We start from the raw sequence: 72,089 nt of genomic DNA, 5'->3' as shown, positions 1-72,089 counted from the left end.
TATTATGAGCAACTTCTTCCTCTTTTCTCTTTTGTAAAACCGAGCCACATACATGAACATTCATCATCATTTGTTTGTTGATACTTGTTAGTTGTTGTTACTTTGTTATTTGTTAGTTATTTACTTAATAGTTTCAAGAATCAAACTTACTAGTTTCATTCTTCTTTTATCTTGTATTTCAAGAACACACAAGAACTAAACTTACTAGTTTATGTTCTACATATATTGTTTCCAAAGATTGTAAGTTCATGGTTGTAAATCATACTTGAAGTTCATGAAGTAAACTTTAAAGTTTACTTTTTAAAGATCAAGACTTAGGCTTGAATCTTTAAAGTATGAACAACCCATGAACTAGTTACTAGTTACTTGCTTACTTAGCTTATTTACTTCATTTACTTGCACTTTAACTTCATGATTTATGCTCTTGTTGGTCAAGTGTTACTAGTTAACATTGATCTCATTAATCTTGAACTAAAAGTTAACTTTAATAGTTCAAGAACATGTAAGTAAGATTTCTTTAATTATAACTTTGTACACTTATGTTAGATCTAGACTTTTGAGTCTTGGATCTTCAAGATCAAACTAGGAACTATGTTCTACATCTTAAGATCTTGATTTCATAAGTTCACTTTCAAGTTTGTAACTTATTATTAGTTTTAAAGTTCATGTATGTGTTAGATCTAAGACTTTGATGTAACTTTGGTTCATCAAAACACTTGCAACACTTAAGTGAGTTGTGCTTCATGTCTTAGACTTACACTTGGGTTATGATGGTCAAACCTTGGTGAAAATGATGCAAACACATCAACGAGTTGTACACTTGAAGCTATATGCATCAAGGATGAGAACCATGATAAGCATCGAGCACCAAGAACCACCGGAACCTACTGACCCTACTGTTCTACTATTTCTGTGTCTGACCCATACGACCTGGGCTACTGTAATTATGATTTTCAGATATCTCTGTTCTAGTAGATAACTTTTCATATAGGACTCGTCTTAATCCGAGTTACGGTTTAGGATTTATGGCCCTCCGATCGTCACTATGTCCATTTAACGTTGTGCTGAAAATTCTGACCTACTCGCACTTAGACCGTCGCCACGGTCAAACGAAGACGAGTTTGCTTCTGTAATTTTTACCACACTTAAAGGACTCATAGACGGAGCCATGGCCACTGGTCTCATCTTATTTCAGTAGGTATAGAGGCCGTGGTGACTGACCGAACTCAGCCTTTGTTTTAAAATCTTTTCATGAACGAAACTTACTTTACACCTTTTGTTTGATGATGACCTTTAAGACCTTATTTACATACTTTTAAACCTATTCAGACGATTTACTGACTTATTACTATTTGACTTAGGTTGAGGACCCGTTTGGACAACCTTCATTACTTGCTTACTTTCCGAGTCATACTTTACCGCTACTTTATCATTGTGAGTTATAGCATTCCCTTTTTACTTTAACTTATTTTGGGAACTGAGAATACATGCGGATTTTATGTTTTACATACTAGGCACGAGTACTTAAACTTATATATGTGTGGGATATACAATGGCATAAACATTCCCTTTAGCTCGGTAACGTTTAATCATTGGTTTTTGAACCGTGAACGCGAATCTTAGATATGGATCCATAGGGTTTGACATCCCCACTCGGGCTAGTCGCGCTAGCAATTAACGAGTGTTTAATACTTCGTAGACATACGCACTTGTCAAGTGTACTTTCAGGAGGTATAAACATTAAGTTAGTTACCAAGTGCCCACGGTTAACATATACTTTATCATACTGTTTTGAAACGCTCTTTGTAGCACTGAAATCTCGTGGCCTACCTTACATACTGTTATACTTAAACTATAGCTCACCAACCTTTGTGTTGACGTTTTTAAGCATATTTTTCTCAGGTGCTTAAGGTTATTTTCTTCCGCTGTCGTGCTAGTCTTGCCGTAGACACCCGCTGCTCTAGTGTTATCACTGCATGAACTACTTTATCTTGCATTCAAACTTAATTACATTTGAAACTATGTTTTGTAACGACCTAAGGGTCACATACATTTATTCATGCTTGCTATTCGTAGAAGCATACTGTTGGTGTAAAACAATTGACGTCGGTTATGATGTCATCTTTTTTATCGTGAATGCAACTTCTTTTATTACCGCATGTAGTACTCAACCTTGTAATGATCCTGTTGTTGATGATTCGTACACGATGGTTTTGTACGGGGCATCACATTTAGTATCAGAGCATTGGTTGTAGGGAATTAGGTTGCATTAGTGAGTCTAAGACCGACCCGAGTAGGATTCACTAATAGGACTAATCTACAACTTGCTAGTTTACGTGTTTCTGCTGAACTTACTGCATGCTGCTGCTTACTTTTACTGCTATATGCCATATGCTACTACATGATTTCACTACCGTATGATATTACTTGCTTTCGATTGCATGCTACTTCCGTACGATTCGTTATTATTGCCATGCTACTTATTGTTATACATGATTTAAACTGTTGGCCTAATACGTGCTTGCTTTATGACTTACTGACATGGAAAAATTTATTTTTCCTTGTTCAGATGTCGGATACTCCACCTGCTATCATTTTGGGCAGTCCAGACTCGTCAGCCACCCCACCTGCTACTGCTGCCGACACACCGATCCCGATACGCACCAGTGACCCCTGCGCTTCGTCTTCCGGAGCTAGTAGTAGTGCGCCGGCACCAGTGGCTACTATTGACGAACACGTGGACCCTACGGAGATTCCAGCTCCATCTGCTCCCGGACCCTCGGAGCCACAGCCCCGCATCGGTGGTGTTGTGATTCCCGCGGAGTTTGGGGAAGGGCCATTCCGTAACCATATGCGCATGCCGTGCCGACGCGCTCCTAATGGACGTTTAGTGCCGATTCCGCCAGGCAGATACAGACAGATGATGGCCGCCCACGGACTGCCAGTTCAGCCACCAGTGCCACCACATGATTCAGATGACTCATCATCCGCCGATTCTTCATCAGATGACTCTTCCTCAGACGACTCCAGTGATGATGAGGACCCTGCTGATGTACCTATTCAGCCACCCTCCACCCCGCCGAAGAAGCGGTATCGCTTCGACGGTACCATCATTTCGGGGATCAACGGAGGACGAGCCTTCACTGACGCGTTTGGTCAACGTCGTAGGGTTACCGCCCGTAAACGGCTTGTGCCGTACCCTGCCGACCCACAGATACGTAAGGTTCCCCGTTACGTACTGACTATTTCTGGAGCCGGAATGTCTGCACCCCGTTTTGTGCGGTCTGCACCACCGGCACCACCGGCACCACCCGCACCACCTGCACCGCCTGCCCCACCATCTCCCTCTAACGAGGAACTGAGGAGGGAGGTGGGAATCCTCCGAGCTCGGGTTACTGAGCTCGAGGAGCAGTTGGCTCAGGTTTTAGACATCCTACACCCACCTTCACCGTAGGACCTTTTGTATTAGATTTCATTATGTAATCTAGTTGTAGTTTAATATTTCACTTATGTATTGTACGAATCTATCATGATGTATGAAACTTATTATTAATGAATGGAAACTTTGTGATGTTACTTTTTGCACAAGTGTTCTATTTACGTCACTGTATGGTGTTTTGCAGTACTTGTATCAACTTGCGTTACTTAATTAACATGTGTTGTGCTGTTTACATGTTGATTGTTATATACTATATTATTATATATTGAATGCTGGATTTTGACTTGAGTCAAAATTTTTGTTTAGAACACCATGGCTAACGGTCGATCCACACCTACTGCTGCTCAAATTGAGGAGATGATCCAATAACGTGTAGCCGCAGCCATTGCGGAAATGCAACCCCAAGCTCCACCGCCACCGCCACCACCACCGGTTATTCAACCCGTTCGAAATGGGTGTACTTACAAGGAATTCCAGAGCTGTAAACCACATAACTTCAGCGGCACTGAGGGACCGGTTGGTCTCACCAGATGGTTCGAGAAACTTGAATCAGTATTCCGAGTTAGCAACTGTTCGGAGGACAACAAAACCAAATTTGCTTTGTGCACGCTATCTGACGGCGCGCTCACGTGGTGGAACACAATGGCACAGGCACAAGGCATTGATGAGGCGTATGCTACGCCATGGGAAGAATTTAAGTGTGCCATGATTGAGGAGTATTGTCCGAGAACCGAGATCCAAAAGATGGAAATGGAATTCATGCAGTTAAAGGCCGTTGGGAACGACCTTGATGGTTACAACAGGAGATTTTTGGAACTAGCCCTGATGTGTCCGACAATGGTCACCGCATAATTCAAGCGAATGGAGAGATACTTCTGGGGACTCCCTAAGAGCATTAAGGGAAATGTCACCTCATCCAAACCACCAAATGTTCCCGAAGTGATGCGCATGGCGCATACTTTAATGAATCAAATAACCATCGATGAACCAGAGAAAACTAAGTCTGAAGCGGGTACTAGCGAGAAGCGCAAATGGGATAACCACAACAACAACAACAACAACAACATGGGAAGAAACTATGATCAAAACCCTGCGAAACGACATGAGGGTTTTAGGGGAAACAACAACGGTGGAAACCCCAACCCCAACAACAACACCAACTCCAACCCGAACTACAAGGGAACCCTACCTCAATGCAAGAGGTGTTATAAACACCACACTGGGTATTGCAATGTTGTCTGTGAGAAGTGCCAACGGACTGGGCATGTTGGAAAAGACTGCAAGGTCACCACTTTGAATGGGAATCCGAACCCCACAGGGCCAAGGAAGTGTTACGAATGCGGGCAGACGGGCCATTTCATAAATGCGTGTCCAAACAAGTGAAAAGACGCCGGACCACTGCGCGCTAGAGCTTTCAATGTTAATGCAAGGGACGCACGCGAAAACCCCGACTTGGTGACAGGTATATTCAAAATCAACAATCTTTTAGCTTCTGTCTTGTTTGATACTGGTGCGGATAGAAGTTATGTATGTAGACATTTTTGCGATAAGATTAATTGGTCATTAGCCCCGTTAAAAGAGAGTATGCTTGTCGAGGTCGCCAATGGAAAACTTGAGAAAGTTGACCATATTAGTCGAGGAGCTATCATCAACATAGCTGGTGCAGATTTCGAAATCAATTTGATACCCATCAAACTGGGAAGTTTTGACGTGATAGTCGGTATAGATTGGTTGAGCAAGATAAAGGCTGATATTATTTGTGGAGATAAAGCTCTTCGTATACCACAAGGAGATGGTGAGCCACTGATCATCTACGGAGAGAGATGTACCTCGAAGCTGAACCTCATTAGTTGCGTGAAAGCGCAAAATATCATGAAGAAGGGACGTTTTGCTGTCCTAGCGCATGTGAAAACAGTAGAAACTGAGGTGAAAAGCGTGAACGATGTTCGAATTGTGAACGAATTCTCCGATGTCTTCCCAGAGGAATTTCCTGGACTACCGTCGCCGAGAGCAGTAGAGTTTCAGATTGATTTAGTGCCAGGAGCTGCACCTGTAGCTCGTGCACCTTATAGACTCGCACCTTCCGAGATGCAAGAATTACAGAGTCAACTACAAGAACTACTTGACCGTGGATTTATCCAACCAAGTTTCTCACCTTGGGGCGCACCTGTGTTGTTTGTGAAGAGGAAGGATGGATCCTTCCGTATGTGTATCGACTACTGTGAACTCAACAAATTGACTATCAAGAATCGGTATCCTCTTCCACGAATTGACGATCTTTTTGATCAACTACAAGGATCGAGCGTTTACTCGAAGATCGATTTGTGATCCGGTTATCACCAGTTGAGGGTGAAGGAAAGCGATGTGATGAAGACTGCATTTAGAACTCATTATGGTCATTAACCAATGCACCTGTCGTGTTCATGGATCTCATGAATCGTGCCTGCAAGCCGTACTTGGATAAGTTTGTTATCGTCTTCATAGATGATATACTCATCTACTCTAAGAGCGAAGAAGAGCATGAACAACACCTCCGACTAGTACTTGAACTCTTGAGATAAGAGTAACTTTACGCCAAATTCTCCAAGTGTGAATTTTGGTTGAAGGAAGTTCAATTTCTGGGTCATGTTGTGAGCGACCAGGGTATCAAAGTTGACCCCGCCAAGATTGAAGCTATCAGCAAGTGGGAGACCCCCACTACTCCGACGCATATTCGCCAATTCCTAGGTCTCGCCGGTTACTATCGAAGGTTTATCGAAGGTTTCTCTCTGATTGCGCGTCCTTTGACCGCGCTGACTCACAAGGGCAAGAAGTTCATTTGGGAACCCGCACACGAATTAGCATTTCAAACTTTGAAGAATAAGTTAACCACCGCACCTATCCTATCACTTCCTGAGGGCAGTGACGACTTTGTTGTTTATTGTGATGCATCGAAAAGTGGTTTTGGTTGTGTACTGATGCAACGATCAAAAGTTATTGCCTATGCCTCCCGCCAATTGAAGATTCACGAGCGGAACTACACTAATCACGATCTTGAACTTGGAGCCGTTGTCTTTGCGCTCAAATTGTGGAGATACTATTTGTATGGAACTAAGAGTACTATCTTCACCGATCACAAGAGTCTCCAGCACATCTTCGATCAGAAGCAACTGAATATGAGATAGCGTCGATGGATCGAGACACTCAACGACTACGATTATGAACTCCGTTATCATCCTGGCAAGGCCAATGTTGTAGCTGACGCTTTGAGCCGAAAGGAGAGGACGACAACTCTTCGTGTTAGGGCTCTGAACATCACCATCCATTCGAACCTCAACATCCAGATCAGAGTAGCCCAAGATGAGGCTCTCAAGGAGGAGAATATATCTCACGAACATTTGAACATACTTGTCTCTCGATTCGAGGTTAGGGAGTCTGGACTCCGATGTTATGCCGGAAGAATTTGGGTACCTTATTATGGAGATCTACGGAACCTTATACTTGATGAAACACACAAATCGAGATATTCGATTCATCCCGGTGCGTACAAAATGTACCACGACCTTAAAGAATAGTATTGGTGGCCAAATCTTAAGAAGGATGTTGCGACTTATGTTGGTAAGTGTTTGACTTGCTCGAAGGTTAAAGCTGAGCATCAGAGACCTTCTGGGTTACTTCAGCAATCGGAAATCCCACAATGGAAGTGGGAAAGGATCACAATGGATTTCATTACTAAGCTACCAAAGACGGTGGGCGGATACGATACTATTTGGGTTATTGTTGACCGCCTTACCAAATCTGCACACTTCCTAGCGATGAAGGAGACGGATACAATGGAGAGACTTGCTCAACTATACATCAAGGAGGTTTTATCTCGTCATGGTGTACCTTTATCGATCATCTCCGATCGCGATCCCCGTTTTGCTTCTAAATTTTGGCGTTCTTTGCAAGAAGCCATGGGAACTCGTCTTGACATGAGTACTGCTTATCACCCTCAGACTGACAGGCAAAGTGAACGAATGATTCAGACCTTGGAAGACATGTTGCGTGCATGTGTCATTGATTTTGGAAAGGCCTGGGAAAGGCATTTGCCACTCGCCGAATTTTCTTACAACAACAGTTATCACTCGAGCATTAATGATGCACCTTTTAAAGCATTGTATGGCCACAAGTGCCGATCTCCTATTTGTTAGGCTGAAGTAGGCGAAAAGCAAATCACCGAACCCGAGGTAGTCCACGAAACCACGGAGAAGATTGCTCAGATTCAAGCTAGACTTAAGACTGCCCGTGATCACCAAAAGAGCTATGCTGATCTTAAACGTAAAGAATTTGAATTCAACGTTGGTGATCGTGTAATGTTGAAGGTTGCACCTTGGAAAGGTGTGATTCACTTTGGAAAACATGGAAAGTTAAACCCACGATACATTGGTCCTTTTGAAATCTTGGAACGTGTTGGACCCGTTGCTTACCGTTTGAATCTACCAGCACAATTGAGCTCAGTTCATCCTACCTTCCACGTGTCAAACTTGAAGAAGTGTCTTGCTGCACCTGAACTTATCATACCACTTGAGGAACTTACAATTGACGACAAACTCCACTTCGTGGAAGAGCCTGTTGAGATTATAGATCGTGAGATCAAAACTTTGAAATGTAACAAGATTCCAATCGTCCGAGTACGATGGAATGCCAAACGAGGACCCGAGTTTACTTGGGAGCGAGAGGATCAAATGATGCGGAAGTATCCTCACCTTTTTCCGACTCCTCCATCTACCTCAGCTTAAATTTCGAGACGAAATTTTCTTTAACAGGTGGGTAATGTAACGACCCTGGATTTTCCAACATTTATTTATTAATAATAATTATTATTATTAATACGTGTGATTAAACGAATGTATGTTATTACATTTACATGTTGCCATGAATGCCCGTACTTGATTTTAATTGCCCGAAACGTCTTTGTGACACACGAAACTTACACAAATAATATTTTCAAGTATTATTTACGTTCATGATTAAGTTTTATTAATCATTTTAATTAACTAAGGTTATTAGTTGGTTACATGGGCTTTTATTGGATTACTTGTTAATTACTTACAAACTTGGGCTTTATTTTTGTACATAGACTCATGAATATAAACTTATAAGTCCACCCTACTTCTTAGTTGGACTAGTTAGCCCATGTCTTCCACTTGTAAGTATTAATTTAATTGTAACTAGTTGTTTAAGGAGACTTGGAATCTAGTTTGCACATAATCCCCATGCATGACCATCAAATAACCAACTTTGTAAGGCTTTTCATGCAAGTAACCAACAAACATTTCCCTCCCCCCTTTTGTTACTGCAGGCCGTGGCCTTTATGGCCTTGGTAGTGTTTTTTTGTTTCAAATTTTGATCACATATTGCTAGCATTTTGCTCTCTTTTTCTCACACACAAAACACCTCAAACTTGCAACTTACTTTCTCTCCTTTTTCTCTCTTTTCTTGTAAGTATTATGAGCAACTTCTTCCTCTTTTCTCTTTTGTAAAACCGAATCACATACATGCACATTCATCATCATTTGTTTGTTGATACTTGTTAGTTGTTGTTACTTTGTTATTTGTTAGTTATTTACTTACTAGTTTCAAGAATCAAACTTACTAGTTTCATTCTTCTTTTATCTTGTATTTCAAGAACACACAAGAACTAAACTTACTAGTTTATGTTCTACATATATTGTTTCCAAAGATTGTAAGTTCATGGTTGTAAATCATACTTGAAGTTCATGAAGTAAACTTTAAAGTTTACTTTCTAAAGATCAAGACTTAGGCTTGAATCTTTAAAGTATGAACAACCCATGAACTAGTTACTAGTTACTTGCTTACTTTGATTATTTACTTCATTTACTTACACTTTAATTTCATGATTTATATTCTTGTTGGTCAAGTGTTACTAGTTAACATTGATCTCATTAATCTTGAACTAAAAGTTAACTTTAATAGTTCAAGAACATGTAAGTAAGATTTCTTTAATTATAACTTTTTACACTTATGTTAGATCTAGACTTTTGAGTCTTGGATCTTCAAGATCAAACTAGGAACTATTTTCTACATCTTAAGATCTTGATTTCATAAGTTCACTTTCAAGTTTGTAACTTATTATTAGTTTTAAAGCTCATGTATGTGTTAGATCTAAGACTTTGATGTAACTTTGGTTCATCAAAACACTTGCAACACTTAAGTGAGTTGTGCTTCATGTCTTAGACTTACACTTGAGTTATGATGGTCAAACCTTGGTGAAAATGATGCAAACACATCAACGAGTTGTACACTTGAAGCTATATGCATCAAGGATGAGAACCATGATAAGCATCGAGCACCAAGAACCTCCGGAACCTACTGACCCTACTGTTATACTGTTTCTGTGTCTGACCCGTATGACCTGGCTACTGTAATTAGGATTTTCAGATAGCTATGTTCGAGTAGATAACTTTTCATATAGGACTCGTCTTAATCCGAGTTACGGTTCAGGATTTATGGCCCTCCGATCGTTACTATGTCCATTTAACGTTGTGCTGAAAATTCTGACCTACTCGCACTTAGACCGTCGCCACGGTAAAACGAAGACGAGTTTGTTTCTGTAATTTTTAACACACTTAAAGGACTCATAGACGGAGCCATGGCCACTGGTCTCATCTTATTTCAGTAGGTATAGAGTCCGTGGTGACTGACCGAACTCAGCCTTTGTTTTAAACTCTTTTCATGAACGAAACTTACTTTACACCTTTTGTTTGATGATTAATGATGATGACCTTTAAGACCTTATTTACATACTTTTAAACCTATTCAGACGATTTACTGACTTAGTACTATTTGACTTAGGTTGAGGACCCGTTTGGACAACCTTCATTACTTGATTACTTTCCGAGTCATACTTTACCGCTACTTTATCATTGTGAGTTATAGCATTCTCTTTTTACTTTAACTTATTTTGGGAACTGAGAATACATGCGGATTTTATGTTTTACATACTAGGCACGAGTACTTAAACTTATATATGTGTGGGTTATACAACGGCATAAACATTCCCTTTAGCTCGGTAACGTTTAATCATTAGTTTTTGAATCGTGAACGCGAATCTTAGATATGGATCCATAGAGTTTGACATCCCCACTCGGGCTAGTCGCGCTAGCAATTAACGAGTGTTTAATACTTCGTAGACATACGCACTTGCCAAGTGTACTTTCAGGGGGTATAAACGTTAAGTTAGTTACCAAGTGCCCACGGTTAACATATACTTTATCATACTATTTTGAAACGCTCTTTGTAGCACTGAAATCTCGTGGCCTACCTTACATACTGTTATACTTAAACTATAGCTCACCAACCTTTGTGTTGATGTTTTTAAGCATGTTTTTCTCAGGTGCTTAAGGTTATTTGCTTCCGCTGTCGTGCTAGTCTTGCCGTAGACTCCCGCTGCTCTAGTGTTATCACTGCATGAACTACTTTATCATGCATTCAAACTTAATTACATTTGAAACTATGTTTTGTAACGACCTAAGGGTCACATACATTTATTCATGCTTGCTATTCATAGAAGCATACTGTTGGTGTAAAACAATTGACATCGGTTATGATGTCATCTTTTTATCGTGAATGCAACTTCTTTTATTACAGCATGTAGTACTCAACCTTGTAATGATCCTGTTGTTGATGATTCGTACACGATGGTTTTGTACGGGGCATCACACATCCAAAGTACCGGATGCTTTAGTACTTCGAAATTTATATCATATCCGAAGGGTGTCCCGGAATGATGGGGATATTCTTACATATGCATCTTGTTAATGTCGGTTACCATGTGTTCACCATATGAATGATTTTTATCTCTATGTTTGGGATGTGTATTGAAATATGAAATCTTGTGGTCTATTGTTACGATTTGATATATATAGGTTAAACCTATAACTCACCAACATTTTTTGTTGACGTTTAAAGCATGTTTATTCTCATGTGAATATTAAGAGCTTCCGCTGTTGCATACTAAAATAAGGACAAGATTTGAAGTCCATGTTTGTATGATATTGTGTAAAAACTGCATTTCAAGAAACATATGTCGATGTAATATATTTCTATTGTAAACCATTATCTAATGGTCGTGTGTAATCAGTATATTTTAGATTATCATTATTTGATAATCTACGTAATGTTTTTTTTTTAAAACCTTTATTGATAAAATAAAGGTTATGGTTGTTTTAAAAATGAATGCAGTCTTTGAAAAACGTCTCATATAGAGGTCATAACCTCGCAACGAAATTAATTAATATGGAGCGTTTATAATCAATATGAACGGGACATTTCAGTTGGTATCAGAGCGTTGGTCTTAGAGAACCAGAATTTTGCATTAGTGTGTCTTATCGAGTTTGTTAGGATGCATTAGTGAGTCTGGACTTCGACCGTGTTTACTTGAAAAATGATTGCTTAACAAATTTTGTTGGAAACTATATATTTTTAACATGTGAATATTATGTGATATATTAATCTCTTAACGTGTTTGATATTATGTGATAGATGTCTACCTCTAGAACAAGTTTCATTAACTCACCTGATAATAATGAAGAGTCAAATGTAAATTGGAATGATTTGTGGACTGATTCACAAGTTCTCGAAGAGGAACCGGAAGAAGAATCGGAACCGGAAGAAGAATCGGAACCGGAAGAAGAAATAGAACCAGTGGGGGAAATAATAAAACGGTTAAGTAGAAGAAAATCCTCAACCAACCGACCAAAGTTAATTATGGTCAATGGTGTTTCCGCCAAGGAAGCAAAGTATTGGGAGGATTACCAATTCTCCGATGAATCAGATCCCGACAAGGATTCCGATGATGTTATAGAAATTACCCCAACACAATTTAATAAGGCAAAAGAGAACAATAAGGGAAAGGGCATAAAAATAGAGAAATTTGATTCCAAACCCGATGAACTTTATATGTATCGTCAACACCCGTATTTCTTAAGTTGTGACAAAAACCCGGGAACCTCTAAACCACCAGGTTTTTCTAAACGAATGTGAAAAACGACGGCTCATATTAGGGGAACATCATATATCCCTAGAAACTTGGCAAAACGAACCAAAACCGAAGAAGAAGAAACGAGCGAGTCGGAATAAGATAGTTGTATTCGTGTGGTGTAATATATGTAATATAGTGTGCTTATGCTTTATGATATATGTAAAAATTGCTTGTATTAATAAGTATTTTTTTTATGAATCTAACTCTTGTCTATTTTACAGTATAAAAACACAAAATGGATAGACAACCCAATATTTTAAGAGACCTAACCGGAGACATGATTGATGAAATCTTGTCTAGAGTCGGTCAAAATTCCTCGGCACAACTATTTAAGGCGAGATCAGTTTGTAAGACATTCGAAGAACGTTCCAAGAATGCCTTGGTTTATAAAAGGCTTTCGTTCAAAAGATGGGGGATATCACATTGGGAAATCCATAAGTTACGATGTGTTTACTTTGACGCATATATTGCGGGGAACCCAAATGCTATTTTACGCAATGGGTTAAGAAATTATTTTGACTCAATATATCCGAATATAGGACTTCGTGATTTAGAAAAAGCGGCTAACATGCAACATAATGAAGCATGTTATGCTTACGGGTTAGTAATGTTCGCTTCTCACCAAAGTGAGAACAAGAACATCGGGCTACAACTATTAAACAAAACATTTCCACAAGTGACGGAGTCGGTAATTGGGGTAAGAAATGAGGTTTTTAGGTTATTACGAGACTGTTGGTCATTACAAAACCCTCGTCCTTTTGACGACATTACAACATGCTGCCTAGCTAATGGTCATAACGGTTATTTTCCACAAGACCAAGGATGGGAAGTCGTCTTAGTAAAACCAAAATGCATGACTTGTTTCTGGACTTATGAATTACGTGTCTTTATTTCCTTTACTGAACAACTTGTGTATTAACTAGATTTATCTTCAAAACTGTCCTGTATCATAGTGTACTATATTTCATGTTATATGTAATATATCGAAGTTGTAAGTTTGAAGAATATTTGTATGTGATATATTATTATAATCAGTTTTTCATATGGAATTGTAGTAGTTGAATTGTATATTAGCTACTAAGTATGAACTTAACGGGTAGGTAGTACCCGAATTTAAACTTATAAAACGCTAATATGAAGAAAAAGCTTTTATAAATGAGTTCATATTATGCTAGGAGATACTATTGGCTACTCTTAATATTCTGTATGATTAAATTGTTTCATTTGACTATTTTGAAGGAAATGGCACCGACTACTCGACACACCTTGAATATGAGCGAAGAGGAATTTCGTGCCTTTCTTGCTTCAAACATAGTCGCAGTACAGGCCGCGCTACATACCAACAATAACTCTGAATCTAGCAATACAGCTAACTGCGCAAGAAATCGTGTAGGATGCTCCTACAAGGAATTCACTACCTGCAAACCTTCAGAATTTGATGGGACCGAAGGACCAATCGGATTGAAACGGTGGACCGAGAAAGTTGAATCGGTGTTTGCCATAAGTAAGTGTGCTGAAGGAGACAAAGTGAAGTACGCTACGCATACCTTTACAAGTAGTGCGTTAACATGGTGGAATACCTATCTAAAGCAAGTGGGACAAGATGCTGCTTACGCGCTACCATGGTCAGCATTCAAGCACTTGATGAACGAGAAGTACCGTCCCAGAACCGAGGTCAATAAGCTCAAGTCAGAACTTAGAGGATTACGAACACAGGGATTCGATATTACTTCGTACGAAAGACGATTCACAGAATTGTGCCTATTGTGTCCGAGAGCGTTCGAAGATGAGGAAGCGAAGATCGACGCATTTGTGAAAGGGTTACCGGAGAGAATTCAAGAAGATATAAGTTCACACGAGCCTGCCTCCATACAAAAGGCATGTAGAATGGCTCACAAACTAGTGAACCAGATTGAGGGAAGAATTAAAGAACAGGCGACCGAAGAGGCCAACGTGAAGTTAGTCAAAAGAAAGTGGGAGGAAAACGATGATAAGAGTCACCAAAACAACAACAACTATCCCAACAATCGCAACATCAATCGCAACTACAGCAAACTGCGCAACAACAACAACTACAACAATCATCCCAACAACAATAACAACCGCAACAACAACAACAATCAGAAGCAGCTATGCCAAAGGTGTGAAAAGTATCACTCGGGGTTCTGCACCAAATTTTGCAACAAGTGCAAAAGAAATGGTCATAGCGCGGCAAAGTGTGAGGTCTACGGACCAGGGGTTAATAGAACGAAAGGAACAAATGGTGTCGGAACGAGTAATGGCGGAGCAAGTAGTGTTGGAGCAAGTTATGCCAATGTAGTTTGTTATAAATGTGGAAAACCGGGCCACATTATTAGAAATTTCCCGAACCAGGAGAACACGAATGGACAAGGCCGCAGAAGAGTTTTCAATATTAATGCGGCAGAGGCACAGGAAGACCCAGAGCTTATTACGGGTACGTTTCTTATTGACGATAAATCTGCTTATGTTTTATTTGATTCGGGTGCGGATAGAAGCTATATGAGTAGAGAATTTTGTGCTAAATTAAGTTGCCCATTGACGCCTTTGGATAGTAAATTTTTACTCGAATTAGCAAATGGTAAATTAATTTCAGCAGATAATATATGTCGGAATCGAGAAATTAAACAGGTTAGCGAAACATTTAAGATTGACTTGATACCAATAGAGTTAGGGAGTTTTGATGTGATAATCGGTATGGACTGGTTGAAAGAAGTGAAAGCAGAGATCGTTTGTTACAAAAATGCAATTTGCATTATACGAGAAAAAGGAAAACCCTTAATGGTGTACGGAGAAAAGAGCAACGCAAAGTTAAATCTTATTAGTAACCTGAAGGCACAAAAACTAATAAGAAAAGGTTGCTATGCTGTGCTAGCACACGTCGAGAAAGTCAATTCCGAAGAAAAGAACATCAATGATATTTCTGTCGCAAAAGAATTTCCCGATGTGTTTCCAAAAGAATTACCGGGACTACCTCCACACCGATCGGTTGAATTTCAAATAGACCTTATACCGGGAGCTGAACCAATAGCTCGTGCTCCATATAGACTCACACCTAGCGAAATGAAGGAACTTCAGAGCCAATTACAAGAACTTTTAGAGAGTGGTTTCATTCGACCAAGCACATCACCGTGGGGAGCTCCTGTTTTGTTTGTCAAGAAGAAAGATGGTACATTCAGGTTGTGTATCGACTACCGAGAGTTGAACAAACTTACCATCAAGAACCGCTACCCACTACCGAGAATCGACGACTTATTTGATCAACTACAAGGCTCGTCTGTTTATTCAAAGATTGACTTACGTTCTGGGTATCATCAAATGCGGGTGAAAGAAGATGATATTCCAAAGACTGCTTTCAGAACACGTTACGGTCATTACGAGTTTATTATCATGCCGTTTGGTTTAACTAATGCACCAGTTATGTTCATGGACCTTATGAACCGAGTGTGTGGACCATACCTTGACAAGTTTGTCATTGTTTTCATTGATGACATACTTATTTACTCAAAGACTGTCCAAGAACACGGTGAACATTTGAGAAAGGTGTTAGAAGTATTGAGGAAGGAAGAATTGTACGCTAAGTTTTCAAAGTGTGCATGTTGGTTGGAAGAAGTTCAATTCCTCGGTCACATAGTGAACAAAGAAGGTATTAAGGTGGATCCGGCAAAGATAGAAACTGTTGAAAAGTGGGAAACCCCGAAAACTCCGAAACACATACGCCAGTTTTTAGGACTAGCTGGTTACTATAGAAGGTTCATCCAAGACTTTTCCAGAATAGCAAAACCCTTGACTGCATTAACGCATAAAGGGAAGAAATTTGAATGGAAGGATGAATAAGAGAAAGCGTTTCAGTTATTGAAGAAAAAGTTAACTACGGCACCTATATTGTCATTACCTGAAGGGAATGATGATTTTGTGATATATTGTGATGCCTCAAAGCAAGGTCTCGGTTGTGTATTAATGCAACGAATGAAAGTAATTGCTTATGCGTCTAGACAATTGAAGATTTACGAACAAAATTATACGACGCATGATTTGGAATTAGGCGCGGTTGTTTTTGCATTAAAGACTTGGAGGCACTACTTATATGGGGTCAAAAGTATTATATATACTGACCACAAAAGTCTTCAACACATATTTAATCAGAAACAACTGAATATGAGGCAGCGTAGGTGGATTGAATTGTTGAATGATTACGACTTTGAGATTCGTTACCACCCGGGGAAGGCAAATGTGGTAGCCGACGCCTTGAGCATGAAGGACAGAGAACCCATTCGAGTAAAATCTATGAATATAATGATTCACAATAACCTTACTACTCAAATAAAGGAGGCGCAACAAGGAGTTTTAAAAGAGGGAAATTTAAAGGATGAAATACCCAAAGGATCGGAGAAGCATCTTAATATTCGGGAAGACGGAACCCGGTATAGGGCTGACAGGATTTGGGTACCAAAATTTGGAGATATGAGAGAAATGGTACTTAGAGAAGCTCATAAAACCAGATACTCAATACATCCTGGAACGGGGAAGATGTACAAGGATCTCAAGAAACATTTTTGGTGGCCGGATATGAAGGCCGATGTTTCTAAATACGTAGGAGAATGTTTGACGTGTTCTAAGGTCAAAGCTGAGCATCAGAAACCATCAGGTCTACTTCAACAACCCAAAATCCCGGAATGAAAATGGGAAAACATTACCATGGATTTCATCACTAAATTGCCAAGGACTGCAAGTGGTTTTGATACTATTTGGGTAATAGTTGATCGTCTCACCAAATCAGCACACTTCCTGCCAATAAAAGAAGATGATAAGATGAAGAAGTTAGCATGACTGTATTTGAAGGAAGTCGTCTCCAGACATGGAATACCAATCTCTATTATCTCTGATAGGGATGGCAGATTTATTTCAAGATTCTGGCAGATATTACAGCAAGCATTAGGAACTCGTCTAGACATGAGTACTACCTATCATCCACAAACTGATGGATAGAGCGAAAGGACGATACAAACGCTTGAAGACATGCTACAAGCATGTGTTATTGATTTCAGAAACAGTTGAGATCGACATCTACCGTTAGCAGAATTTTCCTACAACAACAGCTACCATTCAAGCATTGAGATGGCGCCGTTTGAAGCACTTTATGGTAGAAAGTGCAGGTCTCTAATTTGTTGGAGTGAAGTGGGGGATAGATAGATTACGGGTCCGGAGATAATACAAGAAACTACCGAGAAGATCGTCCAAATTCAACAACGGTTGAAAACCACCCAAAGTCGACAAAAGAGCTACGCTGACATTAAAAGAAAAGATATAGAATTTAAAATTGGAGAGATGGTCATGCTTAAAGTTGCACCTTGGAAAGGCGTTGTTCGATTTGGTAAACGAGGGAAATTAAATCCAAGGTATATTGGACCATTCAAGATTATTGATCGTGTCGGACCAGTAGCTTACCGACTTGAGTTACCTCAACAACTCGCGGCTGTACATAACACTTTCCACGTCTCGAATTTGAAGAAATGTTTTGCTAAAGAAGATCTCACTATTCCGTTAGATGAAATCCAAATCAACGAAAAACTTCAATTCATCGAAGAACCCGTCAAAATAATGGATCGTGAGGTTAAAAGACTTAAGCAAAACAAGATACCAATTTTTAAGGTTCGATGGAATGCTCGTAGAGGACCCGAGTTCACCTGGGAATGAGAAGATCAGATGAAGAAGAAATACCCGCATTTATTTCCAGAAGATACGTCAACACCTCCAACTGCTTAAAATTTTGGGACGAAATTTATTTAACGGGTAGGTACTGTAGTGACCCGAACTTTTCCATGTTTATATATATAATAAATGAAATTGTTATTTACATGATTAAGTGTTTCCAATATGTTAAGCAATCAAACTTGTTAAAACTTGATTAATTGAAATAGGTTTCATATAGACAATTGACCACCCAAGTTGACCGGTGATTCACGAACGTTAAAACTTGTAAAAACTATATGATGACATATATATGGATATATATATATAGTTAACATGATATTATGATAAGTAAACATATCATTAAGTATATTAACAATGAACTACATATGTAAAAGCAAGACTACTAACTTAATGATTTTGAAACGAGACATAAATGTAACGATTATCGTTGTAACGACATTTAATGTATATATATCATATTAAGAGATATTCATACATCATAATATCATGATAATATAATAATTTAAAATCTAATTTGATATTATAAACATTAGGTTAACAACATTTAACAAGATCGTTAACCTAAAGGTTTCAAAACAACACTTACATGTAACGACTAACGATGACTTAACGACTCAGTTAAAATGTATATACATGTAGTGTTTTAATATGTATTCATACACTTTTGAAAGACTTCAAGACACTTATCAAAATACTTCTACATAACAAAAATGCTTACAATTACATCCTCGTTCAGTTTCATCAACAATTCTACTCGTATGCACCCGTATTCGTACTCGTACAATACACAACTTTTAGATGTATGTACTATTGGTATATACACTCCAATGATCAGCTCTTAGCAGCCCATGTGATTCACCTAACACATGTGGGAACCATCATTTGACAACTAGCATGAAATATCTCATAAAATTACAAAAATATGAGTAATCATTCATGACTTATTTACATGAAAACAAAATTACATATCCTTTATATCTAATCCATAAACCAACGACCAAAAACACCTATAAACACTTTCATTCTTCAATTTTCTTCATCTAATTGATCTCTCTCAAGTTCTATCTTCAAGTTCTAAGTGTTCTTCATAAATTCTACAAGTTCTAGTTTCATAAAATCAAGAATACTTCCAAGTTTGCTAGCTTACTTCCAATCTTGTAGAGTGATCATCCAACCTCAAGAAATCTTTTTTATTTACAGTAAGATATCTTTCTAATATAAGGTAATACTCATATTCAAACTTTGATTCAATTTCTATAACTATAACAATCTTATTTCGAGTAGAAATCTTACTTGAACTTGTTTTCGTGTCATGATTCTACTTCAAGAACTTTCAAGCCTTCCAAGATCCTTTGAAGCTAGATCCATTTGTCTCTTTTCCAGTAGGTTTATCCACAAAATTTGAGGTAGTAATGATGTTCATAACATCATTCGATTCATACATATAAAGCTATCTTATTCGAAGGTTTAAACTTGAAATCACTAGAACATAGTTTAGTTAATTCTAAACTTGTTCGCAAACAAAAGTTAATCCTTCTAACTTGAATTTTAAATTCAACTAAACATATGTTCTATATCTATATTATACGCTAACTTAATGATTTAAAACCTGGAAACACGAAAAACATCGTAAAACTGGACATATGCCGTCGTAGTAACACCGCTGGCTGTTTTGGGTTTGATAATTAAAAACTATGATAAACTTTGATTTAAAAGTTGTTCTTCTGGGAAAATTATTTTTCTTATGAACATGAAACTATATCCAAAAATCATGGTTAAACTCAAAGTGGAAGTATGTTTTTCAAAATGGTCATCAAGACGTCGTTCTTTCGACTGAAATGACTACCTCTTACAAAAACGACTTGTAACTTATATTTCCTACTATAAACCTATACTTTTTCTGTTTAGATTCATAAAATAGAGTTCAATATAAAACCATAGTAATTTGATTCACTCAAAACGGAATTAAAATGAAGAAGTTATGGGTAAAACAAGATTGGATATTTTTTGATTTTTGTAGCTACGGGAAATATTAACAATTCTATACAAATCATATCCTAGCTAACTTATATTGTATTATACATGTATTCTAATATATTATGTAATCTTGGGATACCATAGACACGTATGCAAATGTTTTGACATATCATATCGACCCATGTATATATATTATTTGGAACAACCATAGACACTCTATATGCAGTAATGTTGGAGTTAGCTATACAGGATTGAGGTTGATTTCAAAAATATATATACTTTGAGTTGTGATCTAGCCTGAGATGTGTATACACTGGGTCGTGGATTGATTCAAGATAATATATATTGATTTATTTCTGTACATCTAACTGTGGACGACTAGTTGTAGGTTACTAACGAGGACAGCTGACTTAATAAACTTAAAACATCAAAATGTATTAAAAGTGTTGTAAATATATTTTGAACATACTTTGATATATATGTACATATTTGTTATAGGTTCGTGAATCGACCAGTGGCCAAGTCTTACTTCCCGACGAAGTAAAAATCTGTGAAAGTGAGTTATAGTCCCACTTTTAAAATCTAATATTTTTGGGATGAGAATACATGCAGGTATTATAAATGATTTACAAAATAGACACAAGTACGTGAAACTACATTCTATGGTTGAATTATCAAAATCGAATATGCCCCTTTTTATTAAGTCTGGTAATCTAAGAATTAGGGAACAAACACCCTAATTGACGCGAATCCTAAAGATAGATCTATTGGGCCTAACAAACCCCATCCAAAGTACTGGATGCTTTAGTACTTCGAAATTTATATCATATCCGAAGGGTGTCCCGGAATGATGGGAATATTCTTACATATGCATCTTGTTAATGTCGGTTACCAGGTGTTCACCATATGAATGATTTTTATCTCTATGTATGGGATGTGTATTGAAATATGAAATCTTGTGGTCTATTGTTACGATTTGATATATATAGGTTAAACCTATAACTCACCAACATTTTTTGTTGACGTTTAAAGCATGTTTATTCTCAGGTGAATATTAAGAGCTTCCGCTGTTGCATACTAATATAAGGACAAGATTTGAAGTCCATGTTTGTATGATATTGTGTAAAAACTGCATTTCAAGAAACATATGTCGATGTAATATATTTCTATTGTAAACCATTATGTAATGGTCGTGTGTAATCAGTATATTTTAGATTATCATTATTTGATAATCTACGTAATGTTTTTTTTAAAACCTTTATTGATAAAATAAAGGTTATGGTTGTTTTAAAAATGAATGCAGTCTTTGAAAAACGTCTCATGTAGAGGTCAAAACCATGTAACGAAATCAATTAATATGGAAAGTTTATAATCAATATGAACGGGACATTTCAATCATAGCCGTTTATGTCGATGATCTTAATATCATAGGTACAAATAAAGAGATCCATGAAGCCATTCAACTTCTAAAGAAAGAATTTGAAATGAAAGATCTCGGAAAAACCAAGTATTGCCTTGGTTTGCAGATTGAGCATATGCCTAATGGTTTAATTGTACATCAAACAACTTATATAGAAAAGATTTTAAAACGTTTTAATATGGACAAGGCAAAACCATTAAGTACTCTTATGGTTGTTAGATCACTTAATGTTGACACTGATCCATTTCGTCCTTGTGAAGATCATGAAGATATCCTGGGACCAGAAGTACCATATCTTAGTGCAATTGAAGCTCTTATGTATCTTACAAATTGTACAAGACCTGACATTTCTTTTGCAGTGAATTTGTTAGCAAGGTTCAACTCAGCTCCTACCAAAAGACACTGGAATGGTATCAAACACATATTTCGCTACCTTTGAGGAACTGATGATTTGGGATTATTTTATTCTAACGATTCAAAACAAGATTTAGTTGGTTATGCAGATGCAGGTTATTTATCTAATCCACATAAAGCTAAATCTTAAACTGGATATGTATTCCTAAATGGAAGTACCGCAATATCATGGCGTTCTCAAAAACAAACACTTGTTGCAACATCATCAAATCATGTCGAAGTGATTGCATTACATGAAGCCACTCGGGAATGTTTTTGGTTGAGATCAATGACACAACTCATTACTGATTCTTGTAGACTAGAACGCGATAAAAGCCCAACAACTATCTATGAAGATAATGCAGCTTGCATAGCACAGATGAAAGAAGGGTATATCAAAAGTGATCGGACAAAACACATACCTCCTAAATTCTTATCATACACTCAAGATCTCATTAAGGACAACTAGATTGAAATGAGATATGTTCAATCCAGTAAAAACTCTGCTGATTTTTTTACCAAAGCACTTCCAACTGCTACTTTTAAAACACACGTTCATAATATTGGCATGAGACATGTTCGAAAGATGTAACAACTCAAACGATGTCTACTTGAGGGGGAGTCAACTCAATGCTGCACTCTTTTTCCCTTAGCTAAAGTTTTTTTTTTTCCACTGGGTTTTCTTTAGTAAGGGTTTTAACGAGGCAGTACTAGTTACGCTCTAATAAAATGTCATCCAATGGGGAGTGTTATGATTTCAAAGTCAATAATGGATGACGAATATTTCAATATTATTACTATTTGTACAGTAAATTATTATAGTATAAATATGGAACGATGTAAACTTGTAAACTTGCACTTGTGATATATACTAGTATATTTCATACTCTCTCTCTCTCTCTCTCTCTCTATATATATATATATATATATATATATATATATATATATATATATATATATATATATATATATATATATATATATATATATATATATATATATATCTTCTAATAATTATCAATAGTCCACAGTCAAAAACCACGTCAATAAATGTAGTTATAAGCCTACTGAATTATAACACGTCACTAAAGGTAGTTATAATAAGCCTACTGAATTATAACACGTCACTAAAGGTAGTTATAAGCCTACTGAATTATAACACCATTTAAATTGTATAGTATATCTTTGAGTTTATCCTGAATCACAGATTGTCAAGAAACCTCTATCTCCGTTGAAAAAATGGGAAGATAAAGGTTCACTTTATATTTTTCAAAGTTTAATTTGATGAATAAATAAATAAAAAGGTGTGGATGGTGCAAGTGATATAACATGGAGTACATACATTTTTAAAATATTTATTTTTTTCGTATGTTTTAATTATATGGGGGAAACCACAAGAATTTAGCGTAATTTTGTGCAATATTAATGAATGATGAGATGATGGTTTGTATACTACGTAGTACAATAATAACCAATTCCTATTTTGTAAGTGACAGACTAAATTTTTTACTTTTGCATCACGTAGATACTAAGAAGAAACTGACACATGACTTAAGTAAGAACAAAGACCAAGAATTTGAGACATGAGTAGAGTATCCCACAAACACACGATCCGACAAATATACACGCAAGAGATTTCTATTACTCGGGGCACGGACGGAATTTTTTTACTCGGATCTATGTGATTTAACTGAGTTATCCAGTAATCATTTTCAACTTTTTCCCGTGCTTGGCACAATTTTAAACTTTTTCACGTCTTATGTTTTTTAACCATTCAGGCTTGCCTGAGTGGCCACCGAGTTGCCCAATGAGGCACACCACCCGGGTTCAATTCCTGGCTATGCCAAATTGTTAAAAAAAGAGTGTGACTAGAGGGTGCGCATAATGCGCAATTCACCCGGTACCAGGTCTCGCGCTCGGGAGGCTTGATTACCCGAGGTTTTACCTTTAATGAGGGAGCCAATGTGCTCGTTCATAGGAGGGTTTCCTCGCTTATCTAAAAAAAAATTCCATGGAAGGCATCGGAACATAGTAAAAGATATTAGGTTATTTGTTTATCAATGACTACAGTACGAAATATCTGAGAATATATAAGTTCATATATGTATATAGTGGTATAATGGTTATAAGTTCGGGACCAAAGGCACGAACCAGTCACCACTTAAACCGCTATGAACCCAGGAAGAAAAAATGATTGAGATACAGTCTCTACGCAAACAATTCTAAATGATATTGAGTTTACAAGAGTTGCAATATACAATATTTACAAGCATAAGATAATCTCAACCTCTGTGTGTCTATGTACCATGTTTTTACAGTATACATACATAGTATATGTTCAAAGATAAGAACAAACATCTACATTTATGTACCACCTAAAAGAACACAGCGGCATACATGTATCAAGTAAATCGTCAAACTCTATAGTTCCCAAAGGGGATTTCGCAGCCACGTATACATCAACTCAATGATACACATGTCATGATGATGTAAGCCAAGATTCATCATATGATGAGCATTTCATCCTATGTTTGTTACCACGGATCGGTGTTGTTGTATAGAGAACTTGCAATAGATGAAGGTCTAGTCCAATCATCTTCCATCGAGATTAGGTTAAGTCGAATGATTAACTTTTCTACGGCATCTTCCTCCAGTTTTGTGACTGAATATGATGATTGCGTTAATGGCACAGATTTCTGCAATGAATGATTCGTGTAAATAAAAATTACGTGTCATAATTTGAGTTAATTGCCAAAGGGGGTAGAATGGTGTACCTCAATATCTTGATATAATTTGAGGTATTGTAAAGATTCATTGTAGAATCCACAATGATACAGAAGAACACCATAATCTCTTAGTTCCGTAGAATCAGCTTCTAGAATAATGAGCCGCTCACATGCTATACGAGGAAAAAGGAAACATCCAAGCATAAAACGATTTACATCAAACCTATTTCTTAAGGTTTAAGTAGAGTACGAATTTGTGAGATCGATATTGAAAAGCATTAAAGCTAGAGGTGGAAATTTTAATCCTGTACATGTAAATGGGTTGATTTGGGTTATACGTTTTCTATAACAGGTCAAATGCTTAAATTGAAACACTTGGCTAAAATAAAAATGGGTTTAACAAGTCGAAATTTACTCAAAGGATCTAAACGTGTAAAACCTCGTAATATAGTTCTTTTTTCTTCGAAGGATGTTCTAATAAATTATACGTAGTATACTATATTATTTTTTGAGGATGAATATATTTAGTAATGATTTTTATCACATTAATTATTTAAAAAAACATAGATGGCATGGAAGAGTGATTGGCCCTCCCCGGCTCAATTCATAATAAAACTTACCCGTTTTGACCCAAACATGTTTTAACTTGCAGGACCTGCCCAATTTACCACCTCTAAATCTCTAATAATACCACAACAATTTGAAAGTTACAACTACTAGATGTTTCTCAATAAACTAGCGAAATTTGAATCAAAAGGTACAACTAATGATGCAAAGAGCATGGCTATTTTGAAGTCACATCTAACGCATCTGAACGCAAAATCGATAGTTAGACAAAATATGTTCATATATTACAGCAATTCTTCAGTATAATGAGAAAGACACGATAAACTGCATACCAGAGAGTGCACGCCTTATATCCCCAAAGCGAACACTGGTCCAAACTCCACGTTCAAGCCTATGCCTAGCAGCCTTTGCAGATGCAAGTTCCAAGCCACTGTGGTGGTCAAATAAAAGGTTGTCACAGTAGACAAAGGAGTGGGCCGGACAGTAAAATCAGAGGTCAGAAGTGACAAAATGAGTGGATCGGTCGGACGGTACCAAGTAATAACGTGTCAGCTACTTTGGTTTTCCCAGCAAATTTTTATTTATCCACAAATTAAATTTTACAAATAGATGGTGACCATTTGCGTCACATATAATAAAGATTACATTATTTTCAAAATCATCATCCATATTTGAACAAGACTGGGTTTTTTTTGCATAGAAAAATTTAATTTAGGTGGCTTTTAATCTATTTGAGCAGTTTCCGTTCAATTAATTTTTTAGTCTACCCTTTCGACCCATCACAGCTAGAATACAATATATATCCACCCATATATATATTACAGACCTTTTGTCAACGTCCCTTGATCTATCAGAGCAGTTTGCAGCCTCTGCAGCTCTAAGAAACGGACTTTTACTTTGGTCAACTTGAAATGGCCAGAAAGCATATTTCAAGTCCCTCAAAATCTGCACAGAAAATTAACATTTATATTTGTGCATGAATCAGAAAAAAAGAAAAAAAGAAAAAAAAAGAACAACATTTATATTTGTGCATGGATCAACCCTAACTTTCTAGTCGTGATCACTGTTGCAGAACTCGGAAAAACTCGCCGAGTACTCGGTTATAAGTTCAGGCCGAGTAATCAGTCAAAACTCGGTCAACAGGGATTACTTGGCCAAAACTCGTGATTGCTCCGAAAATCGGTCAAACACGTCCAAATTGGTCAAAGTCAAACATGGTCAACATCCAATTACTCCCAGAGTACTCTCCGAGTTGCCAATTACTCCCAAAAAAAGTCCTGATCGATTACTGAAGAAATTTGGTACCAGATTATGAAGACAGAATAGTAAAATATAAGAACAAGAACTTATTGGAAATCCTTCTCCAATTATAGAAAAACTCTTATTACAATCTCCTTATTACATCCCTATTTATAGTTGATTAACCTTATCCATTAAGTTAATCAAGTCTAGTCTAGAATAATCTAGGATAACCAAGTCTAGAATCATCTAGGATAGTCAAGTCTAGAATAAAGTAGAAAAGTCAAGGAAGAAGCAAAATTGAAAACAATGACGGCTAGCCCACTTGTTATCCGTTCACATGTTCCACCTCCTCAAATCCATTTGAGATATAATTTCACAAAATAAACCTCTAACTATTACTTTATGTCAAGATTGGTCCAACAATGACCCCCCCAATCTTGACCTTGAGTAATCATTTATTTCTTTGAGTCTTCAATCCTTTGAACCCCAAGAATCTCTCTCATTTCAGCAAACTTTAACTTCGGCAATGCTTTTGTAAGAATATCAGCCCGTTGTTGATCCCAACTGATGTGTTCAACTTTAATCTTCTCCATTTCAACACATTCTCGTATGAAATGATACCGTGTGTCGATATGCTTACTTCTTCCATGAAATACCGGATTTTTCATCAATGATATTGCTGACTTATTATCAACTTTGATCACGACTTGTTCTTCTTTTCTTCCAGTTATTTCAGCTAAGAGTCCCCTTAACCATATTGCTTGACAAGCTGCTGCAGTAGCAGCCATAAATTCTGCTTCGCAGGATGATAAGGCCACTGTTTGTTGTTTTTGTGAATTCCAAGCAATAGGTCCATCATCAAAGTAGAACACTAATCCAGTAGTACCCTTTCCATCATCTGGGTCCACCGAGAAGCTGCTGTCACTAAATCCAAGTAGGTTATTGCTACCATTCCTTCGATAGTGAATACCCAGGTCTACTGTACCTTTCAAGTACCTGAGAATTTGCTTAACAGCTTGAAGATGAGTAATTTTAGGAGTTTGCATATACCTACTTGCATATCCCACCGAGTATGCAAGATCCGGCCGTGTATGAGTTAAATACCGAAGGCATCCAATTGTTTTCCGGTATTCAGTTGCATCAACACATTTGCTGCCATCATCTTTCATCAACTTCACACCTGGTCCCATTGGATATTTGGTGGAATTGCACTCCCACATTCCTGCTTCCTCTAGGATTCTTTTAGCATATCTTGATTGATGAATTTTTATTCCATCTATGCCTTGTATTACTTCGAGTCCGAGATAATAAGAAAGTAAGCCCAGATCACTCATCTCGAATTTATCTTCCATTTGTCTTTTGAATTGTTTGATTTTCTCCAGGTTATTACCCGTTACAATCAAATCATCAACATAAATTCCTACCAAAAGTGATCCTTCTTGTGTTCTTTTTGTGTATACAGCTTGTTCAAGCTTACACCTTCGAAATCCATATTCCTTTAGAACTCCATCTAATTTTGTATTCCAAGCACGTGGGGCTTGCTTCAGGCCATAGAGAGCCTTTGACAGTCTGTACACCTTTTGTTCCTTCCCCTTTATCACAAAACCTTCCGGTTGAGATACGAAGACTTCTTCCTTGAGGTCACCGTGTAGAAATGCTGTTTTAACATCTAGGTGATGAACATCCCACCCTCTTTGGGCTGCCAAAGCTAGAATAAGTCTAACAGTCTCAAGTCTAGCTACGGGTCGTCAAAGTCTACACCATGTGTCTGGATGTAGCCTTTGGCAACTAGCCGTGCTTTATGTCGTGCGACATTTCCTTTTGCATCCCTTTTAATTTTGTATACCCATTTTAGTCCAATAGGTCGGTGTCCTTGGGGTAGATCCATTAACTCCCAAGTATTATTCCTTTCAATGGAAGCTATTTCACCTTCCATAGCTTGCTGCCATTCTTTATATCTTGTAGCTTCCCTGAAATTTGTTGGTTCTCCTTCAGTAAGAAGATCATATATATCACTTTGATTTTTCCAACCTCGTGGTGGTGTATCATCATATGTCTCCTCTTCTGCCATAGATGGATCTGACTCATTGACTGTATCTGTCGGGAGACGAGACAGCATAGGTCCTCGTTGTTTTACTGTTGTTTCAGGAATGCTAACATCAGAATGGGTTATGCTTTCCTCATTGGTCGATCTTCCTTGACTTGAGGAGTTACCGCTTTGTGGGCTATATGAGCTACTTGGGCTGCCTGGTTCAGTAGGCCCATTTTCGGAATTTTGATCAGCCGAGAAAACTTCACCGGGGTTTATATGTATCACGAATTCTCCTTTGTGATTAGGTTCTTGATTGTATTCTACTCCAGAATGCCAATCCCATTTGCGTGCTTCATCAAATTCCACATCTCGACTTATTACTATTTTCATCTTCTCGGGATCATACATACGATGTGCCTTAGTTCCTGGTTCAGTTCCTAAATAAACCATAGGAATACTTCTGTCATCAAGTTTTTTTACTTGATCTGAAGGTACTTTCACATATCCAACACATCCAAACACCCGTAAATGATCAAGATTTGGTCTTCTTCCTTTTAAAGCCTCATATGGTGTTTGATTTTTCAGAATCTTCGTGGGCAACCTGTTTAGAATATAAACCGAGTGACGTACTGCTTCAGCCCAGAAACTTTGTGGCATATCCATTGCTTTAAGAATACTCCTTGTTGTGCTCATCACTATTCGATTTCGCCTTTCAACGATACCATTCTGCTGTGGCGTGTAAGGTGCAGTCAACTGTCTTGTGATTCCAGCATAATCACAATACTGATTGAACTCGTTGGATGTAAATTCTCCTCCCCGATCAGTTCTAAGGACCTTTATTTTCCTTCCATATTGATTTTCAGCAATCGCCTTGAATTTCTTGAATTGCTCAAATGCCTCTCCTTGGGTTTTTAACATGAAAGACCACATAAACCTGCTGTGATCATCAACAATCAGCATAACGTACTTGTTTCCCGCTTGGGTGGCAGGGGATATGGGTCCGCACAGGTCTGCATAAACCTGTTCCAGTGGATTTTGGGCTCTAAAAGTCGTCTGGACAGGAAAACTTTGTCGTGAATGTTTCCCTGCTAAACATGCTTCACACATCTGTGTAGGGTGATCAATAACCGGCACTCCATCCACTAGATTGTTGGTCCCTAGCCGCTTTATTGTATCAAAGTTCACATGACCGAGACGGGCATGCCACAACCATGCTGGATCATCAATCTTGGCATGTAAACAGATTGGTGTCCCAACCTCGAGATTAATTTTATACAACCGATTAGGGGACCTTTGAACCTTCATTAGCAGCGATCCATCTACCTCAAACATATATAAGAAACCATGTTTGATCAAGATTACACAACCCCCTTCTTCAGCTTGCCCAAGACTAAATATGTTAGTCTTTAAGTATGGGATATAAAGTATGTCGGTCAACAAACGTTGTTCACCATTCTTACATGTTAAAAGAATAGATCCTCTTCCTTCTATATCCACACACGAGTTATCCCCAAATCTCACTGTACCACCAATATCCGTATCAAGTTTTGAAAACAGTCCTTTGTTTCCTGTCAAGTGGTTTGTTGCTCCAGTATCTAAGTACCACATGTTTTCTCCACCATCATGTGACTCATACTTTGCTGGAAAAACCTTCTTTTCACTTAGATGAATTACTTCCTTCTCGCTTCTTTGATTGGCTACGGACATCAATAGTGCAGGTCTGTCATCATTAGCCACTGGTAGTTCGGTTGATCTAGCTTGAGTCAAATTTGCTTGTTCTCTTTTCTTTCGTGTTGGACAATCCGATGAGAAGTGTCCAAATGCATCACATCGAAAACACTGCAGCTTTGATCGATCTTTAGTTAAGTTTTCAGTTATTTGTCTACTAGCAAAAAAGTTTTGTCCGCGGCCTGAACCCTTCCTCGACCACCAAACTGTCCACGACCTCGGCCCCTACCCCGGGTGTCTTGGCCATTCCCTCGACCTCGACCAAAGTTGTTTTCCCTTTTCTTTCTTGAGTCACATCCTTCATAGGACAACAGAAGTTGGTCATGGCTGTTATTTGTAGTCTTTAGACTGGTTCGTTCTTCGTAAGCTTTTAGCCTACCCACAACTTCCTGGAATTTCACCGTTTTGAGATCAACCAGTTGTTCGATAGTGGCTGCCATATTTAAGAATTTTTCTGGTATGGCAGTTAATATTTTTCTCACCAACGTGGTTTCCTCAATGACGGTTCCAAGTGCAGCTGATTTTGAGGCAATTCCAGAAAGTTTTGCTGCAAAATCATCAATTTTTTCGTTATCTTTCATCCTTGCTGCTTCAAATTCAGCTTTAAGAGTTTGAAGCCTAGCCTCCATCACTCGTTCAACTCCAAGGTGACGGGTCTTGATTGCATCCCAGATTTCCTTCGCATGGGTGCAACCTGCAACTTGAAGAATCAAGTCTTCAGGTAAAGACTGATACAGATAAGCGATTGCAGCATTATCCTTTTTCTGATCGACATCAGTTCCAGGTTCAATTGATTCCCAGATTCCATGTGCCTTAAAAATCGCTTTGATCCTAAGCGACCAGATGGGATAATTGGTCGCAGTTAGGATAGGGCACTGGAACGTAAGATGGCTGGTATCCTTGATTGCATCCGAGGTATTGATAATATCCCCCATGAATCTGGTCTTCGATCGACGCTCGTATTTTTCTGTCTTAGAATCTGGTGATTGATCTAGTCCTTTTGATCAACAACACGATCCCTTTTGTAACTCAGCTCTGATACCAATTGAAGAAATTTGGTACCAGATTATGAAGACAGAATAGTAAAATATAAGAACAAGAACTTATTGGAAATCCTTCTCCAATTATAGAAAAACTCCTATTACAATCTCCTTATTACATCCCTATTTATAGTTGATTAACCTTATCCATTAAGTTAATCAAGTCTAGTCTAGAATAATCTCGGATAACCAAGTCTAGAATCATCTAGGATAGTCAAGTCTAGAATAAAGTAGAAAAGTCAAGGAAGAAGCAAAATTGAAAACAATGACGGCTAGCCCACTTGTTATCCGTTCACATGTTCCACCTCCTCAAATCCATTTGAGATATAATTTCACAAAATAAACCTCTAACTATTACTTTATGTCAAGATTGGTCCAACAATTACTACCCGAGTAACAATTTTAGGAACCTTGGTCGTGATATATGTTTTAGTCCCTCTCCTTTCAGCCTATAGATATTCATATGTGTGTGTTTGCATGTGAAAAATTTACCTGTATTCAGATGTATGTGTTTGTGTGTATACAATCATACATAGCTACATACATACAAAACTTCCTTGTATGAACTTATGATACAAATGACAAATCACATATTGTTTAAACCGGCTCGCCAAAAAGAGCAGTTGATTTTTTTTCATAAAATACCATAATAACGAAAAATTAGTAGATGAACCTGCAGGTCAATATGTCAACATAAAAGACAGGAGCCACCTTCAGTAACAGGGATTCAGTTGTCACAATATGTTGCTGATCAGACTCGGTAGACTTTTGCTTATGATATCCTTTAGGAGAACCATATGAATCATTCGGGGAAGAAATTTCGACATCGAAATTAATGAGACCCCATAAACGTAGCATTTTCAGTATCTCTGAATATATCAGAGAAAGCATTGACATTGACCCCACTCGATGGGTCAAAACCTGACAATGCATTGAATAACACTTTACTGTTTTGAAGGAATTTTAATAAATCTGTGGTTAAAGTTTTAACGAAAGGTGTCTACTTACTGAATGAAGATAAACTGCTCGTTGCTCCAATTGGTTGCTTGAGTTGGCCCTTCGAAACCCCTAAATTTATTCACGTAACACGAGATTGACAAAATTAAAAATCCCATGCAGTAAAAACGTCTGGAGACGCGCAGACATAAGACATAATAAGATCTGCAGTCTGAAAAACAAATAATACCTAACATTTTCATAGAAAAATTAGAAAATTCCATAAAAAGTAACGAACTTTGTTCTGATTACTGTGTTTGGGCAATACATTTTATCTGCACTAAAAAAAGTGTACACTTTCAAAATGTTTCATTTGGGATACTTTTAAGCAAACTAGCGGCTCATATCATAATTTGATCAGCTAACCAACACAAATTACCTTATATCATGTCTGAAAGTAAAAAAAATTTGTCAAAAGTCATGAAAGTTAATTAGTTGTTATAGGTTGTTATCCAAAAGTGTATTTAAGTTTCAAAAGGAAATATCATTTTAATTATATCGGCCATAAATTCGGAGTTTAGAGTTGGATGTACCTTATCAACATACATGTATCTCTCTAGACATTGAAGAAACGTATCAGGTGATGATCCAAATGACGAACTGTAACGTGTGCAGTAGTCCATAATAAGATCATCTAATCTCGTAATAAATGCATCAACAGGAAGTGGTACGGACGAATGAGAAATGAGAGAGTCGTCTTCTGCTGCTATATAAAGGGCTGTTTTCCCTAAATCAACTGCTCCATTAACGACTATGCTTGATTCCCTCTCCATGTTAGACAACTTGCCGATTTGTGCGCGAAATTCCTCTCGTGCTTCCTGTTGTAGTACATCACATTCAAACAAATGAAACTGAAATTTAACATCTACAAACATCTAAACTCTGTAATTTCATCTCTCTTGATTGATACTTATTTACAAGATACAACGAGGATATTTATAGACCCGAGATACAAGACCTTACTGCCCAATAAATGCAGCAACCCAACTAACTACATTAATTGCACCGTCCCAACTAACTACATTAATTGCACCGACTACCTACTAACATTAAATGTGTATACGTATGTCTTATGAATTGTAACACTCCCCCTCAAGTTGGAGCATAGATATTGATCATGCCCAGCTTGTCACAAAACTGACGGATACAATTTCTAGGTAATGCTTTGGTAAATAAGTCAGCCAACTGTTCATTACTTTTGATATGAGGTGTTTGAATAATTCCTTCTTCTAACTTTTCTCGAGTAAAATGACAGTCAACTTCAATATGTTTGGTCCTTTCATGGAAGACGGGGTTGCTTGCAATATGAATGGCTGCTTTGTTATCACACCACAGATTCATTGGTTCGGACTGAGCAAAACCAATCTCGCTAAGAAGGTTACGAACCCAAATAAGTTCATAAGTTGTCTGGGCCATGGCTCGATACTCAGATTCCGCACTTGAACGAGATACCACATTTTGTTTCTTACTTTTCCAAGATACAAGATTTCCTCCAACAAAGACACAATAACCAGTTGTAGACCGTTTAGTTACAGGATCACCATTATAATCAGCATCAGAAAATTCCTCAATAGTGTGATGACCATGATTCTGGTATAAAAGACCACGACCAGGTGTACCTTTTAAGTACTTTAAGATATGAGTGACAGCATCCCAATGTGAGGTTCTCGGAGATGACAAGAACTGACTAACAACACTCACCGGGAAAGCAATATCAGGACGGGTGAGAGTAAGATAATTTAGCTTGCCAACAATCCTTCTATATTTTTCTGGGTTCATAAGAAGTTCTTCTTCGTCAGTTTATAACTTTATACTAGGTATCATTGGTGTTTCACAAGTTTTTGCATTAATCATCCCAGAATCACTGAGCACATCAAGACAATACTTTCTCTGAGATAAGAAAATACCTCTTTTATTTCGAGAGACTTCAATACCGAGAAAATATTTCAAAGGACCAAGGTCCTTCGTTTGAAATTGAGTACTTAAGAATGTTTTTAACCTGTGAATTCCTTCTTTATCACTCCCAGTAATTACAATGTCATCCACATAAACAACAAGCAAGATGCACCCAGAGTTTGATGAAGCGAAGAATACGGAGTGATCATATGCACTTCTTCTTAGGCCAAAGTTTCTAACTACCAAATTGAATTTTCCGAACCAGGCGCGAGGAGATTGCTTCAAACCGTAAATTGCTTTTCGTAATTTGCATACTTTACCAGACTCCCCCTGAGCAACAAACCCAGGTGGTTGCTCCATATAGACTTCTTGCAAATCTCCATGTAAAAAAGCATTTTTCACATCAAGTTGGTGAAGTGTCCATTGATATGTAGCATCTAAAGAAATGAATAATCTGATAGATGTGAGTTTAGCAACAGGAGAAAAGGTCTCAGAATAATCCACCCCATATGTTTGAGCATATCCCTTAGCAACTAAACGAGCTTTCAATCGTGCCAAAGAACCATCAGGATTAACCTTTACCGTGAAGACCCACTTACAACCAATTGCTTTTTTAGAAACAGGTAAGTTAACTAATGCCCAGGTGCCATTATGATCGAGTGCATTCATTTCCTCAATCATAGTAGCACGCCATCTAGAATGAGCCAAAGCTTCACCAACAGTTTTCGGCTTGGAGGCAGAGTCTAAAGTGGCAACAAAAGCACGAGAAGAGACGGACAATTTATCATAAGAGACAAAGGAAGCAATAGGATAAGTACACTTACGTTTGCCTTTTCGAAGAGCAATCGGTATATCAGAATCAGAATCGGAAGATTGAGTATCATGAATATCACTAGAAACATTACTCGGTGACTCACCGGGAGGATCTACCGACGATGACTGTGGCTCAGGAGCGGGCACTGATGTAGGACGGGGTCGTCGACTGTATATATATTGAAAATGGTCAGTTTGTTCTGATGGTGTGGGATCTGGTGTGGGATCTGGTGTGGGAACTTCCATGCTATATCTCAATAAGTCATCACTCTCCTCATGATTGCGAGAAATGGTTGTGGGAAAGAACGGTAATTCTTCTTGAAATGGGACATCTCTGGAAACAACATAGCGTTGGAGAGTTGGTGAAAAGCATCTATACCCTTTCTGAAGACGAGAGTATCCTAGAAAGACATACTTAATAGATTTAGGATCTAATTTGGTTAGGTGAGGTTGGGTGTCTCGAACAAAACAAGTGCTACCAAATATCTTAGGCTCGATTGGAAACAAGGATTTTGTAGGAAATATGATACTATATGGAATATCACCATTAAGAACTTCAGACGGCATGCGATTTATAAGAAAGCACGCAGTTGATACGGCATCAGCCCAAAAAGGTTTTGGAACATTCATTTGAAATAATAGTGCCCGGGCCACCTCAAGAAGGTGTCTATTTTTCCGTTCCGCAACCCCATTTTGTGCTGGTGTATCAACACATGATGACTCATGCAGGATACCTTCTTGTAGCATATATGATTTAAATGACTCTGAGAAAAATTCTTTTGCGTTATCACTTCTCAGAGTTAGAACAGAAGTATGAAATTGTGTTTTTACTTCAGCAACAAAGGAACAAAAATGATTAAACACTTCCGAGCGACTTTTCATTAAATAAAGCCATGTAACACGAGAGTAGTCATCAATAAAAGTAACAAAATATTTAAAACCAGATTTTGATGTCACAGAACACGGACCCCAAACATCAGAATGTACTAATTCAAATGGGGACGCAGCCCGCTTATTGACTCTAGGACTTAAGTGGACTCGTTGATGCTTAGCGAACTGACAAGACTCACAATATAAAGAGGATAAACCGGAAAACTTAGAACATAGTTTCTTCAGATTCTGTAAAGAAGGATGACCTAACCGACAATGCATCATAAAAGGAGAGGATGACTTTGAGCAAACTAATGACCGGGGAATTTTTGTTGTAGTTTCAAGTATGTAAAGTCCATCAGATACCCGTCCTTTACCAATAATCTGTTTCGTCGAGAGATCCTAAAAGATACAAGAGTCAGGAAACAGTAAGGCTACACAATTTAAGTCACGAATAAGTTTGCTGACGGATAGCAGGTTAAATGAGAAATTGGGCAGACACAAAACGGATGATAAAGATATAGATGGGGTGAGGTTGATAGTGCCGGAACCAAGAACAGGGGAGGTGGTACCATTTGCAATTGTGACATACGATGAGTGTGTATTGAAGTCAGAGTAAAGATGGTTATTACCTGTCATATGATCCGAGGCACCAGAATCAATGACCCATTTGGAGGCTGATGATAAGAGACACGTGTCATTACCTGTTTCGGCAAAAGCAACGGTTGAAGTAGTAGGTTTCACAGATTCACCATTTACAACAGTTGAAGATGCAGCATGTGCTGAGAGATTATTCCTCATATTTTGAGTTTGCAATTTCTTGCAAAATCGTTTAGTATGTCCAAGTTCATGACAATAAAAACACTCCACACCAGAATTAGTGGGTTCTTCCGTTATTCTATCAGTATGGCCTCCTCTTGAACTTCCTCGATAACTTCCTCGATAACTTCCTCGATAGCCTCCACGAGACCTCCCTCCTCTAAATCCTCCACGACTGACAAGAGCAGTGTTGTGCTCAGAAACTTGAGGTGTTTTAACATCCTCGTGACGGAGGACACGAGCAAATGTTTCTTGAAGAGAGGGAATTGTAGACTCGTTCAAAAACTGGGACTTAATAGCATCATGTTCTGGTCGTAAACCAGTTAGAAAGCTCATGACCGCTATTTGCTCACGTTGTGTCTGCATAGTCTTAATATCAGCACTCAAAGGCATCACAGAGTTAAACTCCTCATATGTTTTCTTAAATTCCATAACATAAGCCATTAAAGATCGATCGTGTTGTTCACCGCGATGAAAAGATTTGCACACATTAAATATTCTAGAGATATTGCTCTTTCCAGAATATAGAAAATCGAGATACTCCATAAGCTCTTTTACATACAATGATTTACCAACGAAGTAACCGAAGATTCAATGGAATTCATAATTTGAAGAAAGAGTCTGGCGTCATTTTGTAGCCACAGATCCCGTGTATCATCTTTAGGAGGTTCGGAAGTAAGATGAGAAGCTTTTCCCATGCTCCAAGGTATACACGGATTGTCTTACTCCATTCAAAGAAGTTAGACCCATTAAGTTTATTGTCGGTCAAAAGGGCTGCAATAGGAATAGTCTCGCTTAAATTACCATCTATTTTCTTTTCATCGCTAATTTTTTTTTTTCCTGGAAATAAAATTAAATTAAAATATAGCTTAAAATAAATATTAAAAGATACTGATAAATATACTTTAAGCTATTTGGTAAATAAATAAATATCTATTTCGGTTATAAACTGCAGACACTTAGTAGTGGAATACTTTAAGAAAGAGAGATACTTTAATAAAAAATATCTATTAAGCGACAGAAAGAGAGATACTTTAATAAATATCTATTAGTAGTGGGATACTTTAATAAATATCTATTAAGTGATGGATAACCCTGCAGACAGAAAAAGAGAGAGATATTTGGTAAATATACTTTAAGAGAGATAGAGAACTCGACAGAGAGAATCACCAAAAAAATACCGACAGAGAGAATCACGAGCAATCGGAGAAATATTCCGGACAGATGATCGGAATCACGAGACTGATGATCGGAAAAGAGAACCGGCGGTGGAGAGTTATCCACGCGCCTTCACGCGCCGGCGAGTGGGCGGCGACTGGCGGTGATAGGCGGCGCGTGGGATGGCTTATGGCGGCCGGAAGTTTTTCGTATTTTTCAGATATACAATTCGGGACCTTCTGGGACGTTTGGCGGGGGTGGTGAGATCTGAAAGTGACTTCGAAATGGTTCAATTTGGAGACAGAAGTGATATCGGCAGTGGGTGGTTATGGTGGTGGTGGTGACTTACAGACCAGACTCAAACACTCATAGGTACGCTCTGCTCTGATACCATGAAATTTAACATCTACAAACATCTAAACTCTCTGTAATTTCATCTCTCTTGATTGATACTTATTTACAAGATACAACGAGGATATTTATAGACCCGAGATACAAGACCTTACTGCCCAATAAATGCAGCAACCCAACTAACTACATTAATTGCACCGACTACCTACTAACATTAAATGTGTATACGTATGTCTTATGTATTGTAACAGAAACTAATAAATCTCATCAGCAATCATTACGTATAAGAAATTATGTAATTCATAATTACTCGTGATGTCCACGCCTAGAACATAAGAATGTGCACGAATTGAATGTTTAGTGGACTGTTTGGAGGAGAAGTTCGTTTACGTGCTTCAACTTAGTCAACAAGATAACACGAGCAAGATTTTTTGTTCATTTAATTTAATCAATCAACATAGCTATACACATATAGTTTATTAATTAAATTTCTTGAATGTTTGGTGATATGGTCTTGAAGGTTAATTAACAGTCAATGTTTGTTTTTTATTATTACTTTGTATACATTCATGTTCGTTTTTCATCTTAACAAACTAATTCGAACTAACATGAACACAAGAGTCTGTTCCTTTATCACGTAATCGTGTCGGTTATATGTTCTGTTAATTTAAACAAAAATGAACAAGCCCCTTTCGTGTTAATTCAGTTCGTTTACAACGCAATTTCAGAGTATTACTTATTATAAAAGTTATAATTCCTTAGTGTAAAATCTTCAAACACACAATTAAGTTGTATGCATCTACAAGACTACTACAAGACCTAAATTGTATGCATATAAACTTCTAATCATCTGCTTGGCATATTGAACAAATCAAATCATTTTCATCAATGGAGCTAAAAGAGAATGCTTATATTGTAAGCATATATAAAATTAGGAGTAAACATTTGCAATTTTTGTATCTTGCAATTAGCTACGATAACAAGTCAACATCAAACTAACAAATTAGTCAACAATAAGAAGAAGAAACTGAGATGATAAAGGAAGAAAAGGAATACAAACCCTAGCATAAGTGGTGTTGAATCCAGAAGAATCGAGCGCATCATGGAGTACAAATTTGAGGTCTTTTGGTGGTCTGAAATCAGATCGACACGTGGCACCACCTCTGCATGTAGAGATCGATGATGATTGCAATAGAAAAGTACCTGAAATCCATGATGAAGCTAATCCTCCACTCATTTCTGACGAGTATTAAGCTGGTGTTATTATTCAAAAATAGATAGATAGATTGCACTGCTATTTGCTGGTAAAAAAAAAAAAAGATTGCACTGCTTGTTGCTTGCTGATTTGTAATCATTAAACCCACACCCCCTTAAACCGCATATAACCATGGGTTAGTTTCATCCGTTAGATTACATGAACAACTGACAAAAATTGATGGACGGTCAGTTTGTCAGTTGAACTTCTCACGCAAAAAATAAAAATTGTCACTTTTTTTTCAACCAATTAGTGATTTTTCTGATTTAATAAATATATATATTTTTATGCTCCCTCCGTCTCATTTGACTTTTCAAGGTCTTACTTCTATAATTTTGATTTCCGACATTTTTGTTTGTGTTATATAATATTTGATGAAACTTATACCAATTAAAATACATTTTAACCGAATTCATTCATATAAATTTCAACAAATACTACATAACACAAATAAAAATATTTGAAGTCAAAGTTTTAAAATTAAGACCTTGAAAAGTCAAACAGAACACTTATTATGGGACGGAGGGAGTAATAATATTTTTTCCTAGCTAATTATTACCGATCAAATTTTAACTCATCACCTTACCCAATATTTGACACAAAAAACTAACACAACGGATGAAAATGTCAAAAACTGACATTATCATGTCACAGTCAGATTGCACTTTTTGACCAAAAAGTGCGCTAACTGCCCGTGACGTCACAGTCACCATTATAAATTGTCAAAAAGATTATTTGAGTGAATTTCACCCAAAGTTCGTGCTTGCTTAACCACATGGGTCATACACTCATACCCACCGATACAATAAACATTCATAACTATATTCATATTGTAGTCGATTATTCATGGATCTTAGGTCGCTTGCTATCAATCCTAGAGGCGTAATACACTAGAATCTAGTAAAACCGAGATACGGGTCGTGTTGAGATCGATTTGGTCAAACCTAGAACAAAACCTAGATTAGATCGACGTCTAAACAAATGATTTCGGTGGTAGATGGTGTTATGGTTCTCTGGAGACGAAAACCAGTCAACTATGATAAATGGGGTGATTAACCTCAATCAAGAAGTCACAACCCCCATATATACTGCAGGTCAGACACACTCGGTCGAGTGTGTCTCTCAGTCGGTCGACTGAGTAACACAGTCGGTCGAGTGTATACACACACTCGGTCGACTGTGTGTGCAGTTTAACATATTGATTATTTAACAAATTAAGTACTCACAATCACAAACGTAATCAATAGTCGCACGTAAACATTATTACATAACCGAATGTGTTAAACGTAAAGATAAACTACGGTTGGGGATTCATGCACCAACAAACTCCCCCTAAGACCTAGCCGTAGAGCGTAAAGATTCAGTTATCAATCAGTAAACGGATCTGTCACCCAGTTCTTCAAATAACAAAGTTTCACAACTCTGCAGTACTGTTCAGCCTACACACGATTTTCTGGACGATACAGCATCCGGTTGTAGTATAAGGTGAACATATCTTCCTCACAACAATTCCTCAACCAAACTGGATCTAAAACCCTTATACTATCATTTTCATCTCCTCCATCTTTGTCTAACACAATAACCGCTTCCTCCGAGCGTTCATCATAATACCACCAACGAAAACGAGAGCTGAAGTGTTGCGGCATTTTCCTCAATGGAACCTTTCGCATATACTTCACAGGTTGATATTTAACAATCTTCCTTCGAATGCCCGTTTTCTTGTTCGTTCTGTAAGAGATCTTCGGAAACTGAGGACGAAAACCTAAGAAATTATGTGACTTAAATGATCTTCTTATCTTACGAACCAAAATATCAGGAATACCGGCATAATCCTGATATAACATCTTGAGCCTTGTAATCTGCATAAATTCAGAATATGGTAATGATTTGAATTCATATGCATACTTGATATAATCCACTCAGTGTTCTTTCTTGATTGCGTAGATATCAAATTCTTTGATGTAGGCCCAAGCAATAATCTTCCCTTTAGCACGCAAACTCTCGCAGTGCTCAATAAACTTCAAAAATTGAGGCTCCACCTCAGGTTTCATCACATATTTACGAATTCTCATTGAAATTTTCCAATCCTCTTCCAAAACTTCAACCTTTTCTTTGTTGATTTTAACCGGCAAGAAACCTTCTGGCAACACACTTTCTTGCTCTTTCTGTTCTTTTTCCTTGCACTTTCTGTTCAAAAGTTCATCATTCATTTTAAAGTACTCAGCAAAAGTTGGATAATCCTTATCACAGCCTTCATAACGAGGATAAGGTTCAGTTGGCTCATCCTCAATAACAACTTCATCAAAACTATTATCACTCTCATCAAAAACATCAGTATCACTCATATCATCATCAAAATTATGAGCCTCTGAAGTCGAAGCTTCAGTTGAAGCTTTTGATGCAGCGTCAGCAGTTTCCTTTGTTTGTCGCTCTAGACGCTCCATCAACTCCTGCTCAGTTTCGGTGAGATCCGGAGGGATCTCCCCTTCTTCTAGATCAGTGTAAATAGTAGAGTGATTAAGTCGATCCTGCATAGCTAAAAATTCAGAAACTGTTATAACTTGAAGTGGAGTAATATACAGCTGGTTATCCTCTGTATAGCCTTTAGCAAGCTCGAGAGCCCTGTCCTCCTCTTCTTCTTCACCAACAGTACCAAAAGGATCTGGTTCTCCAACCTCCTCTTCTATCACAATCTTCTTTTCCCATTCATTCAACCTCTCAGTTAATGCTTGATTCTGAGTCTGAAGAGTCAAGATTTCTCCAGCCTGACTTCCCACATTTTGCTCAAGTTCATCAATTTTCAACTGTTGTTGATCAACTAACTTCCTCAACGCAGACATTTCTATTTCCGTCTTTTTCTTGTCTTCATCAACAGTCTTTTAGAATTTAACAAAATCAGCGGACAACTGAATCAATCGCCGATTAACTATTCCTGTTAGATCACCTGAAACAACTTCAGAACGCTGAGAAGTCTGAACTTGTTGAATAGATGGAGTTTGTTGTTGTTGAGTGGGTGGCACTTGTGTAGAACCACCAGCATCACCAGTAGCTTGAACAGACGGAGCGACCTTTGGTTGTGATTTTGTTGTAGAAGATGAACTTCCGTCCTTAACCAAAATTTTCAAACGCTTCTGTCTCCTTCTAGTTGACACCTTAGGAGCTTCAGCTAACTTTCTTTTAACCAAATCCACTTGACTGTCATCAAGCGCAGTCACATCCTCTTCATCAACTAATCGAGGACCAGTGTGCTTCGGCGGTGGCTGATTCACCTCTTCTTCTCCTTCGATGGTAATATCAGACTCGTCTCCAGAATTAATATTCTCATGTCGGCATCGTAAACCTTCTGGACATACATAATTCTCATTAGCCAGATGGCCAATCATGAAATGTCCCGTTCTTATTGATTAAAAACGTTCCATATTAATTGATTTCGTTGCGAGGTGTTGACCTCTATATGAGACGTTTTTCAAAGACTGCATTCATTTTAAAACAAACCATAACCTTTATTTCATCAATAAAGGTTTAAAAAGCTTTACGTAGATTATCAAATAATGATAATCTAAAATATCCTGTTTACACACGACCATTACATAATGGTTTACAATACAAATATGTTACAACAAAATAAGTTTCTTGAATGCAGTTTTTACACAATATCATACAAACATGGACTCCAAATCTTGTCCTTATTTAAGTATGCGACAGCGGAAGCTCTTAATAATCACCTGAGAATAAACATGCTTAAAACGTCAACAAAAATGTTGGTGAGTTATAGGTTTAACCTATATATATCAAATCATAATAATAGACCACAAGATTTCATATTTCAATACACATCCCATACATAGAGATAAAAATCATTCATATGGTGAACACCTGGTAACCGACATTAACAAGATGCATATATAAGAATATCCCCATCATTCCGGGACACCCTTCGGATATGATATAAATTTCGAAGTACTAAAGCATCCGGTACTTTGGATGGGGTTTGTTAAGCCCAATAGATCTATCTTTAGGATTCGCGTCAATTAGGGTGTCTGTTCCCTAATTCTTAGATTACCAGACTTAATAAAAAGGGGCATATTCGATTTCGATAATTCAACCATAGAATGTAGTTTCACGTACTTGTGTCTATTTTGTAAATCATTTATAAAACCTGCATGTATTCTCATCCCAAAAATATTAGATTTTAAAAGTGGGACTATAACTCACCTTCACAGATTTTTACTTCGTCGGGAAGTAAGACTTGGCCACTGGTTGATTCACAAACCTATAACAATATATACATATATATCAAAGTATGTTCAAAATATATTTACAATACTTTTAATATATTTTGATATTTTAAGTTTATTAAGTCAGCTGTCCTCGTTAGTAACCTACAATTAGTTGTCCACAGTTAGATGTACAGAAATAAATTGATAAATATTATCTTGAATCAATCTATGACCCAGTGTATACGTATCTCAGTATTGATCACAACTCAAACTATATATAATTTGGAATCAACCTCAACCCTGTATAGCTAACTCCAACATTCACATATAGAGTGTCTATGGTCGTTCCGAAATATATATAGATGTGTCGATATGATAGGTCGAAACATTGTATACGTGTCTATGGTATCTCAAGATTACATAATATACAATACAAGTTGATTAAGTTATGGTTGGAATAGATTTGTTACCAATTTTCACGTAGCTAAAATGAGAAAAATTATCCAATCTTGTTTTACCCATAACTTCTTCATTTTAAATCCGTTTTGAGTGAATCAAATTGCTATGGTTTCATATTGAACTCTATTTTATGAATCTAAACAGAAAAAGTATAGGTTTATAATCGGAAAAATAAGTTACAAGTCGTTTTTGTAAAGGTAATCATTTCAGTCGAAAGAACGACGTCTAGATGACCATTTTAGAAAACATACTTCCACTTTGAGTTTAACCATAATTTTTGGATATAGTTTCATGTTCATAATAAAAATCATTTTCTCAGAATAACAACTTTTAAATCAAAGTTTATCATAGTTTTTAATTAACTAACCCAAAACAGCCCGCGGTGTTACTACGACGGCGTAAATCCGGTTTTACGGTGTTTTTCGTGTTTCCAGGTTTTAAATCATTAAGTTAGCATATCATATAGATATAGAACATGTGTTTAGTTGATTTTAAAAGTCAAGTTAGAAGGATTAACTTTTGTTTGCGAACAAGTTTAGAATTAACTAAACTATGTTCTAGTGATTACAAGTTTAAACCTTCGAATAAGATAGCTTTATATGTATGAATTGAATGATGTTATGAACATCATTACTACCTTAAGTTCCTTGGATAAACCTACTGGAAAAGAAAAAAATGGATCTAGCTTCAACGGATCCTTGGATGGCTCGAAGTTCTTGAAGCAGAATCATGACACGAAAACAAGTTCAAGTAAGATCATCACTTGAAATAAGATTGTTATAGTTATAGAAATTGAAACAAAGTTTGAATATGATTATTACCTTGTATTAGAATGATAACCTACTGTAAGAAACAAAGATTTCTTGAGGTTGGATGATCACCTTACAAGATTGGAAGTGAGCTAGCAAACTTGAAAGTATTCTTGATTTTATGTAACTAGAACTTGTAAAATATATGAAGAACACTTAGAACTTGAAGATAGAACTTGAGAGAGATCAATTAGATGAATAAAATTGAAGAATGAAAGTGTTTGTAGGTGTTTTTGGTCGTTGGTGTATGGATTAGATATAAAGGATATGTAATTTTGTTTTCATGTAAATAAGTCATGAATGATTACTCATATTTTTGTAATTTTATGAGATATTTCATGCTAGTTGCCAAATGATGGTTCCCACATATGTTAGGTGACTCACATGGGCTGCTAAGAGCTGATCATTGGAGTGTATATACCAATAGTACATACATCTAAAAGCTGTGTATTGTACGAGTACGAATACGGGTGCATACGAGTAGAATTGTTGATGAAACTGAACGAGGATGTAATTGTAAGCATTTTTGTTAAGTAGAAGTATTTTGATAAGTGTATTGAAGTCTTTAAAAAGTGTATAAATACATATTAAAACACTACATGTATATACATTTTAACTGAGTCGTTAAGTCATCGTTAGTCGTTACATGTAAGTGTTGTTTTGAAACCTTTAGGTTAACGATCTTGTTAAATGTTGTTAACCCAATGTTTATAATATCAAATGAGATTTTAAATTATTATATTATCATGATATTATCTTGTATGAATATCTCTTAATATGATATATATACATTAAATGTCTTTACAACGATAATCGTTACATATATGTCTCGTTTAAAAATCATTAAGTTAGTAGTCTTGTTTTTACATATGTAGTTCATTGTTAATATACTTAATGATATGTTTACTTATCATAGTATCATGTTAACTATATATATATATCCATATATATGTCATCATATAGTTTTTACAAGTTTTAACGTTCGTGAATCACCGGTCAACTTGGGTGGTCAATTGTCTATATGAAACATATTTCAATTAATCAAGTCTTAACAAGTTTGATTGCTTAACATGTTGAAAACATTTAATCATGTAAATATCAATCTCAATTAATATATATAAACATGGAAAAGTTCGGGTCACTACAGTATCTACCCGTTAAATAAATTTCGTCCCGAAATTTTAAGCTGTTGAAGGTGTTGACGAATCTTCTGGAAATAGATGCGGGTATTTCTTCTTCATCTGATCTTCACGCTCCCAGGTGAACTCGGGTCCTCTACGAGCATTCCATCGAACCTTAACAATTGGTATCTTGTTTTGCTTAAGTCTTTTAACCTCACGATCCATTATTTCGACGGGTTCTTCGATGAATTGAAGTTTTTCGTTGATTTGGATTTCATCTAACGGAATAGTGAGATCTTCTTTAGCAAAACATTTCTTCAAATTCGAGACGTGGAAAGTATTATGTACAGCCGCGAGTTGTTGAGGTAACTCAAGTCGGTAAGCTACTGGTCCGACACGATCAATAATCTTGAATGGTCCAATATACCTTGGATTTAATTTCCCTCGTTTACCAAATCGAACAACGCCTTTCCAAGGTGAAACTTTAAGCATGACCATCTCTCCAATTTCAAATTCTATATCTTTTCTTTTAATGTCAGCGTAGCTCTTTTGTCGACTTTGGGCGGTTTTCAACCGTTGTTGAATTTGGATGATCTTCTTGGTAGTTTCTTGTATAATCTCCGGACCCGTAATCTGTCTATCCCCCACTTCACTCCAACAAATCGGAGACCTGCACTTTCTACCATAAAGTGCTTCAAAAGGCGCCATCTCAATGCTTGAATGGTAGCTGTTGTTGTAGGAAAATTCTGCTAACGGTAGATGTCGATCCCAACTGTTTCCGAAATCAATAACACATGCTCGTAGCATGTCTTCAAGCGTTTGTATCGTCCTTTCGCTCTGCCCATCAGTTTGTGGATGATAGGCAGTACTCATGTCTAGACGAGTTCCTAATGCTTGCTGTAATGTCTGCCAGAATCTTGAAATAAATCTGCCATCCCTATCAGAGATAATAGAGATTGGTATTCCATGTCTGGAGATGACTTCCTTCAAATACAGTCGTGCTAACTTCTCCATCTTGTCATCTTCTCTTATTGGCAGGAAGTGTGCTGATTTGGTGAGACGATCAACTATTACCCAAATAGTATCAAAACCACTTGCAGTCCTTGGCAATTTAGTGATGAAATCCATGGTAATGTTTTCCCATTTCCATTCCGGGATTTTGGGTTGTTGAAGTAGACCTGATGGTTTCTGATGCTCAGCTTTGACCTTAGAACACGTCAAACATTCTCCTACGTATTTAGCAACATCAGCTTTCATACCCGGCCACCAAAAATGTTTCTTGAGATCCTTGTACATCTTCCCCGTTCCAGGATGTATTGAGTATCTGGTTTTATGAGCTTCTCTAAGTACCATTTCTCTCATATCTCCAAATTTTGGTACCCAAATCCTTTCAGCCCTATACCGGGTTCCGTCTTCCCGAATATTAAGATGCTTCTCCGATCCTTTGGGTATTTTATCCTTTAAATTTCCCTTTTTTAAAACTCCTTGTTGCGCCTCCTTTATTTGAGTAGTAAGGGTATTATGAATCATTATATTCATAGATTTTAATCGAATGGGTTCTCTGTCCTTCCTGCTCAAGGCATCGGCTACCACATTTGCCTTCCCCGGGTGGTAACGAATCTCAAAGTCGTAATCATTCAATAATTCAATCCACCTACGCTGCCTCATATTCAGTTGTTTCTGATTAAATATGTGTTGAAGACTTTTGTGGTCGGTATATATAATACTTTTGACCCCATATAAGTAGTGCCTCCAAGTCTTTAATGCAAAAACAACCGCGCCTAATTCCAAATCATGCATCGTATAATTTTGCTCGTGAATCTTCAATTGTCTAGACGCATAAGCAATCACCTTCGTTCGTTGCATTAATACACAACCGAGACCTTGCTTTGATGCGTCACAATAAATCATAAAATCATCATTCCCTTCAGGCAATGACAATATAGGTGCCGTAGTTAGCTTTTTCTTCAATAACTGAAACGCTTTCTCTTGTTCATCCTTCCATTCAAATTTCTTCCCTTTATGCGTTAATACAGTCAAGGGTTTTGCTATTCTGGAAAAGTCTTGGATGAACCTTCTGTAGTAACCAGCTAGTCCTAAAAACTGGCGTATGTGTTTCGGAGTTTTCGGGGTTTCCCACTTTTCAACAGTTTCTATCTTTGCCGGATCCACCTTAATACCTTCTTTGTTCACTATGTGACCGAGGAATTGAACTTCTTCCAACCAAAATGCACACTTTGAAAACTTAGCGTACAATTCTTCCTTCCTCAATACTTCTAACACCTTTCTCAAATGTTCACCGTGTTCTTGGTCATTCTTTGAGTAAATAAGTATGTCATCAATGAAAACAATGACAAACTTGTCAAGGTATGGTCCACACACTCGGTTCATAAGGTCCATGAACACAGCTGGTGCATTAGTTAAACCAAACGGCATGACCATAAACTCGTAATGACCATAACGTATTCTGAAAGCAGTCTTTGGAATATCATCTTCTTTCACCCGCATTTGATGATACCCGGAACGTAAGTCAATCTTTGAATAAACAGACGAGCCTTGTAGTTGATCAAATAAGTCATCGATTCACGGTAGTGGGTAGCGGTTCTTGATGGTAAGTTTGTTCAACTCTCGGTAGTCGATACACAACCTGAATGTACCATCTTTCTTCTTGACAAACAAAACAGGAGCTCCCCACGGTGATGTGCTTGGTCGAATGAAACCACGCTCTAAAAGTTCTTGTAATTGGCTTTGCAGTTCTTTCATCTCGCTGGGTGCGAGTCTGTAAGGAGCACGAGCTATTGGTGCAGCTCCTGGTACAAGATCTATTTGAAATTCAACGGATCGATGTGGGGGTAATCCCGGTAATTCTTTCGGAAATACATCGGGAAATTCTTTTGCAATGGGAACATCATTGATGCTCTTTTCTTCAGTTTGTACTTTCTCGACGTGTGCTAGAACAGCATAGCAACCTTTTCTTATTAGTTTTTGTGCCTTCAAATTACTAATAAGATGTAGCTTCGTGTTGCCCTTTTCTCCGTACACCATTAAGGGTTTTCCTTTTTCTCGTATAATGCGAATTGCATTTTTGTAACAAACGATCTCTGCTTTCACTTCTTTCAACCAGTCCATACCGATTATCACATCAAAACTCCCTAACTCTACTGGTATCAAATCAATCTTAAATGTTTCGCTAACCAGTTTAATTTCTCGATTCCGACATATATTATCTGCTGAAATTAATTTACCATTTGCTAATTCGAGTAAAAATTTACTATCCAAAGGTGTCAATGGACAACTTAATTTAGCACAAAAATCTCTACTCATATAGCTTCTATCCGCACCCGAATCAAATAAAACGTAAGCAGATTTATTGTCAATAAGAAATGTACCCGTAACAAGCTCCGGGTCTTCTTGTGCCTCTGCCGCATTAATATTGAAAACTCTTCCGCAGCCTTGTCCATTCGTGTTCTCCTGGTTCGGGAAATTTCTAATAATGTGGCCCGGTTTTCCACATTTATAACAAACTACATTGGCATAACTTGCTCCGACACTACTTGCTCTGCCATTACTCGTTCCGACACCATTTGTTCCTTTCGTTCTGTTAACCCCTGGTCCATAGACCTCACACTTCGCCGCTCTATGACCATTTCTTTTACACTTGTTGCAAAATTTGGTGCAGAACCCCGAGTGATACTTTTCACACCTTTGGCATAGCTGCTTCTGATTGTTGTTGTTGTTGCGGTTGTTATTGTTGTTGGGATGATTGTTGTAGTTGCTGTTGTTGTTGTTGTTGTTGTTGTTGTTGTTGTTGGGCCGTTTATTGTAGTTGCGATTGATGTTGCAATTGTTGGGATAATTGTTGCGATTATTGTTGTAATTGCTGTTGTTGTTGTATTGGTGATTCTTATCACTGTTTTCCTCCCACTTTCTTTTGACTTGCTTCACATTGGCCTCTTCAGCAGTCTGTTCTTTAATTCTTTCTTCAATCTGGTTCACTAGTTTGTGAGCCATTCTACATGCCTGTTGTATGGAGGCGGGCTCGTGTGAACTTATATCTTCTTGGATTCTTTCCGGTAATCCTTTCACAAACGCGTCGATCTTCTCTTCCTCATCTTCGAATGCTCCCGGACATAATAGGCACAATTCTGTGAATCGTCTTTCGTACGTGGTAATATCAAATCCTTGGGTTCGTAACCCTCTAAGTTCTGTCTTGAGCTTATTGACCTCGGTTCTGGGACGGTACTTCTTGTTCATCAAGTGCTTGAATGCTGACCACGGTAGTGCGTACGCATCGTCTTGAACCACTTGCTCTAGATAGGTATTCCACCATGTTAACGCAGAACCTGTGAAGGTATGCGTAGCGTACTTCACTTTGTCCTCTTCAGTACACTTACTTATGGCAAACACCGATTCGACCTTCTCGGTCCACCATTTCAATCTGATCGGTCCTTCGGTTCCATCAAATTCCAAAGGTTTGCAGGCAGTGAATTCTTTGTAGGTGCATCCTACACGATTTCTTGTACTGCTAGATCCAAGGTTATTGTTGGTATGTAGCGCAGCCTGTACTGCGGCTATGTTTGAAGCTAGAAAAGTACGGAATTCCTCTTCATTCATATTCACGGTGTGTCGAGTAGTCGGTGCCATTTCCTTCAAAATAGTCAAATGGAACAAGTTAGTTATACAGAATATTAAGAGTAGTTAATAGTATTTCGTAGCATAATATGAACTCATTTATAAAAGCTTTTTCTTCATATTAGCATTTTATAAGTTTAAATTCGGGTAGTACCTACCCGTTAAGTTCATACTTAGTAGCTAATATACAATTCAACTACTACAATTCTATATGAAAAACTGATTATAATAATATTTCGCGTTCAAACTTTTACACAATATTTTACAAACTTACAATACCGCTTATTTTACATATAGCATGAAATATAGCACACAATAAATTTGATACAAGATGGTTGTGAAGATAATTCTAGCTAGTACACAAGTCGTTCAGCAAAGGCAATAAAGACACGTAATTCATACTTCCAGAAACAAGTCATGCATTCTGGTTTTACTAGGACTACTTCCCATCCTTGGTCTTGTGGAACATAACCGTTATGGCCGTTGATAAGACAGCGTGTTGTAACGTCGTCAAAGGGACGAGGGTTACGTAATGTCCAACAGTCCCGTAACAATCTAAAAACCTCATTTCTTACCCCAATTACCGACTCCGTCACTTATGGAAACGTTTTGTTTAATAGTTGTAGCCCGATGTTCTTGTTCTCACTTTGGTGAGAAGCGAACATTACTAATCCGTAAGCATAACATGCTTCTTTATGTTGCATGTTAGCCGCTTTTTCTAAATCACGAAGTCCAATATTCGGATATATTGAGTCAAAATAATTTCTTAACCCATTGCGTAAAATAGCATTTGGGTTCCCCGCAATATATGCGTCAAAGTAAACACATCGTAACTTATGGATTTCCCAATGTGATATCCCCCATCTTTCGAACGAAAGTCTTTTATAAACCAAGGCATTCTTGGAACGTTCTTCGAATGTCTTACAAACTGATCTCGCCTTAAATAGTTGTGCCGAAGAATTCTGACCGACTCTAGACAAGATTTCATCAATCATGTCTCCGGGTAGGTCTCTTAAAATATTGGGTTGTCTATCCATTTTGTGTTTTATACTGTAAAATAGACAAGAGTTAGATTCATAAAAAAAATACTTATTAATACAAGCAATTTTTACATATATCATAAAGCATAAGCACACTATATTACATATATTACACCACACGAATACAACTATCTTATTCCGACTCACTTGTTTCTTCTTCTTCGGTTTTGGTTCGTTTTGCCAAGTTTCTAGGGATATATGATGTTCCCCTAATACGAGCCGTCGTTATCCACATTGATTTAGAAAAACCTGGTGGTTTAGAGGTTCCCGGGTCATTGTTACAACTTAAGGACTTCGGGGGTTGACGATACATATAAAGTTCATCGGGGTTGGAATTAGATTTCTCTATTTTTATGCCCTTTCCCTTATTATTTTCTTTTGCCTTTTTAAATTCAGTTGGGGTAATTTCTATAACATCATCGGAATTCTCGTCGGAATCCGATTCATCGGAGAATTGGTAATCCTCCCAATATTTTGCTTCCTTGGCGGAAACACCATTGACCATAATTAACCTTGGTCGGTTGGTTGAGGATTTTCTTTTACTTAATCGTTTTATTATTTCCCCCACCGGTTCTATTTCTTCATCCGGTTCCGATTCTTATTCCGGTTCCGATTCTTCTTCCGGTTCTGACTCTTCTTCCGGTTCCTCTTCGGGAACTTGTGAATCAGTCCACGAATCATTCCAATTTACATTTGACTCTTCATTATTATTAGGTGAGTCAATGGGACTTGTTCTAGAGGTAGACATCAATCACATAATATCAAACGCGTTAAGAGATTAATATATCACATAATATTCACATGTTAAAAATATATAGTTTCCAACAAAATTTGTTAAGCAATCATTTTTCAAGTAAACACGGTCGAAGTCCAGACTCACTAATGCATCCTAACAAACTCGATAAGACACACTAATGCAAAATTCTGGTTCTCTAAGACCAACGCTCGGATACCAACTGAAATGTTCCGTTCTTATTGATTAAAAACGTTCCATATTAATTGATTTGGTTGCGAGGTGTTGACCTCTATATGAGACGTTTTTCAAAGACTGCATTCATTTTAAAACAAACCATAACCTTTATTTCATCAATAAAGGTTTAAAAAGCTTTACGTAGATTATCAAATAATGATAATCTAAAATATCCTGTTTACACACGACCATTACATAATGGTTTACAATACAAATATGTTACAACAAAATAAGTTTCTTGAATGCAGTTTTTACACAATATCATACAAACATGGACTCCAAATCTTGTCCTTATTTAAGTATGCGACAGCGGAAGCTCTTAATAATCACCTGAGAATAAACATGCTTAAAACATCAACAAAAATGTTGGTGAGTTATAGGTTTAACCTATATATATCAAATCATAATAATAGACCACAAGATTTCATATTTCAATACACATCCCATACATAGAGATAAAAATCATTCATATGGTGAACACCTGGTAACCGACATTAACAAGATGCATATATAAGAATATCCCCATCATTCTGGGACACCCTTCGGATATGATATAAATTTCGAAGTACTAAAGCATCCGGTACTTTGGATGTGGTTTGTTAAGCCCAATAGATCTATCTTTAGGATTCGCGTCAATTAGGGTGTCTGTTCCCTAATTCTTAGATTACCAGACTTAATAAAAAGGGGCATATTCGATTTCGATAATTCAACCATAGAATGTAGTTTCACGTACTTGTGTCTATTTTGTAAATCATTTATAAAACCTGCATGTATTCTCATTCCAAAAATATTAGATTTTAAAAGTGGGACTATAACTCACCTTCACAGATTTTTACTTCGTCGGGAAGTAAGACTTGGCCACTGGTTGATTCACAAACCTATAACAATATATACATATATATCAAAGTATGTTCAAAATATATTTACAATACTTTTAATATATTTTGATATTTTAAGTTTATTAAGTCAGCTGTCCTCGTTAGTAACCTACAATTAGTTGTTCACAGTTAGATGTACAGAAATAAATTGATAAATATTATCTTGAATCAATCCACGACCTAGTGTATACGTATCTCAGTATTGATCACAACTCAAACTATATATAATTTGGAATCAACCTCAACCCTGTATAGCTAACTCCAACATTCACATATAGAGTGTCTATGGTTGTTCCGAAATATATATAGATGTGTCGACATGATAGGTCAAAACATTGTATACGTGTCTATGGTATCTCAAGATTACATAATATACAATACAAGTTGATTAAGTTATGGTTGAAATAGATTTGTTACCAATTTTCACGTAGCTAAAATGAGAAAAATTATCCAATCTTGTTTTACCCATAACTTTTTCATTTTAAATCCGTTTTGAGTGAATCAAATTGCTATGGTTTCATATTGAACTCTATTTTATGAATCTAAACAGAAAAAGTATAGGTTTATAGTCAGAAAAATAAGTTACAAGTCGTTTTTGTAAAGGTATTCATTTCAGTTGAAAGAACGACGTCTAGATGACCATTTTAGAAAACATACTTCCACTTTGAGTTTAACCATAATTTTTGGATATAGTTTCATGTTCATAATAAAAATCATTTTCTCAGAATAACAACTTTTAAATCAAAATTTATCATAGTTTTTAATTAACTAACCCAAAACAGCCCGCGGTGTTACTACGACGGCGTAAATCCGGTTTTACGGTGTTTTTCGTGTTTCCAGGTTTTAAATCATTAAGTTAGCATATCATATAGATATAGAACATGTGTTTAGTTGATTTTAAAAGTCAAGTTAGAAGGATTAACTTTTGTTTGCGAACAAGTTTGAATTAACTAAACTATGTTCTAGTGATTACAAGTTTAAACCTTCGAATAAGATAGCTTTATATGTATGAATCGAATGATGTTATGAACATCATTACTACCTTAAGTTCCTTGGATAAACCTACTGGAAAAGAGAAAAATGGATCTAGCTTCAACGGATCCTTGGATGGCTCGAAGTTCTTGAAGCAGAATCATGACACGAAAACAAGTTCAAGTAAGATCATCACTTGAAATAAGATTGTTATAGTTATAGAAATTGAAACAAAGTTTGAATATGATTATTACCTTGTATTAGAATGATAACCTACTGTAAGAAACAAAGATTTCTTGAGGTTGGATGATCACCTTACAAGATTGGAAGTGAGCTAGCAAACTTGAAAGTATTCTTGATTTTATGTAACTAGAACTTGTAAAATATATGAAGAACACTTAGAACTTGAAGATAGAACTTGAGAGAGATCAATTAGATGAATAAAATTGAAGAATGAAAGTGTTTGTAGGTGTTTTTGGTCGTTGGTGTATGGATTAGATATAAAGGATATGTAATTTTGTTTTCATGTAAATAAGTCATGAATGATTACTCATATTTTTGTAATTTTATGAGATATTTCATGCTAGTTGCCAAATGATGGTTCCCACATGTGTTAGGTGACTCACATGGGCTGCTAAGAGCTGATCATTGGAGTGTATATACCAATAGTACATACATCTAAAAGCTGTGTATTGTACGAGTACGAATACGGGTGCATACGAGTAGAATTGTTGATGAAACTGAACGAGGATGTAACTGTAAGCATTTTTGTTAAGTAGAAGTATTTTGATAAGTGTATTGAAGTCTTTCAAAAGTGTATAAATACATATTAAAACACTACATGTATATACATTTTAACTGAGTCGTTAAGTCATCGTTAGTCGTTACATGTAAGTGTTGTTTTGAAACCTTTAGGTTAACGATCTTGTTAAATGTTGTTAACCCAATGTTTATAATATCAAATGAGATTTTAAATTATTATATTATCATGATATTATCTTGTATGAATATCTCTTAATATGATATATATACATTAAATGTCTTTACAACGATAATCGTTACTTATATGTCTCGTTTAAAAATCATTAAGTTAGTAGTCTTGTTTTTACATATGTAGTTCATTGTTAATATACTTAATGATATGTTTACTTATCATAGTATCATGTTAACTATATATATATATCCATATATATGTCATCATATAGTTTTTACAAGTTTTAACGTTCGTGAATCACCGGTCAACTTGGGTGGTCAAATGTCTATATGAAACATATTTCAATTAATCAAGTCTTAACAAGTTTGATTGCTTAACATGTTGGAAACATTTAATCATGTAAATATCAATCTCAATTAATATATATAAACATGGAAAAGTTCGGGTCACTACAAATCAACCCCTTCTCCGGAACCTCAACTCTGTTCTGAAGAAACCTATTGAAGGACTGATCATTCAAATGATTCTGTTTTAGCTCATCCTGAGGAATTTTCTCTAACCCTTGAACCTGCTTCTCAAGCATAATTTGAAGAAACCTCAGAAATACCAGATGTACCTTCTTCTTCACATTCAGAACCATCCCATCAAATATAACTTGAGAGAAGTTAAAATCAGCATTCAAAACCAACGCGACAAACATCAAACTATACTTCGCGGTCATCTCATCGAAACCACCCTGCATCGGGCTCAAGCATCTCAGAAGAATGTAAGTAAAATATCTGTACTGCCTTGGAAGCTTAGTACGTTTCACCGCTTTGGTTATATCACCAGCATAACCACATCTCTTCAAACATCTCCTTACTTTCAGAATTGGTAAAGACGTCGGCATATCATCATTATCTGGGAACCCCAAATCTTCCCTGATAGTTTGAGCAGAGATCCGAACGATGGTATTGTTGACTGAGCTTAGAATCACCTGCTTGTTATTCTCAATAACAATGCTAGCAACTTCCCAAAACCTTCTCTGATGTGAGTAATAAGGAGTGCACTCAGCGGTGATAGCTTTAAAAATTCTAGATCGCTTCAGAAATGCTATAATCGGACCAAAACCTCCTCTTTGAGCTTCAGAACCTGTCTCATCAACACAAGCAAGCACGTTTGTATCTTCACGTCCAATTAGACCTGGTAATTCTGAAGATAATGGAATATGTGGTTCATTCACTTCATCTGACATCTGCTGTTGATCTTGAGACATCTTGAAATATCTTTACAAAACTCAAAGTAACACAAAGATTAAGCATTTACCACCATGAAACATGGGGTATCTAGTTAATTATACAAATCAGTGGATAACCAAACATAATAAGCACATTAACTAACAAACACACAGTTACATCGTTTAGAGGTTATTGTTTATTACAAACCAAGGTACCAAGGCTAACAGACTAGCCTTATCAAATTACACATCAAACGTAACAAAACCTAAACACACGAAATCACAAGCATTAGAATTATCCTTCAAGAACATCCTCTGGGACTGGCTTCAATTTGTAATTCGTGTCCTCAAACAGATCAAGCTCATCAAACAAATGATTTAAAAGAACGGCATAAGGAAATGGTTTTTCCTCATTATCCAAGGTGTCCTTCATGATGTTAATGACAATCTGACTCAAATTCACCTTGATACGTTCCATAAGACAGTACAATATAACAGCCTCAGTACCAGATAGCAAATCATCATTTGGATCCCTAAACACCACGTTTCTTTTAATAATCCTCATGTTAGGTACCAAATCATCCCTAACATCACTATCTCTGATCTCAATTCTATTGGAACCAATTACATACCCTGGCTTAGTGATGTGAGAAGCCACCCCACCAGCGTCAAATTTGCTAGAAATCTTTCTAAGATCTTTACTAGGGCAATAAATCTTGGCTCCCCAGTAAGGCAATAGTAAGTGATCGGCAAACTTATCTATGGTCCACTTATATTAATTACCAAAGAAATTAGCATGAACATGCTTCTTCTTACTTTCCTCTAAGGCCACACTAGAATAGAACTCTCGAATAAGCTTAGGACAGAAATGATTCCCTATTTGAAGAAATGTTAAGCAATCTAAACCTTTCCACTGATCTTGAGTGGTATGTGTTGCAACGACTTTGGTCTCTACTCAGATAGGCCTGTGTTTGGCCAAATCTTTCCTACGTTCAAGATCATATCTCCAAGTTCCACTTAACATACTACTTGGACCTGACATTTTTAGAGCAAGACTATACAAACTTTCAGTATAATATGTCATGAATTCAACAAAACAACCAAAAATAGCAAAAATCAAAAATTAGGGTTTCAGTACACTCAGTCGAGTGTGTATATACACACGGTCATGTGTGTAGATAACCGGTCGAGTGTGTTAACTCTCGGTCGAGTGTGTCACACACTCGACCGAGCGTGTTCATCCAGATCTGTTTTCACCCAATTTCTCAAATCACTCAAATATGTTGTTTTGATTCAAGATCTGGTCATATTAGCTTCTAAACAGGCCGATTAACATAATCAAACAACCAATTTTAACAGTTTAAGTCTAAACAGCATTTGATTAAAGTTTTGCATTTCAAACATAAAATCATCGATTTAGAGCTAATGGAAATGAGTTAGATTACCTCGTTATGGGCGCTGTAATCATGATCAAAAGTTGTAACTAAAACGCAGACTCAAAACCTCATTCTTTAACTTCGAAAAATCTAGGTAAAATTCGCTCTAAAAACTCCAAAGTGTTCTGAGCCGTTCGAGACTCAAACCCTTTTATACCCACAGACACACTTGGTCAAGTGTGTCACTCACTCGGCCGTGAGAGTGTACATACTCGACCGAGTATGTTAATTAAACAAACATCTCATTCTTCATGTCAGTCGGTTGTGTGTGAGTTGTGACGACCCGGGAATTTCCGACTAAATTTAAACTTAATCTTTATATGATTTCGATACGATAAGCAATGTCTGTTAGGTTGAGTCTCAAAAACTTTGAACTGTGTTCATGTATTCATTGACCTTCGACCATTTTCGACGATTCACGAACCATTATTTGTAAATAGATAGGTATATATATCAATAGGTAAATATAAATAATTATATATAAGAAACTGTTATATGCAATTGTTGATATTAATTATATGTAAATTAATATAAGATATAATAAATTTTATTATTAAATGAATATATAAAGTATACTATATATATGTGATTTTGAATTTATTTAGTGAACGACGGTGTCACTAATTTATCATTCGATCAATATTAAGCAATTTAAATTCAAACTATTGTAATTTCGAAATAAACGGTGATCCGAAAACAATTTAAACGGATTATAACTTTGTTAAAAATATAATTAGAATCTATTTGATTAATTTTAACATTTAGTATTTTTACTTGGGGTTGGGAGCTCATAATTAATTTAATTTTTATTTAAATAATTGTATATAATTAATGACCAATTTTACACCCTAAAAGACTGAAATAAATAAAGTTATTTAATTTAAAATTTTAGAACTTTTCTGAAAACTTTTATCCGCCACTGATTAACAACGGACACCGATATAATAGAACCGTCGGTAGGATAATCCAAGATTTACGGCTGCTAAATATGTGATCCACAGTTCCTAATTGAAGTAATTGAGTTTACTGTGTGAATGATTGTTCTTATCAACATTAAAGTATTATATTTATATCATTCAGTTACCTATCTAATCTACATACATGTGTACACATTATAGACTTATAAACACACACACTTGCAAATTGATTTCTTTCTCTCTTTGGCCAAACGACCCAACCAAAAACAACCTTCCATAACAACCATTACAAACCCACAACACCTCGATCACACCTGCAAAACCAAACCCACCTGCATACTCCTGTTCCGGTCAGTTGAAACACCACCCATTTAACCATCTCCACTTCTTCACTCTGGTAACCGTAGTCCATCACAACCTTTCACCATCACCATAAACCCACCACTATCATCACACCACAACCACCACAAAACCGCTAGCAAGTTTCTTCTTTACAAAACCCACCTGGGTGTTGAAGCACCATCAAAATAATACTCGATACAACTGTTTTCTTTTCCTATATTCTGCTTCATTCTTCATCAAACAACCATCACAACTATAGTGCTTGCTACTGCCATATTAATACAGTTAGTATACGTTTCTATTCCATTCGAAAACGAGCACAAACTGCCACCTTCTATTCGGTTTTTGTTGATATTATTTTTATTTACTTTACGTTACTGTTGGGTCGATACCCAAAACCCACCACCTTCGGTTCAACAAACGAACGAAGACCACCATCGCCACTCTTGTTAACCACCGGTTACCACCATTTGAACCACCACCTGACCATCATCAATGGCCACAATCACAACAACAACGACGACACCATTTCTACTATTCCTGTTTCCTACCTCATGTCAATCTATTTTGTTACCCTGAACAACCACAAACCCCTTCCTGCTACAATTTTTTTCTTCTTCTGTTTCTTCCTTTTTGAACAACACCATGAACTACCTGCAACCTATGCTATCGCTGTCTGTTGCAGCCATCAATAACCACCACTCTCCTCTCTCAATCTCTCTCTCATCCACCTCTCACAAATATGATTTTTTTGTTTTGAAGTCGAACAAAACAAAAGTCACTACAACCGCCACCATGGTAACACAACTACTGCAGTACGCCTCCTTTTTTCTGTTTCCATTACAGCACATATTAATGATGATGGTGAGAAAATGATGAAAAAGTAGAGAGAAGAAGATGAACGTTATATTAGTGAAGAAACAAAGTTGCTGTTATTATGTCCCCTTTTGCTTTTAAAAAAAGTGTATCACACTATAAAACCAATGATTGTGGCTTTAAGGTGTTTTTTTTCTGACTAAATGCTCGATCTAAACTCCAAACATTTATCAAGTGGGCTGTTAGATCAGTTCAACGAGCCTGTCGATATTGGGCCATACAGATTTAGTTGTTTCTGTTGGGCCATGTTCTTGTGTATGCTATTGGGCCAAAAATCAGTCCTATATTGCTGTACGGTATTGATGAAAACGAAATTAAGGTGATGAAGTTATGGTTATGACGAGTGTGATAATTGTTAGTAAGATGATGATGATACATAATGATCGTGATAACATGATTATAATAGCTGATGATTAGCGTTAATGATAATTATTATGATAGATGGGGATTAGGTTTAATGACAAGCAATGAATGATGATGATGATGTTATGAGAAAGGTACCACAATGATAAACATGATACATGATATTAATGATGAACGATAATGATGATAACGGTGTGTGGTGATAATGATATACGTATAGATGATAATTAAGATGATGATAATTAGATTAAGGTTATGATAATGAGTATGTTAATGATGAGATTATGGTATGATGAAGATGATGACAAAAATATAAAAACGCGAGTTATTACAGAAACAAATAAATGGTTCATTGGTTAGGAGTGTTTGTGGGTGAACGGGAGGTCGTGAGTTCGAGCCCAGTCTCTGCCAAATTTTTTTTGGAAAAACTCCTTAAGGTAGTTCTTATTTATTATTATTATTATTATTATTATTATTAAAATATCATGATTTATGTTGTTATCATTATTGTTATTATTAGTATTATCACTAAACATTATTAATATTATCATTATTAACAATATTATTATTAGTATTACCCTTATTCATAATATTATTATCATCATTACTATAATTGGTAGTAGAATTATTATTATTAAGTATAAGTATTATTATTATTAATATCATTATTATTATCATTATTAGTAAAAGTATTATTTTTTATCATTATTATTATTAGTATTATTAATATATCAAATAAAGATTTTCTATATAAAAAAAGTATATATATCTAAGTAAGTTATTAATGAAACATATAATTTATTAAAATAACAACTATATCACTAATAATATATAAATTTGTTCAATTACCATTATATGTGTTGATACATATATGAATGATATAGGTTCGTGAATCCGAGGCCAACCTTGCATTGTTCAGTTCCTTCGTATGCATATTTTTACTACAAAATATCGTATTGTGAGTTTCATTTGCTCCCTTTTTAAATGCTTTTGCAATATATATTTTTGGGACTGAGAATACATGCGCTATTTTTATAACTGTTTTACGAAATAGACACAAGTAATTGAAACTACATTATATGGTTGAATGGACCGAAGCCGAATATGCCCCTTTTAGCTTGGTAGCCTAAGAATTTGGGAACAGACCCCCAAATTGACGCGAATCCTAAAGATAGATCTATGGGCCTAACAAACCCCATTCTGGAATTCGGAATGCATTAGTACTTCGAGTTTATCATGTCCGATGGGTGTCCCGAAATGATGGGAATATTCTATATGCATCTTGTTAAGGTCGGTTACCAGGTGTTCAATCCATATGAATGATTTTTGTCTCTATGCATGGGACGTATATTTATGAGAAATGAAAATGAAAATCTTGTGGTCTATTAAAATGATGAAAATGATTGTTTATGATAAACTAATGAACTCACCAACCTTTTGGTTGACACTTAAAAGCATGTTTATTCTCAGGTATGAAAGAAATCTTCCGCTGTGCATGTGCTCATTTTAGAGATATTACTTGGAGTCCTTCATGACATATTTCAAAAGACGTTGCATTCGAGTCGTTGAGTTCATCAAGATTATTATTAAGTCAAATATAGTTGGATTAAAAGTGAAATGGTATGCATGCCGTCAACTTTCGTTATAAAGAAAGTTTGTCTTTTAAAAACGAATGCAATGTTTGTAAAATGTATCATATAGAGGTCAAGTACCTCGCGATGTAATCAACTATTGTGAATCGTTTATAATCGATATGAATGGGTCCTTTCAGTTGGTATTAGAGCTGGTATAACGCCGTCCATGTGTGGCGGGTTAGTCGTAAAGGAGGTTCTCACAATGTTACCTGTGACGAAGCATTGGCTCTTACTCCTTGCGATCCCTTACGAGGGTTGGCAGAAGCCGAGAGGCGGGCCCTAAAATCAGTATATGAGGTACACTCAGTGGTCACCAGGCGGTTAGCTGGGAAGGCACTGGGTGGGACATGTGGTGTCCCCAACTGAAGCTTTCAGTTGGTATCAGAGCGATAGCCTTAGCGAACCAGGTCTTGCATTAGTGTGTCTAACTGATAGTTATTTAGATGCATTAGTGGGTCTGGACTTCGACCGTGTCTGCATGTCAAAAGTTTTGCTTATCATTTAGTGTCGAAAATTATTTGCTTATCATCCTTAAAGTCTAGACACGTCTTACTGCCTCTATTGCATAGACAGTGTATAGATAAATTCATATCTTAGTGTATATGTTATTGTTACATTTGCCCGACAGCTTCCGTAGATTCCTCCGACACTTATGGGATTTTAGTTTTATATATACATATGTAAATTATATATTGCAGGGTACTAATCTACATCCTATAATCTATTTCTTATCGAAAATCTTTCATCTGATCGTACGAGATGGATACCTCAACTAGTTCGAATTCCTCAAATTCCAACAGCTATTCCGATATAGATTTCCATTTGAAGTCCGAAAGTAGTGTAACCGGAATGGATCAAACAATTAGCCATCATCAATTCTGAATAAATTAGGGATGAGTACGTAGTTAACTTAATCAATGGAGACGAGAAGAAGGCGATCCCTTTCACCGACCAAATTTCCCTCTTGGCGAAGAACCTGAAGCACTTACGGGTGAACCAATCCGAAACACCATTTTCACCCCCATTTCTCGAATATCTAGTCACGATTATATTCTATCTAAAATTCTAAACCTTATTTATCCGCTCGTTCCGACCGAAAAATCATTCCAGAATAATAGAAGAAGTCAATGAACTTCGCGCTCGAGTAATCAATTTGGAGAATATGGTGCAAAACGTACCAGCTTCAGCAACATCACCGGCACCAACAGTACCAGCAACATCAACACCAGTACCACCAACAAACCAAGTTTCAACACCACATGCCTCAACATCTCATTCTGTACCTCGAGTATAATTATCGTTCTACGTATCATTCTACATCAACTATCTTCGTTCTTCCTGACGATTATATAATTTCTAATATTTTAGAGATTATGTGTTCTAGTTCTAACGATAAATCAAATGAGATTAATATCATATTAACTCATTAAATCCACGATTATATCTGAAGAAAATATATATATATATATATATATATATATATATATATATATATATATATATATATATATATATATATATATGTTTTCATAAAGATTGTAATTAAAAATTCTTTCGTACAAACTGTTAATGATGAAAATATTTTAACGGGTAGGTAATACCCGAGGAATATTTAGTTTTACATTAATAAGTTACACTGTACATTCTTCGAATCGGATTCAACAGTCATTTACTATCCTACTTACATCCACAGATATACGTATCTGTTCACCACAGAATAACCATTTTTATTCAATTTCATAATTGGATTTTGACTTATCAGAATCCAACAAGTGGCATAATGAAGAAAACATTGGACAAAATAAAATTTGTTAGAAACAAACAAATTAACTATGAGAAAAATTTTGTTAAGAATCCACGCTAACTGTTCCTAGCTAACTGTTCCTAGCTAACTGATTACATTTTATTTATCGCAATTTATTTTATCGCAATTTAATTCTCGCAATTTTATTTATTGTCATTTAATTTTTGTTATTTATTTTACGCACTTTAAATATCGGGACACATATACAAGGTTTTGACATATCATATCGACGCATCTATATATATTATTTGGAATAACCACAGACACTCTATATGCAGTAATGTTTGAGTTAGCTGTACAGGGTTGAGGTTAATTCTACAATAATATATATACTTTGAGTTGTGATCGAGTCTGAGACATGTACACGGGTCACGATACATATTAATTAATTCGAATATTATATATTAAATTATTGAACTGCTAACTGTGGACTATCAACTGTGGACTACCAATATTGGACAATTAAAATGAATTAAAATATTGATTATAACATATGAAACTAAACAATTCTTCAAGTTTGCCACTTGATTTCATCTTAAACCTCATTTGTATCTTGACGATTACAATCTACGTTCAAACCTTTCATAATTCTTGAAAAACACCTCAATCGAGAGAATGAACCAACCGCACTTCATCTAAGGAAGAAAAGATTGATGCATATAGTTATGCACTTGAAAACACTTGGAACTTGAGTAAACGTTTAACACGTATCTTTATTAGCTCCTTTGGCGTTGTTATTCTCGAAAATAACTTTACAATCCCTTTTCAAGGTAGCCAACTTTGTCACAGCTCTAACAAGTCAACTTCGACTTTTCAATCGTACTAGTCTTATTATAACCTTGATGTATACGATTGCCTTTTTCGTCATCGTTACCAAAGAACCGTTTATATTCCACCATATTAGCAGAAAAATTACCAGCAACTTCATTAATCTTTGACTTCCTGAAAGGTTATTATATTCATTGAAACCCTATCACCTACTCATCCGCATCTTATAAAGAGAAATGTCATACCAATTACCGGGAATTAGCAATCAGTACTTTGAAAACTCACAGCATGTCTACATCAACAGTTATACGTATACATATAACATTTATCTCTTAAAATTATGATCCTTCATTCTGAAATTCTGAAAAGCACTCTAGCCTACGAATCAGTTCTTTGAATTTTGAGAAAGCTAATAAAGCAGCGAAAACTGTTGATGACTTTAACAGTCAAAAGTATGATGATAAAGAATGGAGTGTTGGAAACGCTCAATAGAAAATTTAGTACCGAAAAGCGGATTATGCGAAATCATGAAGGAGACTCTGAACAAATCACAAGGACTAAACTTGTACATAAAGAATCCAGATGATTCTATTTCTGATGAAATCTTTAACGAATATCTTGCTCCGTACTCATGTTAAAATCTTGCGGAAAATCTTTCTTCATCAACCATCGAACTTAGAAATTCCAAAATATCATCATAAATATCTTCGATATTTCTGAAGATATTTTCATAAATATTCTCGTTCGAAATTATTTATCTCTTCGTGCTATCTATATTACATCATAAGGGAAACTACTTTAGTTTCTAATTCTTTAAAATTCGAGTTTAAATTATGAATATTTTTAAAGAAGTGTTGGAAGTTGATACATGAGTTAGTATAATATAATGACACTTGATCAACGTGATTATATTACAGTAAGTCATGCTGAGTTTCTAATGAAATGTGATGATTCACAGACCATAACGTCATCATGTGCCATGTTACACGACTCTTACATTCTATCTAATCTCCAAACATATCGAGAACATATCTTCTTGATAAATCTATTTTTCCAGGATATTCTGGAAATTTGACATATCAAGATTGTGCCCTTACAATCTCCTTCTTAGAACATTAACTATGCTCATTCCGAAATTAATATTTACGAATTCTGCTGGACCATTATTCGCTTGATTTAAAGTCGGGAAGATAAAACAAAAGCACGAAGCTTCAAAATATCAATGGGGGTATAAATCACAGTAAATTGGAGAGAGTATTAACTGTGGATGTCAATGATTATGGAAAGACAGAAGCAGAGACTTCGAAGTATAAGGGAAAATATAAAACCCAACAACAACGCCAAAATTACAAACCGTGGATAATAATACGAATAGCAATATAAATACACGGTATAATTAAGAATAGTATCACCCCAAGGGCGAAGTAGAAGAAAACAGATTCCTCCGGTGGAAGTTAAAAAAGGAGAATGATTGTTACGATAGTAAGGATAAGGACAAGGATTAGAACGGGATTAAGCATTTTCAAAATCTTTTGGATGTAAGAACTAAGAAAGAAAGTATAGGAATGGTGAAAATAATGGAACGGAAAAAGTTTAATTTATAATGGAAATATCAGACAGAGTAATCGAGGCAGATCATCGTATTTAATTATAGAGATCTTAATTTCCTTATTCGCTGAAGAATCAAATCTTTTAGATTTCGAAAATTTCCTCTAAACCCCTTGAATTCCGGAAATTAACCGTGACTGCGTCACCGGTTAAGACGAACATGCAAATATTCATTTCACTCTTTAGTGATAGCTTCACTCGTACTCTTCGAATAATTGAATTGTTTTATCCATATTACTCAATGATGATAAAACTCTACTTATCATCTCATATTCGTCATGAAAACATTTTATTGTTAGCCATGACCACCTCACTCAAATTTCGGGACGAAATTTCTTTAACGGGTAGGTAATGTGACGACCCGGGAATTTCCGACTAAATTTAAACTTAATCTTTATATGATTTCGATACGATAATCAAAGTCTGTTAGGTTGAGTCTCAAAAACTTTGAACTGTATTCATGTATTCATTGACCTTCGACCATTTCCGACGATTCACGAACCATTATTTGTAAATAGATAGGTATATATATCAACAGGTAAATATAAATAATTATATATAAGAAACTGTTATATGCAATTGTTGATATTAATTATATGTAAATTAATATAAGATATAATAAATTTTATTATTAAATGAATATATGAAGTATAATATATATATGTGATTTTGAATTTATTTAGTGAACGACGGTGTCACTAATTTATCATTCGATCAATATTAAGCAAGTTAAATTCAAACTATTGTAATTTCGAAATAAACGGTGATCCGAAAACAATTTAAACGGATTATAACTTTGTTAAAAATATAATTAGAATCTATTTGATTAATTTTAACATTTAGTATTTTTACTTGGGGTTGGGAGCTCATAATTAATTTAATTTTTATTTAAATAATTGTATATAATTAATGACCAATTTTACACCCTAAAAGACTGAAATAAATAAAGTTATTTAATTTAAAATTTTAGAACTTTTCTGAAAACTTTTATCCGCCACTGATTAACAACGGACACCGATATAATAGAACCGTCGGTAGGATAATCCAAGATTTACGGCTGCTAAATATGTGATCCACTGTTCCTAATTGAAGTAATTGAGTTTACTGTGTGAATGATTGTTCTTATCAACATTAAAGTATTATATTTATATCATTCAGTTACCTATCTAATATACATATATGTGTACACATTATAGACTTATAAACACACACACTTGCAAATTGATTTCTTTCTCTCTTTGGCCAAACTACCCAACCAAAAACAACCTTCCATAACAACCATTACAAACCCACAACACCTCGATCACACCTGCAAAACCAAACCCACCTGCATACTCCTGTTCCGGTCAGTTGAAACACCACCCATTTAACCATCTCCACTTCTTCACTCTGGTAACCGTAGTCCATCACAACCTTTCACCATCACCATAAACCCACCACTATCATCACACCACAATCACCACAAAACTGCTAGCAAGTTTCTTCTTGTACGAAACCCACCTAGGTGTTGAAGCACCATCAAAATAATACTCGATACAACTGTTTTCTTTTCCTATATTCTGCTTCATTCTTCATCAAACAACCATCACAACTATAGTGCTTGCTACTACCATATTAATACAGTTAGTATACGTTTCTATTCCATTCGAAAACGAGCACAAACTGCCACCTTCTATTAGGTTTTTGTTGATATTATTTTTATTTACTTTACGTTACTGTTGGGTCGATACCCAAAACCCACCACCTTCGGTTCATCAAACGAACGAAGACCACCATCGCCACTCTTGTTAACCACCGGTTACCACCATTTGAACCACCACCTGACCATCATCAATGGCCACAATCACAACAACAACGACGACACCATTTCTACTATTCCTGTTTCCTACCTCATGTCAATCTATTTTGTTACCCTGAACAACCACAAACCCCTTCCTGCTACAATTTTTTTCTTCTTCTGTTTCTTCCTTTTTGAACAACACCATGAACTATCTGCAACCTATGCTATCACTGTCTGTTGCAGCCATCAATAACCACCACTCTCCTCTCTCAATCTCTCTCTCTCTCTCATCCACCTCTTACAAATACGGTTTTTCTATTTTAAAGTCGAACAAAACAAAAGTCACTACAACTGCCACCATGGTAACACAACTACTGCAGTACGCCTCCTATTTTCTATTTCCATTACAGCACATATTAATGATGATGGCAAGAAAATGATGGAAAAGTAGAGAGAAGAAGATGAATGTAATATTAGTGAAAAAACAAAGTGGCTGTTATTATGTCCCCTTTTGCTTTTAAAAAAAAGCGTATCAAACTATAAAACTAATGATTGTGGCTTTAAGGTCTTTTTTTTCTGACTAAATGCTCGATCTAAACTCCAAACGTTTATCAAGTGGGCTGTTAGATCAGTTCAACGAGCCTGTCGATATTGGGCCATACAGATTTAGTTGTTTCTGTTGGGCCATGTTCTTGTGTATGTTATTGGGCCAAAAATCAGTCCTATATTACTGTACGGTATTGATGAAAACGAAATTAAGGTGATGAAGTTATGGTTATGACGAGTGTGATAATTGCTAGTAAGATGATGATGATACATAATGATCGTGATAACATGATTATAATAGCTGATGATTAGCGTTAATGATAATTATTATGATAGATGGGGACTAGGTTTAATGACAAGCAATGAATGATGATGATGATGATGTTATGAGAAAGGTACCACAATGATAAACATGATACATGATATTAATGATGAACGAGAATGATGATAACGGTGTGTGGTGATAATGATATACGTATAGATGATAATTAAGATGATGATAATTAGATTAAGGTTATGATAATGAGTATGTTAATGATGAGATTATGGTATGATGAAGATGATGATAAAAATATAAAAATGCGAGTTATTACAGAAACAAATAAATGGTTCATTGGTTAGGAGTGTTTGTGGGTGAACGAAAGGTCGCGAGTTCGAGCCAGGTTTCTGCCAAATTTTTTTTTGGAAAAACTCCTTAAGGTAGTTCTTAATTTTTTTTAATTATTATTATTATTATTAAAATATCATGATTTATGTTTTTATCATTATTGTTATTATTAGTATTATCACTAAACATTATTAATATTATCATTATTAACAATATTATTATTAGTATTACCCTTATTCATAATATTATTATCATCATTACTATAATTGGTAGTAGAATTATTATTATTAAGTATTATTATTATTAATATCATTATTATTATCATTATTAGTAAAAGTATTATTTTTTATCATTATTATTATTAGTATTATTAATATATCAAATAAAGATTTTCTATATAAAAAAAGTATATATATATATATATAGGTAAGTTATTAATGAAACATATAATTTATTAAAATAACAATTATATCACTAATAATATATAAATTTGTTCGATTACCATTATATGTGTTAATACATATATGAATGATATAGGTTCGTGAATCCGAGGCCAACCTTGCATTGTTCAGTTCCGTCGTACGCATATTTTTACTACAAAATATCGTATTGTAGTTTCATTTGCTCCCTTTTTAAATGCTTTTTCAATATATATTTTTGGGACTGAGAATACATGCGCTATTTTTATAACTGTTTTATGAAATAGACACAAGTAATTGAAACTACATTATATGGTTGAATGGATCGAAGTCGAATATGCCCCTTTTAGCTTAGTAGCCTAAGAATTTGGGAACAGACTCCCAAATTGACACGAATCCTAAAGATAGATCTATGAGCCTAACAAACCCCATTCTGAAATTTGGAATGCTTTAGTACTTCGAGTTTATCATGTCCGATGGGTGTCCTAGAATGATGGGGATATTCTATTTGCATCTTGTTAAGGTCGGTTACCAGGTGTTCAATCCATATGAATGATTTTTGTCTCTATGCATGGGACGTATATTTATGAGAAATGAAAATGAGAATCTTGTCGTCTATTAAAATGATGAAAATGATTGTTTATGATAAACTAATGAACTCACTAACATTTTGGTTGACACTTAAAAGCATGTTTATTCTCAGGTATGAAAGAAATCTTCCGTTGTGCATGTGCTCATTTTAGAGATATTACTTGGAGTCCTTCATGACATATTTCAAAAGACGTTGCATTCGATTCGTTGAGTTCATCAAGATTATTATTAAGTCAAATATAGTTGGATATATTATGAAATGGTATGCATGCCGTCAACTTTCGTTATAAAGAAAGTTTGTCTTTTAAAAACGAATGCAATGTTTGTAAAATGTATCATATAGAGGTCAAGTACCTCGCGATGTAATCAACTATTGTGAATCGTTTATAATCGATATGAACGGGTCCTTTCATGAGTGTCACACGGTCGAGTGTGTATACTCATTCGGCCGACTGTCTATTGATTTGAAAACATAAAACTTTTAACTTTCAACTTCACAAACTCTTCTTTTCCACTCCCCCTAGGACTGATCTCCACAATATAAAAACAAACACACTTTGTTCCTTTAAGCTCTAAACAACTTATTTTCAAATTTAACGTAAAACATAGGATTCCCTTCACAATAAACCTTTCCAATAACTGAGTTTCTAGGCTTAATAAACAAAATAGAAATTCACATGCAACTAACTTATGAATGCATATATTTTTGATTTTTTCAGATATGAATGCACATGCAAATTTATAAAGCGAACAACTGTACAAGATCCAGTGTGTCATGATCAACAGTATTAAGACAGACATAGTAAATAACATTTAACCTTACAGGTCTGTAAAAATCCACCTTCTAACATCAATTTCATTACACGAAAGCATAAGCAGATAAATGATGTTATTAGCATGAAAAAAAGTGATACAGCTTATCATGAATCACACTAAGAGGAGCATAACACATAATTTTATGAGTTGACATATCAAATTGATTTAATCTTATGATTCGAGGATCAGAACTGAACTATGTTGACTTGTTATTCCACAATTCATTCCTTAACTTATTTAGAAAAGCATATACAGAACAACTTTCAAATATATCAATAAACATTTACCAACTTTCACCCTAGACTTCGATGATCACGTTATATTAATTACATTAACATTTTTCAATGCCAGATTTTGATCACAAAGTCAGTCCTCATTTGAGATCGCACGATATTTCGGGTAGAACAATTGAGCACAACATGTTGACGCTGTCCTCTTATCACATCTATGTACTTTCAATTTGATTGAACAGAACCATCTCACGATGTTTCTAGCAACCCTGCCAGCCATGAGCTTCTACCTTAAACTTACACTTTTCGTTTCAGATAACATCGTGTGTCTCAAATTTATTGCATACTTTATCAAGACGCATACCGGCCGCTATAAACCCCATACTTAAGCAGAAATCGTATGATGTAAGATGTTTGATGGATGGAAGTGATATATATATTTGAGTGATGGAACGCTAAGATACCTTCCAGAAGATATTCCCTGCTATCCAGGCCAATAGGTACAATCCCATACCACAAACAAAAGATGTAAAGTCCACCAAATTAGTGATGTGAACTGAATAATTTAAGTTCTCTATATCTGATGATCTGATAAATTTCTCGCCCTCAGATGTAGATAAC

General features: G+C 36.1%; 1 protein-coding gene across 2 annotated transcripts; it reads right to left on the bottom strand.

Annotated features, from left to right (window-relative positions):
• Positions 1-24,240: 24,240 nt before the first annotated feature.
• Positions 24,241-39,518, bottom strand: LOC139861925 (uncharacterized). Of its 2 annotated transcripts, XM_071850447.1 has the most exons (8): positions 39,286-39,518; positions 32,852-33,136; positions 32,331-32,390; positions 32,034-32,243; positions 26,107-26,225; positions 25,613-25,710; positions 24,762-24,886; positions 24,241-24,683 (listed from the first exon to the last, which is right to left on the bottom strand). In XM_071850447.1, exons 1-8 carry the CDS (start codon positions 39,460-39,462, stop codon positions 24,522-24,524), a joined length of 1,236 nt encoding a protein of 411 aa, XP_071706548.1. In that variant the 5' UTR covers positions 39,463-39,518; the 3' UTR covers positions 24,241-24,521. The 2 variants fall into 2 exon arrangements, with proteins under 2 accessions (XP_071706548.1, XP_071706549.1); XM_071850448.1 differs by lacking the exon at positions 32,034-32,243.
• Positions 39,519-72,089: the final 32,571 nt, after the last annotated feature.

Source organism: Rutidosis leptorrhynchoides, chromosome 8, assembly GCF_046630445.1.
Source record: "Rutidosis leptorrhynchoides isolate AG116_Rl617_1_P2 chromosome 8, CSIRO_AGI_Rlap_v1, whole genome shotgun sequence".
Taxonomy (NCBI): Eukaryota; Viridiplantae; Streptophyta; class Magnoliopsida; order Asterales; family Asteraceae; genus Rutidosis; species Rutidosis leptorrhynchoides.
The sequence above is the reverse complement of the archived record's forward strand: the minus strand, read 5'-3'. Positions and strand labels throughout refer to the sequence as shown.

Coding starts and splice junctions, on each gene's coding strand:
- LOC139861925 (XM_071850447.1), bottom strand. CDS start 39,462: ATGAGTGGAGGATTAGCTTCATCATGGATTTCAGGTACTTTTCTATTG. Junction 32,391..32,851: donor GATACATGTATGTTGATAAG/GTACATCCAACT, acceptor GAATAAATTTAG/GGGTTTCGAAGGGCCAACTC. Junction 24,887..25,612: donor TATAAGGCGTGCACTCTCTG/GTATGCAGTTTA, acceptor TTCCTCGTATAG/CATGTGAGCGGCTCATTATT.